This window comes from Rutidosis leptorrhynchoides, chromosome 3, assembly GCF_046630445.1.
Source record: "Rutidosis leptorrhynchoides isolate AG116_Rl617_1_P2 chromosome 3, CSIRO_AGI_Rlap_v1, whole genome shotgun sequence".
NCBI lineage: Eukaryota > Viridiplantae > Streptophyta > Magnoliopsida > Asterales > Asteraceae > Rutidosis > Rutidosis leptorrhynchoides.
In genome coordinates, this window is record NC_092335.1 from 102,918,842 (window position 1) to 102,990,930 (window position 72,089).

The 72,089-nt window shown below is 34.1% G+C and overlaps 4 protein-coding genes across 4 annotated transcripts; 1 reads left to right on the forward strand and 3 right to left on the reverse strand.

Annotated features, from left to right (window-relative positions):
- The first annotated feature begins 8,320 nt into the window (after positions 1-8,320).
- On the forward strand, positions 8,321-13,552 carry LOC139896596 (ubiquitin domain-containing protein DSK2b-like). Its single transcript, XM_071879237.1, has 8 exons — positions 8,321-8,760; positions 11,160-11,930; positions 12,053-12,267; positions 12,347-12,460; positions 12,661-12,719; positions 12,918-12,946; positions 13,079-13,171; positions 13,272-13,552. The coding sequence occupies exons 1-8, from the start codon at positions 8,520-8,522 to the stop codon at positions 13,418-13,420; spliced, it is 1,671 nt and encodes a 556-aa protein (XP_071735338.1). The 5' UTR covers positions 8,321-8,519; the 3' UTR covers positions 13,421-13,552.
- Positions 13,553-14,004: 452 nt separating this feature from the next.
- LOC139900261 (secreted RxLR effector protein 161-like) lies at positions 14,005-14,691 on the reverse strand. The gene has a single exon (XM_071883050.1). The coding sequence runs from the start codon at positions 14,689-14,691 to the stop codon at positions 14,005-14,007; it is 687 nt and encodes a 228-aa protein (XP_071739151.1).
- Positions 14,692-21,113: 6,422 nt separating this feature from the next.
- LOC139900262 (uncharacterized) lies at positions 21,114-22,412 on the reverse strand. The gene has a single exon (XM_071883051.1). The coding sequence runs from the start codon at positions 22,410-22,412 to the stop codon at positions 21,114-21,116; it is 1,299 nt and encodes a 432-aa protein (XP_071739152.1).
- Positions 22,413-23,549: 1,137 nt separating this feature from the next.
- LOC139900263 (protein RKD5-like) lies at positions 23,550-26,186 on the reverse strand. The gene is made up of 5 exons (XM_071883052.1): positions 26,123-26,186; positions 25,605-25,881; positions 24,471-24,700; positions 23,904-24,121; positions 23,550-23,762 (listed from the first exon to the last, which is right to left on the reverse strand). Exons 1-5 carry the CDS (start codon positions 26,184-26,186, stop codon positions 23,550-23,552), a joined length of 1,002 nt encoding a protein of 333 aa, XP_071739153.1.
- Between the last annotated feature and the right edge of the window lie 45,903 nt (positions 26,187-72,089).

Genomic DNA, 72,089 nt, shown 5'->3' on the forward strand with positions numbered 1-72,089 from the left:
GAAAATCCCTTAGCTTTGGTAATAGTAACTGCGGGTTATAAGAACTGGTGGGCATGAATAGTTGTATATGGATCCATAGGACTTGACATCCCCGTATGTTCCAGGTATAGAAACCCTAGCCTGAACTATAAAACAGACGTATGCTATTTGAGTTTAGTACACGTTGGTTTGCGTGTATTGTACATGTTGGTTGCATGTATGTTAAAATAGGGGTACTTATTATAACGTTAAAGCTTAGTTACCACGTGCTCAATTTCGTAGAATCTTTTAATAAACGTTTCGGATGAAACAACTGAAATCTTGTGATCCACCTTTATATACAGATTATACGATACATTAAAACTATGAACTCACCAACCTTTGTGTTGACACTTGTTAGCATGTTTATTCTCAGGTTCCCTAGAAGTCTTCCGCTGTTTGCTTATATGTTAGACTAGCTTTATGTATGGAGTCATACATACTTTATTCAAGAAAACGTTGCATTCACAAAACCATCATCATGTATCTATTTTGACTGCATTGTCAACAGAAGTATTATTGTAAACTATTATTTACGGTGATTGTCTATATGTAGAAATCATCAGATGTCAAAAACTTTGGATTTAAATATTCATCATGGTATACCTTTTCCAAAGAATGCAATGTTTATAAAACATATCATATAGAGGTCAAATACCTCGCAATGAAATCGATGAATGGCGTATTCGTCCATATGGATTTGGAGCGATCTTCACATTCGGACATGATAAATTCGCCATCATTTCGGGAAAACTTCGGACATGATAAAAAGGGCACATTCGATTTCGATAATTCAATCATAGAATGTAGTTTCGATTACTTGTGTCTATTTTGTAAAACAGCTATAAAAGTATTTCATGTATTCGCAGTTCAAAATATATTTCAAAAGCATTTAACAAAACAGTTATAAAAACAGCGCATGTATTCTCAGTCCCAAAAATGTAAAGAGTAAAAGGGAATCAAATGAACTCACCGTACTGTATTTTGTAGTAAAAATAGATATGACGACAATGAACAAGTGTAGGGTTGGCCTCGGATTCACGAACCTATATCATTTGGATATTTATTAATACACATAATCGTAACCGAATAATTTATTTATTAATTGTTATTTTAGTAAATTATATGTTTCATTAATAACTTAATTATCTATATTTATTTTATATACTTTAGATAAATAATTAATATTTATTACAAACATATCACTATAGTTATGTTATATGTAATAAATATATTTTTCTTATATATATAATATTTATTTAGTAAATTAATAATAATAATCTTAATAGTGATAATGAAAATAATAATTTTGATAATAATATGATAATGTAAATAAAATTATATAAAAATCATGTTAATGAAAATAATAATAATGATAGTAATAATGATAATAATAATGGTAGTCTTAATAATAATGATAATGATAATACATAATAATTTTAATACTGATAATAATTATAATAATAAGTAACAGGTTAATACTTATAATAATATTAATATTGATATTGATAAAAATAATAACAATTCCAATGGTAGTAATAATTTTAATTATAATGTTAATTTTTAATATTAATGATAATAATAATAATAATAATAATAATAATAATAATAATAATAATAATAATAATAATAATAATAATAATAATAATAATAATAGAAAACTACCTCACAAATAAGTCTCAAAAATAAGTGCCCTTGCACGGGCTTGAACCCGCGACCTCTCGCTCACTCGTAACACTACTTAACCATTCAACATTCCTTATTTTTCTATTGCAATCTGCATCCTATATTTAGTTAACCCTTTTCAATAGCAACCACAACTGGGTCTCGGCCCAATCGAAATTAATTAGAAACCCACTAGAATAATAATTTGTTGAGCTTTAGGAGTCTAATAAAATCACCTGCCTTTTATATCATCCGGTGTAGTGACCCGAACTTTTCCATGTTTATATATATTAAATGAAATTGTTATTTACATGGTTAAGTGTTTCCAACATGTTAAGCAATCAAACTTGTTAAGACTTGATTAATTTAAATAGGTTTCATATAGACAATTGACCACCCAAGTTGACCGGTGATTCACGAACGTTAAAACTTGTAAAAACTATATGATGACATATATATGATTATATATATAGTTAACATGATATTATGATAAGTAAGTATCTCATTAGGTATTTCAACAATGAGTTATATACATAAAATTGAGTTTATTGAATTAAGAAACTCGAAACGATATATATAACGATTATCGTTATAACAACGTCTTACTAAATACATATAAATCATATTTAGATATTGATACACTATGTTTAATCATGATAAATGATAAGTAAACATGTCATTAAGTGTATTAACAATGAACTACATATGTAAAAACAAGACTACTAATTTAATGATTTCGAAACGCGACATATATGTAACGATTATCGTTGTAACAACATTTAACTGTATATATATCATACTAATATATATTAATATATCATAATATCATGATAATGTAATAATTTAACTTCTCTTTAGATATAATAAACAATGGGTTAACAACATTTAACAAGATCGTTAACCTAAAGGTTTCAAAACAACATTTACATGTAACGACTAACGATGACTTAACGACTCAGTTAAAATGTATATACATGTAGTATTTTAATATGTATTCATACACTTTTGAAAGACTTCAAGACACTTATCAAAATACTTCTACTTAACAAAAATGCTTACAATTACATCCTCGTTCAGTTTCATCAACAATTCTACTCGTATGCACCCGTATTCGTACTCGTACAATACACAACTTTTAGATGTATGTACTATTGGTATATACACTCCAATGATCAGCTCTTAGCAGCCCATGTGAGTCACCTAACATGTGTGGGAACCATCATTTGACAATTAGCATGAAATATCTCATAAAATTATAAAAATATTAGTAATCATTCATGACTTATTTACATGTAAACAAAATTACACATCCTTTATATCTAATCCATATACCAATGACCAAAAACACCTACAAACACTTTCATTCTTCAATTTTCTTCATCAAATTGATCTCTCTTAAGTTCTATCTTCAAGTTCTAAGTGTTCTTCATAAATTCTATAAGTTCTAGTTTCATAAAATCAAGAATACTTCCAAGTTTGCTAGCTTACTTCTAATCTTGTAAAGTGATCATCCAACCTCAAGAAATCTTTCTTATTTAAAGTAAGATATCTTTCTAATACAAGGTAGTACTCATATTCAAACTTTGATTCAATTTCTATAACTATAACAATCTTATTTCGAGTGGAAATCTTACTTGAACTTGTTTTCGTGTCATGATTCTGCTTCAAGAACTTTCAAGCCATCCAAGAATTCTTTGAAGCTAGATCTATTTTTCTCATTTCCAGTAGGTTTATCCATAAAACCTAAGGTATTAATGATGTTCATAACATCATTCGATTCATATATATAAAACTACCTTATTCGAAGGTTTAAACTTGAAATCACTAGAACATAGTTTAGTTAATTCTAAACTTGTTCGCAAACAAAAGTTAATCCTTCTAACTTGACTTTTAAAATCAACTAGACACATGTTATATATCTATATGATATGCTAACTTAATGATTTAAAACCTGAAAACACGAAAAACACCTTAAAACTGGATATACGTCGTCGTAGTAACACCACGGGTTGTTTTTGGTTAGTTAATTAAAAGCTATGATAAACTTTGATTTAAAAGTTGTTCTTATGGGAAAATGATTTTTCTTATGAACATGAAACTATATCCAAAAATCATGATTAAACTCAAAGTGGAAGTATGATTTCCAAAATGGTCATCTAGACGTCGTTCTTTCGACTGAAATGACTACCTTTACAAAAACGACTTGTAACCTGTATTTCTGACTATAAAATTATACATTTTCTGTATAGATTCATAAACTTAAGTTCAATATGAAACCATAGCAATTGGATTCACTCAAAACGGATTTAAAACGAAGAAGTTATGGGTAAAACAAAATTGGATATTTTTACTTGTTGTAGCTACGTGAAAATTGGTAACAAATCTATATTAATCATATCCTAGCTAACTTATATTGTATAATACATATATTTTAATATATTATGTAATCTTGGGATACCATAGACACGTATGCAAATGTTTTGACATATCATATCGACCCATCTATATATATTATTTGGAACAACCATAGACACTCTATATGCAGTAATGTTAGAGTTAGCTATACAGGGTTGAGGTTGATTCCAAAAATATATATACTTTGAGTTGTGATCTAGCCTGAGATGTGTATACACTGGGTCGTGGATTGGGTCAAGATAATATATCAATTTATTTCTGTACATCTAACTATGGACAACTAGTTGTAGGTTACTAACGAGGACAGCTGACTTAATAAACTTAAAACATTAAAACGTATTAGAAATGTTGTAAATATATTTTGAACATACTTTGATATATATGTACATATTTGTTATAGGTTCGTGAATCGACCAGTGACCAAGTCTTACTTCCCGCAGAAGTAAAAATCTGTGAAAGTGAGTTATAGTCCCACTTTTAAAATCTAATATTTTTGGGATGAGAATACATGCAGCTTTATAAATGTTTTACAAAATAGACACAAGTACATGAAACTACTTTCTATGGTTGAACGATCGAAGCCAAATATGCCCCTTTTACTTGGTAACCTAAGAATTAGTAAACCAGTCTACTAATTGACGTGAATCCTAAAGATAGATCTATTGGGCCCAACAAACCTTATCCGTTGTAGCGGATGCTTTAGTACTTCGAGTTTTTATATCATGTCTGATGGATGTCCCGGAATGATGGGGATATTCTTATATGCATCTTGTTAATGTCGGTTACCAGGTGTTCACCGTATGAATGATTTTTATCTCTATGTATGGGATGTATTGAAATATGAAATCTTGTGGTCTATTATTATGATTTGATAATATATAGGTTAAACCTATAACTCACCAACATTTTTATTGACGTTTTAAGCATGTTTATTCTCAGGTGATTATTAAGAGCTTCCGCTGTTGCATACTAAAATAAGGACAAGATTTGGAGTCCATGCTTGTATGATATTATGTAAAACTGCATTCAAGAAACTTATTTTTGATGTAATATAATCATATTGTAAATCATTATGTAATGGTCGTGTGTAAATGGTATATTTTAGATTATCATTATTTGATAATCTACTTAATGCTTTTTAAACCTTTATCGATAAAATAAAGGTTATGGTTGTTTTAAAAATGAATGCAGTCTTTGAAAAACGTCTCATATAGAGGTCAAAACCTCGCGACGAAATCAATTAATATGGAACGTTTATAATCAATATGAACGGGACATTTCATCCGGTTCCTTTAATCTGTCGGTTCATTCCCAATCATACGAACACCCAAATCTTCTTCTAGGTTAACATTTATAAAAATCAAGTCACAAAATCGAACTATCTTGCTTCCTAGATCCACACTTTAGAAGTTCTGTGAAGGGAATCAAGGCTAAGAATAGGATCAAGTTCCAATTTTGTGAAGAACAGTGGCGATGGTGGTGATGAACATAGAAATCAGAAACTGAAATTTAAAGTGTATCAGGTATCGGTTTCTTCGTGTAAAGTGTTTAGAATCTCCCATAGAACACTTGAATTACTCAATTGTTCCAGAAACAGTTTATTTTTTTATGAATTGAAAGATTGACCTAACGTTTTATTTGTTGACTTTGAATCTGAAATTTAGGAGTGTAAATTAACTAAGGTTAATACCTTACAAGACACAAATAAGCATCCAGAAATCGAAATAAATCTTTAATTTTATTTGTTTTTAAAACGCTGAATTAATTACAGCACAAATCGGTTATAGCTTTATAGTTTAGAAGAAGCTGAATGATGAAACTGACTTGTGATTTTTATTATGATGTCATCCGATCATTGTTGTAGTTTGATCTGAAGTTTGTATGATATGAATAAATTGAAATCTTCAATAATAAAAATGATATTGAATTTTAAAGTTGAAGATGTATTATGGAATTTGCGAATAGTAGTAAAGATGTGAATTCCATAATGATATTGTGAACTTTTGTTGTTGTTATGATGATATGAGATCAGATTAAATTGATGATACGAAATTTGTAATATATGAATGTGTTTCGTGTGTGAAACAGAAAAGATAAATGATGATGGTTGTAGGGTTGTGGAAAAATTGGAGTGGTGTTCAAACAGGTAATAGCAGTAGCACAGCAAAGTTGTAAGTAGTAGTTTAATGGGACTTGTTTCACAGCTCATTTGAAGCAAGGTGAGTGTGATGTAGCCTGAGTGGCGGTTCACGTTTGTTGAAACTTAAACAGATCAAAAGCACCTGCAGCTACAAGATGTGATGATATGGGTTTTTTGATTTGTTGGACATCGAAAAGAAACAGAAAGAGGTACACCAGAAGCTGCAGTTGATGGTGGCTGTGGTGTGGTTCTAAACAGAAAAAAAATGGGTGTGTGTGGGTTTGATTTGGGTTCGAGGGTTTGAAGAAAACAGAAAAGGTAACATAATTGCAGTGGCTCTAGTTCGAACAATGAAGGAAAACATAAATGGGAGATTTAGAGAGAGTGATGACAAGTGGTGGTGACCAAAAGATGGTGAATGATTTCTTTGATCAACTTGAGTTGTTAGATTGTTTTATATTAAGCCATTTTCGATTGAAAGATTCTAGCAAACAAAAAAATAAAGTTAGAAAATGACTTGTAACAAATTTTGTATACTGTCTGTTTTATTTTATCGAATTGTATTAGGGTGATTGGAATAAAGGTTGACAGTGATTGGTAACAAAATTAGACAAAATTTTCAATCAATGGAAATAAAAGCAGGTAGGAAAAAAAAATATATCTACATTCGACCTAGTACACAATTTGGAATCAACTGGTTATTTAAATTCTGTATTATTGCTAATAATATAAGTGTCTTAAAATAAATACTGTTAATAAAAATAATAATAATGCTAATAATATTAATAATACTTAATATTCATCTAGATAATAAAAGTAGTAATAATAATACTAATTATGATAATATTAATATTGATAATAATAATATTAGTAACAATAGTAATATAACAATTTATATATATCAACTTTCCTATCTTTAAGTTATCTATCTAAAATAATATTAATAATATTAAAAATACTAATATTGATTTTAAATATTGAAAGTAACATTAATATTACAATAGCAACTGTATTTTATCTTGTAATCTGAATTTAATATTTTAATATTACATATTATTAATTAAGTAATTAAATAATATATATTTAATAATAATATATACTGAATATTTTATATGTATACATCTTGATATAAGTATGTATATAATATATGCTTGTATATTAATTATATTATAATTATATATGAAAATATAAATGTTTTATATACATATATATAAGTATTATATTTATTTAAAATATTATCTTATTTCATCATGGAAGTAAATAATATAAATTCCATCATATAATATTTATATCTTTTTATATATGTTTCAATATACATACAATATTAATTATGTATAGAATTTATATATATATATATATATATATATATATATATATATATATATATATATATATATATATATATATATATATAATTACATATTTATTTACAAACAAATTGTTTGTGAATCGTCGGGATTAGTCAAAGGTTGAATGTATCCATGTAAACAGTTCAAAAATTTTGAGACTTAACATTACAGACTTTGCTTGTTATGTCGAAATCATTTAAAAATTAAGTTTAAATTTGGTCGGAAATTTCCGGGTCGTCACACATTTATTTTGTATTTATATATTATTTGTTACCGCTTTCACAAGAATTATTTTTAATCTATTAATCAAATTCACTTTTTTGTTTCTCGCTTATAATTCACCTTTTTGAAAGTATTTCATTGGGCATCTCATTTTGAGAACAAGTTTTGTATATTTTTTTTTAGTGAAGCATAATAAGAATCTGATAATAAAAATAATACTTTTTTTCATGCTTACGGAAATTCGTCTGCAATGATCTCGGGTTGTTTGTAAAGTCGGTAGTCGCCCTGGTATTAGTTAGTTAAAAAACAAATTGGATATATAGGTTCGCTTTTCAAAAAAGAAAGATATATAGGTTCATAAAATAATAAAAAAAATAGTAATTTATTAATTAAGTAATTAAAGATAAATATAAATATAATTATATTTTATTAAGTAATTAATAATTTAATAACTAGAAATAACAAAGGGGTCCAGGGTCCATTCGGAGGAGGTATTCTTTTCGGAAAATACTGAACACAACAAATATACTTGCTCCTTCCCCAAGTTATCATCAAACCCTTACTTCCTTCCCATTTATTTATATATATCCTTCTATAATTCAATCCACTTCATCAATCGATCACTTCAATTCAATTCAATTCAATTCAATTCGATTCGATTCTCAAACATCAATCAATCAGTTCTCTTTATTAACTGCTATATAAATCTAATGGGCGGTGATAGTGCTGTTAACGACGGTGTCGATACCACCAACTCTGTAAGCGGTGGTGCAGTTACCGTTAACGTACGGTGCTCAAATGGCACCAAGTTCACCGTTCAGGCTAGCCTCGATGCCTCTGTGGAGTCTTTTAAGTCTGTTCTCGAACAGAACTGTGATATTCCGGCAGCACAACAGCGACTGATTTATAAAGGGCGTATTTTGAAAGATGATCAGACCCTTAAGAGCTACGGTATTTTGTTTATTTTACTCCAATTGATTGATAGGACCTCGTATATGTTTACTTATTTTTGATTGAAGTGTTAGGTTTTATAATCGTGTATCAAATATTTGATTGTATAGTGATACTGTTATACAACTCAACTTATTATACGGGTGGCAATTCGGGTTGGGTCGAGTTGACCCGCTAGTGTTATCGGGTTGAACTAGTAGGACCTGATTTTCTAATAGGGTTGAGTATTTAAACCCGACCTTAAGTTGATCTGACAAAGAAAACCCTGAAAAAATCACATGTTCATCCAGATTCAATACTAAAACATCATTAAACAATTTGGTTGATTAAATTAAAATAAAACGTTTTCAATTTAGTTACTTTTGAAATTTATATGGTTTGTCGGCGAAACCGAAAACTCATTAAGTGACCAAAACCCGACCCAAAAGATAGCAGGTTGGTGGGTTCCGGCTGACTGGTTTGCCCTGTCAAAAAGCCCGACCCAAACCTGTTTTTTTTTTTTTTTTTTTTTCAAGTCGGTTTTGTGTCGTGTTGGAAATTACCAGCCCTAATGTATTTAGTTATTTACTATACATAAGGTTATAGCTGCATTAATGTGATTAAATTAGTATAAGTAGATGCTGTTAATATCATGAGGATGTAAGACATGCTGATCATGCTTAAAAGTATTGTAAATAAAGACAAAATGTTAGCTTTTGTAGTTATTAGAAAACAAAACAAAACTAAAGTAAACTAATGTGAGAAATCAAGAGCATATGGGTAGCCATTATCAGATTGTGAATTTCATGATGCCCTTTATTTTGAAAATCGATATATACACATACATACGTATGGTACACACTCCATGTATGTATCGATTTCGTTCTTAAACTGATAACTATGCTCTTTCTCTACATCTTACCTTGTGGGATTGGGTATAAAAGTTGTTGTATACGTATGATACGCACACATGGCTGTAAAAGTTTCCTATCTAGGCCAAGTAGTTGGGTACTTTGAAGTATTCCGACTACCCCTGACTAGCCTCGGACTTGGTCGATTCATTCGGTCAAGTTGTCAAAAGTCCAATTTAGTCGATTCATGCTACTAACATCATGAGGATGCAAGACATGTTGATCATGCTTAAAAGTTTTGTAAATATAGACAAAATGTTAGCTTTTGTAGGTATATGAAAAAACAAAACAAAACAAAAGTAAACTAATGTGAGAAATCAAGAGCATATGGGTAGCCATTATCAGATTGTATATTTCATGATGTTCTATATTTTACGTCCCGAGTTCTTTTAGTACCTTTTTGTATTTAGTAAATGTTTCAAAGCATTTAATATATCACACATTGAAAAACGGTATATACACATACATATGTATGTTACACAGTCCATGTATGTATCGATTTCTTTTCTTAAACTGATAACTATGCTCTTTTCTTTTTATGTCATATTGGCCGGTGGTCCTTCCAGAAGCGGTTTCTCTGCACTAGAGTAGAGGGAGGAGTGACCTTTTTTTCTCGTCGGTAGAGAAGCTTTTTCTTTACTCCGGGGTGGAAATACGACTTACCCTTTTATTCTAGGGCAAAGGAAGGACTGTCTACATCTTACCTCCTGGGATTGCGTATTTACGTTGTTGTATACGTATGATACACACACATGGCTGTAAAAGTTTCCTATCTAGGTCGAGTAGTTGAGATTTTGAAGTAGGCCGACTACCCCCGACTAGTCTCCGACTTGGTCGAGTCAATTCGTTCTGTCAGAGTTGTCAAAAGTCCAATTTAGTCGGTCAAAGTCATATTTATTAGTTCAAATTTGTATTTATTCAGTCAAAATCGGTCATAGTATGTCAAATACAGTAAAAGTTGGTCAACATCCGACTAGTCTCTGAGTTGGCCCATAAGTTCTTACAAGTGACTTTTACAATGTGTTGCCCATTTACATGTTTAGAGGACATCAGTTTTAGACTTGTAGTAACTTGAGTTAACATCATGAATGTGAAGATACATCCCTTAAACAAACATGTTCTTCACTACTTGACATATTAGTTTATTCCCTCGCCTGGGGAACACTAAGAAAACTCTAACAATTAATTGTGCACGAGAGACTAAATGATTCACTGATCCAATGACCAAAGTTTATAATTGTTTTTATGCTAACTTAGGTGATACTTTTATTGCTTGATGTGTCTGTTTAATCTGTTTGGTAGGATTTTCTTTTAACTATGTCCAAATGTATAGTTTTTAATTTCTTATATACTCTAGAATGATGTAACATCATATCTTACATTAATGTATTACTAAATTTGAAAGATTTATTCCCTTACCACAATGATAATTAACACCATATGTATCATATAGTAGTTATAACCTTGATATTATAATTGCTCAAATGTCTTTTTATTTGGTTATTACAGGTTTAGAGGCTGAGCACACGGTTCACCTGGTTCGTGGTTTTGTGCCTGCTACATCTACACCAGCAGGTGGTGCACCTACCAGACCAGTTACTACCCCACCGGTTGCAGGCCAAGTTGGCTCGGTTGTAGGTGGGCCCGTAGGTGGACCCGGCCTTGGTGCTTCACCATTTTCTGGACTTGGTTTAAGCGGTTTAGGAGGCAATGGTGGCATGTTTGGAGCCGGACTTCCAGATTTTGAACAAATGCAGCAACAGTTGACTCAGAATCCTAACATGATGCGAGAAATCATGGATTTACCTCTTTTCCAAAATCTATTAAACAATCCTGATGTTATGCGCGACATGATGATGAATAACCCTCAAATGCGTGACATCATCGATCGTAATCCAGAGCTTGGTCATATGCTCAATGATCCTGCAATCTTGCGTCAGACAATAGAGGCTGCACGAAACCCTGAACTCATGCGTGAAATGATGCGTAACACAGACAGAGCAATGAGTAATATCGAATCTTCTCCTGAAGGTTTTAACATGCTTAGGCGAATGTATGAAAACGTCCAGGAACCGTTACTGAATGCGACTACAATGGGCGGTAACGAGTCAGGGAACAATTCAAATTCAAATCCATTCGCAGCTCTTTTGGGTGGTGCTCTGGGCGGGTCAGCCCAAAATCAGGCGACCAACCCTACAACCACCGGTGCCGCCGACACAACCACCGGTTCTCCTGCTCCAAATACCAACCCACTTCCCAATCCTTGGGCTGCTGGTGGTGGTAAGCATCGAATTTTTTATTTTTTAATTTTTTTTTTTCACTTTCATTAACATTGTTGACTCCTATATATTCTGAAATATGCCCCATTTATATTAATAAACTTAATTAATCTGAGTTTGTAGGTGCTGCTAATGCAACAAATGCGGCTGCAACAAATTCGACCGGGATCGGTAGGCCCCCGGCTGTTGGTGGTCTAGGTGGACTTGGTGTTCCAGGTCTCGAGGGATTATTTGGTGGCACTCCGCCTGATCCCAATTCAATGAGCCAGCTGATGCAAAATCCAGCCATTTCACAAATGATGCAAAGTCTCCTTTCAAACCCACAACATTTAAATCAGGTATACATCTTACTTACTCTTGTTCAAATTTTTCTTGTTCATTATGATGCGTCTTACTAGCATTTTTTGCGTTGTTTAGATACTTGGTCTCAATCCACAGATGCAAAGGATGCTTGAATCAAATCCACAATTGAGAGAGATGATGCAAAATCCTGACTTCATTCGTCAATTAACTTCACCAGAGACCATGCAGGTACATCCATTATCCATTATTATATTATATATTAAAACAATTATAAATCAATTATAAAACAATTATGAAAGGGTAGTTTTTATGTTTAATGGTAAGGAAATGTCAAAAAGGAAAATTCATGTAGTGAAGTTTTACTTTGTTACATCATGATATATAATATAATGTTGTCATTGCTAAGTGTTACATGTTTATTATTTTAGCAAATGATGACACTACAACAATCTCTTTTCTCTGGACTCGGCCAGCAACAAACCACAAGGTAAATCATCATATTCATCGTTCTTTTTTGGTTGATACGTAATACTTGATTGGGCTTGAATTAGGAACAAAATGCAAAAGCTCGTTGATATAAAGGAATTTCATTTGTGTAAAAACAGATCAAAAAATGAAATTATGTATGTTTAAAATTACATTGGATTTTACATATGCTGATATAGATTACTGTTTTTGTACGCAGGGATTTGGGTCAAACTGGTGGAGCAACAGGTAACTTTATGCCCATAACTTTGCGTTAGGCGTATTTTCTAAATTTGGAAATATCGTTGCACGTATTTCTGACGCTTAAACCTACTATTGATGGTCTTAACTCTTATTGTTTTGTGTGTGTGGCAATCGCAGCAGGGGGACCTGGTAACATGAATTTGGATATGCTTATGAACATGTTTGGTGCCCTAGGAACAGGCGGCTTTACGGCACCAAACAATTCAAACGGTAACATAACAACCATATCGACCTATCATGTTCATTTTTTTAGTAATTATTATTGGAGTATATTTTTTTAATTGATAGTTGTGTTTTAAATAAATAACAGTGCCTCCAGAGGAACGTTATGCTACCCAACTTTCACAACTTCAAGAGATGGGTTTTTTTGATACCCGAGAGAATCTTCAAGCACTGACAGCCGCCGCAGGTAACGTTCATGCTGCGGTTGAGTGGTTATTGCGAAATCTTGGTCAGTGAAAGCTAGTGTAATATTTGACGGTGTCACACCAACTTTTTAAGTTCATAAACTTATTGTATTTATAATTATGCATTTGTTACATGTTAATTGTCACATGGTCTTTGTTCATAAGTAAACAAAGTATTTGATCATATACTTTGTCACATATTAAGAACAAGGTATGTTAATGAAAAGAATGGTGTTACCGATCAACACGTATATAATAAAATGATTTAAACTTAAATTTAAAGAAGTGCAAGACTGCAAGTATAAAGTATCACAATCGTAAAACAACTCGTTCGGTTGAGCAACATCAAGTCTTTATCTGTATGTTGCAGCAAGAACATTTGATAATAACTGTAATTTAACATTTACAAACATCTAAACTCTGTAATCTCATCTCTCTTAATAGATACTTATTTACAACATACAACGAGGATATATATATAGACCCGAGATACAAGACCTGAATGCTCAATAAATGCACCAATCCAACTAACTACAATTATTAATTGCATCGAATCAACTAACTACATTAATTGCACTGACTACCTACTAACATTAAATGTGTATACGTATGTCTTATGTATTGTAACACTCCCCCTCAAGCTGGAGCATAGATATTGATCATGCCCAGCTTGTCACAAAACTGACGGATGCAATTTCTAGGTAATGCTTTGGTGAATAAGTCAGCCAAGTGTTCATTACTTTTGATATGAGGTGTTTGAATAATTCCTTCTTCTAACTTTTCTCGAGTAAAATGACAGTCAACTTCAATATGTTTGGTCCTCTCATGGAAGACGGGGTTGCTTGCAATATGAATGGCTGCTTTGTTATCACACCACAAATTCATTGGTTCGGACTGAGCAAAACCAATCTCGCTAAGAAGGTTACGAACCCAAATAAGTTCACAAGTTGTCTGGGCCATGGCTCGATACTCAGATTCTGCACTTGAACGAGATACCACATTTTGTTTCTTACTTTCCCAAGATACAAGATTTCCTTCAACGAAGACACAATAACTAGTTGTAGACCGTTTAGTTGCAGGATCACCATTATAATCAGCATCAGAAAATCCCTCGATAGTGTGATGACCATGATTCTGGTATAAAAGACCACGACCAGGTGTACCTTTTAAGTACTTTAAGATATGAGTGACAGCATCCCAATGTGAGGTTCTCGGAGATGACAAGAACTGACTAACAACACTCACCGGGAAAGCAATATCAGGACGGGTGAGTGTAAGATAATTTAGCTTGCCGACAATCCTTCTATATTTTTCTGGGTTCATAAGAAGTTCTCATTCGTCAGTTTTTAACTTTATACTCGGTATCATTGGTGCTTCACAAGTTTTTGCGTTAATCATCCCAGAATCACTGAGCACATCAAGACAATACTTTCTCTGAGATAAGAAAATACCTCTTTTATTTAGAGAGACTTCAATACCGAGAAAATATTTCAAAGGACCAAGGTCCTTCGTTTGAAATTGAGTACTTAAGAATGTTTTTAACTCGTGAATTCCTTTTTTATCACTCCCAGTAATTACAATGTCATCTACATAAACAACAAGCAAGATGCACCCAGAGTTTGATGAAGCGAAGAATACGGAGTGATCATATGCACTTCTTCTTCACTCCCAGTAATTACAATGTCATCTACATAAACAACAAGCAAGATGCACCCAGAGTTTGATGAAGCGAAGAATACGGAGTGATCATATGCACTTTTTCTTAGGCCAAAGTTTCTAACTACCGCATTGAATTTTCCGAACCAGGCACGAGGAGATTGCTTCAAACCTTAAATTGCTTTTTGTAATTTGCATACTTTACCAGACTCCCCCTGAGCAACAAACCCATGTGGTTGCTCCATATAGACTTCTTCCTGCAAATCTCCATGTAAAAATGCATTTTTCACGTCAAGTTGGTGAAGTGTCCATTGATATGTAGCAGCTAAAGAAATGAATAATCTGATAGATGTGAGTTTAGCAACAGGAGAAAAGGTCTCAGAATAATCCACCCCATATGTTTGAGCATATCCCTTAGCAACTAATCGAGCTTTCGACCGTGCCAAAGAACCATCAGGATTAACCTTTACCGTGAAGACCCACTTACAACCAATTGCCTTTTTAGAAACAGGTAAGTTAACTAATGCCCAAGTGCCATTATGATCGAGTGCATTCATTTCCTCAATCATAGCAGCACGCCATCCAGAATGAGCCAAAGCTTCACCAACAGTTTTCGGAATGGAGATAGAGTCTAAAGTGGCAACAAAAGCACGAGAAGAGACGGACAATTTATCATAAGAGACAAAGGAAGCAATAGGATAAGTACACTTACGTTTACCATTTCGAAGAGCAATCGGTATATCAGAATCAGAATCGGAAGATTGAGTATGATGAATATCACTAGAAACATTACTCGGTGACTCATCGGGAGGATCTACCGACGATGACTGTGGCTCAGGAGTGGGCACTGATGTAGGACGGGAGCGTCGACTGTATATATATTGAAAATGGTTAGTTTGTTCTGATGGTGTGGGCTCTGGTGTGGGATCTGGTGTGGGATCTGGTGTGGGATCTGGTATGAGATCTGGTGTGGGATCTTTCATGTTATATCTCAATAAGTCATCACTCTCCTCATGATTGCGAGAAATGGTTGTGGGAAAGAACGGTAATTCTTCTTGAAATGTGACGTCTCTGGAAACAACATAGCGTTGGAGAGTTGGTGAAAAGCATCAATACCCTTTCTGAAGACGAGAGTATCCTAGAAAGACACACTTAATAGATTTAGGATCTAATTTGGTTAGGTGAGGTTGGGTGTCTCGAACAAAACAAGTGCTACCAAATATCTTAGGCTCGATTGGAAACGAGGATTTTGTAGGAAATAAGATACTATATGGAATTTCACCATTAAGAACTTCAGACGGCATGCGTGAAAGGACCCGTCCTAATCCATCCGGACAAAGTCCATATCGATTATAAACGATTCACAACAGTTGATTACATCGCGAGGTACTTGACCTCTATATGATACATTTTACAAACATTGCATTCGTTTTTGAAAAGAAAATCTTTCATTACATCGAAAGTTGACGGCATGCATACCATTTCACAATATATCTAACTATAATTGACTTAATAATAATCTTGATGAACTCAACGACTCAAATGCAACATCTTTTGAAATATGTCATGAATGACTCCAAGTAATATCTTTAAAATGAGCAAATGCACAGCGGAAGATTTCTTTCGTACCTGAGAATAAACATGCTTTCAAGTGTCAACCAAAAGGTTGGTGAGTTCATTAGTTTAACATAAATAATCATTCCATAATTTTAATAGACCACAAGATTTCATATTTCCATTTCTCATAAACATACGCCCCATGCATAGAGACAAAAATATCATTCATATGGATTGAACACCTGGTAATCGACATTCACAATATGCATATAAGAATATCCCCATCATTCCGGGATCCTCCTTCGGACATGATATTAATTTCAAAGTACTAAAGCATCCGGTACTTTGGATGGGGCTTGTTGGGCCCGATAGATCTATCTTTAGGATTCGCGTCAATTAGGGTGTCTGTTCCCTAATTCTTAGATTACCAGACTAAAAAGGGTGATATTCGATTCGATAATCCAACCCTAGAATGTAGTTTCGATTATTTGTGTCTATTTCGTAAAACATTTATAAAAGCAGCGCATGTATTCTCAGTCCCAAAAATATATATTGCAAAAGCATTTAAAAAGGGAGCAAATGAAACTCACCTAATGTATTTTGTAGTAAAAATACATATGACTATATTGAACAACTGAACAATGCAGTGTTGGCCTCGGATTCACGAACCTATATCATTTATATATATATATTAACACATGTGATTGTAATCGAACGAATTTATATTATTAGTGATATACTTGTTATTTTAATATGTTATATGTTTTAAATATAGTGTTATGTACTAATTGTTATTTGGTAAAATAATACTAATACTAATAATTAAAAAGTTGTAATCTCTTTATAATGATAATAATAATGATATGAATATTGTCAATTCAAATAATAATAAGAATGATAATTTTATTAAAAATGTTGGTTTTTAATATAGTTTTAGTAAAAATGATAATTTTAACAATAATGATAATAAAATAAAAAGTTGTATTATTTTTACCATAAAAATTATGATTTTGATAATAACTCTAAAATGATATTACTACTAATAATATACTTATGTTAATCATAAGAATTCTAATACTTATAAAATGATATTAATAGTAATCATAATCATAATGATGATAATAGTACTTAAAATGATAAATTTAATAATAATAATAGTATTAGTAATATTTATAATATGCTACCTAATATTAATACTATTAATGATAATGATAATATTATTAGTAATAATAACAATTATATTATTAATATTGGTATATGTATTTATAATCAATTTTAATTACTACTAATAGCAATAACAATTATAAGAATAATAATGATAATAATAATAACTTTAATAATAATAATAATAATAATAGTTTTAGACTTGAGAACTACCTCAATTAAGCTTTTAAAAAAAAACTGCCACATGCCGGGATCGAGACCTCTTGCTTAGAGATCAAACGCCTAAACCATTGAGCTGATACATGATTTTCTGAAATAATTCGTATCTTATTTCTATTTAACCTCATTTCGGCTTTCATCTTCATCATCTAATATCGATATCATCATCATGATTATAACGTCAATTATTCATTATGATCAATCTATCATCATCTTATGATTATCGTCATCCATTATACCCATCGTGTAACCATCATCATAACCATATATCATCTCGTCATTCATACCGATTATCATAATATACTCACTATCATAGCTATGTCATTATCATTATTTAACCCGTATCATCTTATCATCATCATTAACACATACCATCATCTAAACTAGTCATTTTCTAAAACTAAAAAAAAACGTAGCAGCAATAGTATATCGACAAGCATCCTTAGTTAGCTAGGGTGGATCTTGGGCTAATTTGTAATTGATTTCAATTAACTGGCCCAACAACAGGATGAGGTGTTCGGCCCAAAAGTAACATTACAAACCTAGTATACACCGGCCCACATAAAACGTTTATGGCATTTTTCTTCCTTGATCGGTTCATACGATGGCAGAACATACTTAAATAAATAAAAAAAGGCAGCCCCCTCTTTATCTGGTAATCGATTTCTTTTTCTTCCATCAAGTGGGTATCTTCTTTTCTTTTATTTGTCGGCCAACAAAGATATAGGATGTCCAACATATCTTCTTTATCCTCCACTACTAAAAAGGATTTTGGTTTCCCCCTATATTAATCTTGATAGAAAAAAAAAATATACCTATACAGTAATACTACTGTAATATATATTTGGGGTTTGGTTCGAATATACAGAAAACAGAAGGTATGCGAGTGACAGAAAATAACAACGAAAGAAAGAAGAAAGGAAGGAAAGAAAAAAAAATAACGATACTGTTGGTGATAGTTGTGATGGTGGGGTGGCGGTTTTTGATTAGAAACAGGAAACGGATTCGTAGTAGCAGCTTAGCAGCGAAGAGTTGCAGTAAACAGAAAAGAATTTATATCAGCTTGTTTTTCTTTTGAGTGTCGATAGAATAACACAAAGCATAAATCATGGTGGTGTGTTTGGTTGAAGGCCGAAGCATACCAGAAATAGTTGTAGTTCAATGATGATGGTGATAGATTATGAAGTGATGGGGGTGATGATTCACGATGGTAGTGGAAGATGGTAGGGTTTCCATGGTTCTCGAGTTAGAATTGTAGAGAGATTGAAGTGGTGGATGATGGTGGTCGATCGTAGTATCATAGAAGAGGCGAGGAGTGAGACAAGGTGGTGTTAAACGGTTTGTTCGATGGTGGGTCTTGATAAAGAAAAACAATCGAAGACATGAAACAGTAAAGTAATCGAATTACTTCCAAAAAGTTTAGTGATGGTGATCAACGAGGAAGATGGTGATTAATGGTATTTCTTGTGTTCGCAAAGGGAAGAAACAGAAAAATAGATTTGTGATTTGTGGTTCTTTTGAATGCAAGAAGGTCACGAATTTCAGCTTCTGCTAAATTGTGTTTTATTTTTCTAGTAGCAACAGAGATAATATATTATGTATTGAAATCGATTGAGGCTGTACATGAATTGTTCACCATTGTTTTGTAGTGAATGATTTGTCGACAAGAATCAATTAGGAATAGATGAAAAAGAAAAATAATACAGAATCAGATTGATAATTGGATTCGTACAAGTTAATTGACAATGAGAGCTAACAAACTCAGATAATAACAACATTAATAACAGTGTGATGTTACATAAAACAGATTCTGTGACTGAATCCACAAATACAATTTTTATAATAATAATATTAATAATTCATAATTATAATTATATTAATAATAATATTAATAAATAACAATAATGAATCTATTTTTTATAAAAATGATAATGATAACAAATAATAATTTATATTATTTAGTAATAATAATATAACAATATAAATGTATCAGATTCAATATCTATATATAGTAAATCAGTAATATTAATAATACTGATATTAATATTAATCATAAATAATAACATTTATCTTTTAATTTGTAATTAAACATATTGATATTATAATTATGTATTTAATATTTAATATTTATACGTTTTGATATTTTACAATATATAATCATCAACTTTTATAGAATTCAAATTCATATATACATATATATATATATATATATATATATATATATATATATATATATATATATATATATATATATATATATATATATATATATATATATATATATATACATGTATTTATATTTACAAATAATGGCTCGTGAATCGTCGAGAATGGTCGAACTTAATTGAATGAAATAAAACAGTTCAAAAATTTTGAGACACAACATTATAGACTTTGCTTATCGTATCGAAATCAAATAAAGTTTAAGTTTAAATTTGGTCGGAAATTCCCGGGTCATCACAATGCGATTTATAAGAAAGAACGCAGTTGATACGGCTTCAGCCCAAAAAGGTTTTGGAACATTCATTTGAAATAATAGTGCACGAGCCACCTCAAGAAGGTGTCTATTTTTTCGTTCCGCAACCCCATTTTGTGTTGGTGTATCAACACATGATGACTCATGCAGGATGCCTTCTTGAAGCATATATGATTTAAATGACTCTGAGAGAAATTCTTTTGCGTTATCACTTCTCAGAGTTAGAACAGAAGTATGAAATTGTGTTTTTACTTCGGCAACAAAGGAACAAAAATGAGTAAACACTTCAGAGCGACTTTTCATTAAATAAAGCCATGTAACACGAGAGTAGTTATCAAAAAGTAACAAAATATTTAAAACCAGATTTTGATGTCACAGAACACGGACCCCAAACATCAGAATGTACTAATTCAAATGGAGACGCAGCCCGCTTATTGACTCTAGGACTTAAGTGGACTCGCTGATGCTTAGCGAACTGACAAAACTCACAATATAAGGAGGATAAACCGGAAAACTCGGAACATAGTTTCTTCAAATTCTGTAAAGAAGGATGACCTAACCGACAATGCATCATAAGAGGAGAGGATGACTTTGAGCATACTAATGACCGGGGAATTTTTGTTGTAGTTTCAAGTATGTAAAGTCCATCAGATACCCGTCATTTACCAATAATCTATTTTGTCGAGAGATCCTGAAAGATACAAGAGTCAGGAAACAGTAAGGCTACACAATTTAAGTCACGAGTAAGTTTGCTGACGGATAGCAGGTTAAATGAGAAATTAGGTAGACATAAAACGGATGATAAAGATATAGATGGAGTGAGGTTGATAGTGCCAGAACCAAGAACCAGGGAGGTGGTACCATTTGCAATTGTGACATAAGATGAGTGCGTATTGAAGTCAGAGTAAAGATGGTTATTACCTGTCATATGATCTGAGGCACCAGAATCAATGACCCATTTGGAGGTTGATGATAAGAGACACGTGTCATTACATGTTTCGGCAAAAGCAACAGTTGAAGTAGTAGGTTTCACAGATTCTTTCAATCGTGTATATTCAGCATGCTCGTTGGCAGAGATAGTGACTGTGGAGGAAGATGCAGCATGTGCTGAGAGATTATTCCTCATATATAGAGTTTGCAATTTCTTGCAATATCGTTTAGTATGTCCAAGTTCATGACAATAAAAACACTCCACACCAGAATTAGTGGGTTCTTCCGTTATTCTATCAGTATGGCCTCCTCTTGAACTTCCTCGATAACTTCCTCGATAGCCTCCACGAGACCTTCCTCCTCCTCTAAATCCTCCACGACTGATAAGAGCAGTGTTGTGCTCAGAAACTTGAGGTGTTTTAACATCCTCATGACGGAGGACACGAGCAAATGTTTCTTGAAGAGAGGGAATTGTAGACTCGTTTAAAAACTGGGACTTAATAGCATCATGTTCTGGTCGTAAACCAGTTAGAAAGCTCATGACCGCTATTTGCTCACGTTGTGTCTGCATAGTCTTAATATCAGCACTCAAAGGCATCACAGAATTAAACTCCTCATATATTTTTTTAAATTCCATAACATAGGCCATTAGAGATCGATCGTGTTGTTCACCGCGATGAAAGAATTTGCACACATTAAATACTCTAGAGATATTGCTCTTTCCGGAATATAGAAAATCGAGATACTCCATAAGCTCTTTTACATACTCACAATGATTTACCAAAGAAGTAACCGAAGATTCAATGGAATTCATAATTTGAAGAAAGAGTCTGGCATCATTTTGTAGCCACAGATCTCGTGTATCATCTTTAGGAGGTTCGGAAGTAAGATGAGAATCTTTTCCCATGCTCCTAAGATATACACGGATTGTCTTACTCCATTCAAAGAAGTTAGACCCATTAAGTTTATTGTCGGTCAAACGGGCTGCAATAGGAATAGCCTCGCTTAAAGTACCATCTATTTTTTTCTTTTCATCGCTCATATTTTTTTTTCTCGTCTACTACAAGAAACTCTAGGTGGGTCCGCCTCTTTTAAGTTGAATACGGAGAAATAACAAGGCCTAATGTTAATAATAAGAAATTATCTCATATAATGAAGGAAAGATGAATTAAATTAGTGGGAGACCCCACTTTTAGAATTGGTGGCGTGAAATATGGAGCAAGAAAAAGGTGAATTTGTGCTATAAAAGTCTATCAAGCAAATAAAGAGGAAATATGAGGCAAATAAAGGCTGTATTCTATTTATTAGAGAGTAAAACAAAACAGAAAGCTGAACAGTGATCAGATCCGATTAAAAATTTCGACGATCAATCGGAACGATACTCCTATAGGTTGGACGGAATCAGTAAACAGACAAATTGAAAAAGAAAACGACGGTGAACAGTATACCACACGCTCTCAGGCGCCTGTGGTGGTTGGCAGACAACGGGGATAGGCGGCTCGTGGGATGACTTGCGGTAGTCGAAATTTTTTCGTATTGTTCAGGTATGTAATTCGGGACCTTCTGAAATGTTTGGCGGGTGTGGTGAGATCAAACAATGACTTTGAAGTGGCTAATTTCAAGTGACTGACAAGCGGTGGTGGTGGTGGTAGTGACTGTTGCGACTTTTAGACGAAAACCATTAACAGGTACGCTCTGATACCATGTAATTTAACATTTACAAACATCTAAACTCTGTAATCCCATCTCTCTTAATAGATACTTATTTACAACATACAACGAGGATATATATATAAACCCGAGATACAAGACCTGACTGCTCAATAAATGCACCAACCCAACTAACTACATTAATTACACCGACTCAACTAACTACATTAATTGCACCGACTACCCACTAACATTAAATGTGTATACGTATGTCTTATGTATTGTAACAATAACCTTATCTATTTTTTATAAAAAAAGAAAATTAGGATGGTAGTGAATCATATCAAATTTATAAAAATGTTCAGAAAAGAATCGCAAAAAACACTTAGACAACTTCAAATCCTTAAACTTGTATTTGCATGATAACCGAATTTAGAATCCCAGACTAAGGAAAATTTGGATTCTGACTAGTCAAGATTACATGCATGATGACGATAAATATGACTACAACTAGTTAATTATGCCCGTCTTAAAACAATGAAAGGGTTCGGCATTGGGTTTCAAGAACTCTAGCTCTATGCCTTTTCTTAAATATATCCTGCCTGAATTTCTTAGTCTCTCTTTGGATATCCATGAACGGCTTCTTCTCTATTCTTTTCTTTTCGATTTCTATCATTTTTTGCTTTTTTGCGACAGCCATAGCCGCTACCTCATCCTCCTCTTGCTGCCGCTTTACCTCTTCCTGCACGTCACACACATTTTAATATTTTTACCATGCAAACCAAGCGTCGATATCATTTATGCACCACCACGTTAAGCTAGCATGGATATAGTATATGATTGCAAAGCACTAAATCTAAAAGAATAACTTTTTTTTACCAACCTGAAGATCAGAAATGAGACCGTCTAGTGACTTGATCTTTCTATGCGGCCAGCGGGGAATACCAAACTCTCGGCACTTTTTCTTGAGAACCGTAAGTCCAACCTTTAAGTTTTTTGAGGCTTCAATGATAGGAACATCAAAGTACTTGGCTAGATCCTCTAAGCCCAGACTAGCTATGTCTTTAGCTGCAGCCCTTCGTTTTTTCTTCCTTGAAACATCTGCAGTAATGCACTATGTTAGATTAGAGACAAAGTTAACCATCGTTTTTAATATCCCCTAAAATACACATCTTTAGGTCACAATATTTGTCTCACATAAGCCGGTACGTGTAAGTGTCTAAGATATAAAGTATCACTTGAGCAATCTCTATTATTGTTCACTCTACAACTCTTCTGCCATATTTAAAAAATCCGGTTTGATGAATAATCTTTAGCTCATGATATAAAATAAGATTACCATAAACAAATATGGAGAAGAACTGAAGAGTAACGGACAACATTTATCTTGAAGTACATGCATAAGATAAGTTGGTCAGTCACAAGGCAAAATTATTTTGTGAAATCAAACCTGTTAAACTTTGCTCGCTTTCTTCATTTTCTGAATATTCAAAAGGAAGAGAATTAAGATCCACGTCACACATGTGATGATTCTTACACCGTTTGTCGTTGTTTTCTTTCCCTTTACTTGCTTCCTCGGATTCACTACTACACGGTTCGGACTTTACAATTTGACAACTTAACTTAGCAATTGTTTGTAGATCCTTAGCCAACGTTGGGATAGTCTCCAACTTGTGATTCCTAACAATCACAAATAAAGATAAAATGCCAATCAAGTAAACATGACAAACATATATGCAAGTTGCTAATGTGAGCTAAACTTGATATCAATTTAACTACGAATATATAGAATAAAAATGAAGAAGAGAGTAACCCTCAAAGGCATTACAAAGCATAAATTAACTAGAAAGCTAATATTTTACTTCTATCATCACTTCTTTCTAGCAACTTCTATCATCACAAGATAGCCCGGTTGGGCCTTGAGTTCCTTGCAAGAGGTCTCAGGTTTGAATCATGTCTAGGACGAATATTTTGTGGTGGGCGTGGAAGGGTTGGAAACAACTCCGTGTTGGGCTGCGTACACTATTTTAAAACTGTTTAAAATAGTGTTGTTACATGCTTAAAGTCACAAAAAATATGGTGACTCCCACCATTTACAACATTACTGCTATCTGTTACTAAACTGAATAACATCATAGATTACTAAATCTTCAAATCAAAAATTTAACATATATTTTTCTCCATTAACACAAAAACCATTTTAAAATCGCAAATGTAAATGAAAAACACATGTTGCCCAACATAGTTTTGAAAATTTTTCTTCTGAAATGGTGAAAAATATTCTCAAGTAGAAAAAGGACAAGAACCAAACAGAATAAACCAGAACAAAATCTCAGCATCCTGATTAAATCCACTAAATATTAACTGTAATTCAGTAATAAATAATTCTTCCCTGGTAATCACCATAAACAAATTTACCATTCTTGATGTGAAAAGTTAACACTTTAACTCTTCTGGCAAAATATAATACACATATTCCTACTGTATAAATTGTGCTTCAAGTCTTACCTTTTAAAGTACTCAACTTCCAAAACTTACCACTTTGAGGTATTATACATTATACAGTATACATATAAATAGATACCTAGAAATAGTAAGAAGAGTAGGAAGTCTATTGATATGAGCAGGAGACCAAGAAGCAGCATGAAATACAAAAATGCAAAGCCATTCACCATCAACAACCAGCCCTTCAAACTGAGAATTAACTTGAAATTTGTTCAATGTAAACACTTTATTACAAACACTAATTTCCTCATAATCAGCTTCCTTATCCTTATGAAACACATATGCTCTTTCCACCGCCTCTTGCTCCGATTCTGATTCCGATTCCCTTCCGTACACACAAACCGTCCTAATTAACTCTGCAATCAACCAGAAATAACACAAATTACACAACAAATAAGCTGATTTAAACCTAAATTGAAAAATTGAAACTGCAGTTTGCATCGGTTGACGAGACTCGTTGAATAATTAATGTAATTACAAAAAATTATAGAAAAAAATGTGAAAGGAAATGCACAAAAAGTAATGATGAATTTATTGAAATTGATTAAAAAATTGAAGGGCGGGATGTGATTGAAGAGCGGGAATGTGGTTGATTACCTGGAGATGTGAGATTGCGGAAGGCAACGAGAGCTTTGAGTGAGTTATGTGAGGTGGACGCCATTGAAGAGAAGGCATAATAAAGGGGAAATGGTGGGGGTTTAGATATGAGGGTTTTATGAATAGAAATTGGGGTTTTGGTTTTGCATGAGGTCCGTTTGGTGTCACTTCCAAGACAAAAAATGCAGAAGAAAAGGAGAAACTTGAAAGCTTTTTCACACTGGTTTTTCCTGTATCTATTTAACAAAAATGTGTGATTTTATTATTATTATTATTATTATTATTATTATTATTATTATTATTATTATTATTATTATTATAAACTTAAAAGTTTTAAAACTTACAAAAAATTAGTGGGAAGCCTAGAGACAATCTGGGCCCCCCACCTCTAGCAATAGCAAAACCTATCCTAGTAAAAATATGAGCAGCAGCACCGGCACCAATATCTTGCACCATCGAACTCTTCTGAACCCGCTTTAGCAAAGAAACAGCCTCCTTCTCTAATTCCCCAAGGGAAGAAAATGAGAAAGGAATGAAACCATAACCAATCGCCAGACAACTAGATTCGTACTTGACCCGCTTCCGACGAGCCGCATTAATCACAGCACGTCCAGGGACAAAGTCAGAAAGCCCAGACTGTGTCAAAGGAGAAGACCCTGTCAAGTCAACACAAACATCGCGACCACAATCCCAGGAATAAAGTAACACATCTGCAGGTCTGAGGGCCCTGTCGTTCCCTCCAGACAACCCAATGTCAACCTCCTTTCTCGCTGAAATCCCAGATCGATAACAAACATCAACAAGGGAATCCCGGACAATATTATGTCGATGCTTAATACCCACCATACCAGCACAAGACACCGCGTGATCCCCGAAAATATCCCCAGTAAAAACCCTTGAACAGGCAGAACATGCCGTCGAGATAGAGAACAATGGAACACCTAACCGGTAGCACAACACACATCGGTAAGTCTTTGCGTTCATCGTCTGACCCAACCCCAAAATAGGGACTGCCCTTAGCCAAGCAGAGGTGTGATCACTCTGCTGTGATTTCCATAAGGCTGATTGTCGAGGAGATAACGAAAAAGTGGATTCTGCAGAAGCGGTAACGTTTGTGAAATAAACATCTGCCAATTTCTTCATGAGTATTGGGGCAGCGACCTCACTCGGATTACCTAAAATATCAAACCCAACCGTTTTATTAAACATACCCAATGCATCTTCAAAAGCACGACCAAGACCAACTATACCCGCATGACGTAGGAGCTTGGTCTGCAATCCAGCAGACTGTAATCGAGAAGCCAGAAAAGCATAATGACGAACATCTCCCGCAGAATAAACACCAAGCCCTCCAAATGCAAATGGCAAGGTGGCAAGCCGCCACTGCCAATCACCAATCCCAGGCCCTGAAGCAGTAACAATACGCTCCAAGGAAGATCGAAGGGCTCCATCGAAAGCGCGTTGAGCCGCCTCAAATATACTAGGAGGACAAGTACGCAAGGAAAAGTAGAGTTTAGAAACTCCCGTACATGCCCTAAGCAACAACAACTCACACTGAGGATCATCAAGCTTAGCAACCTTATCCATAAGCGCAATGGACTTGGTCACCCTTTGCATCACCAGTTCACTACTAAAACCAGGATCGGAACTTGCGGGGGCCCCAAGCAACTTAACACCATTTAAAGGCCGAGCAATATTAGGAGGAAAGACACCTACTTGCCTGCTGCGAGGGTCCTCCGTAGGCCAGAAAATTTCTGTTTTTTCAACGTTGAGATGCAGCCCAAAACGAGGCCCATCCTCCATAATCAAATGCAAAACCTTCCCCACCACCAAAGTGTCCCCAATAATAGTACCATCATCCAAATACCACGCCTGAAGACAAACCTCAAAATAGTCCCCAATTATTATTATTATTATTATTATTATTATTATTATTATTATTATTATTATTATTATTATTATTATTATTATTATTATTATTATTATTATAATATTATTATTATTATTATTATTATTATTATTATTATTATTATTATTATTATTATTATTATTATTTTTTGCAAAAATAACGAAACATTATAAAAATAGAAAATGTTTTCAAAAACAAATACAAAGATTACTACGAAAGATGAAACCGATATAAAAGAACTCAAATGTCCTTAATTAACACGCCGAACTTTGTCATTCTTGTACCTTGAACCACTTTTTTACTTTCGCTTTTGCTGATTGTTATTCATAACCGACGCATGCGGGATTTCACTAGAATTATTAAGATTTACCGTAACTGGTTCGCTCTCGGTCATACAAGTCATCGTATTATCAAAATCCGCGAAAGCGTCGGTCAACCTAAGAACCGCCATTGCTCGAATTCGTAAAATCACTCTTCTTATCTACCTTACACGCCATAAACAAGTTTGAATAGCTTCTCCGTAGTCCAAATCTTTGTCATGATCAACGAGCTTCAAAACATCCCGAGGTAGAAGCAGCATTCCTTCTTGACCGCAAGTTCACATCTTCGAATTAATCTCATCCGTAGGAACTTTAACCGCAAGTTCACAAATGTGTGATTTAATTGTTGGATATAATTTAGTATAGTTGTTGCAAGTATTGTACTGTATTTGATTTCAACATAATTATTAACTAAAATAAAATGAAATATAAAATACTACTAACTGATTAATATATTATTACTCCGTATTTTACTAAATGACGACTTTTTTCAAAATGTGTTATCATAAATTAAAAAAGAACAAAAAAAGCACACAAGTCATAAGAGCTAGCTTGCGACTTGTGAATGACTTTTGCGATTGCCCGATACGCAAACTTCAACTCGCTAATCACTAATCGCAAGTCGTATCTTGCTATTTGCGACTATTAAATCCGGAAAAAAAATTAGATAACATTTTGAGATTTTAAAATTTTTATCGGATAACGTTTCAATCAAGTATCAAGTATACAAATAAAATGTCCGACATATTTATTTTCATCATTTTAAACTATAATTCTTTGGGTAAATGAAACCAAATGTCTTCGGGTCATTTTATTTATATGGTCGAGAGTTATTAAAACAAAATATAAAATATTTTTGATATCTTATTCGAAATTCTTATACATGATCTGGTTGCAAATAGCAAAAATCGACTTGTGCATACCGAGTTGAAGTTTGCTTGTCCGACAATCGCAAGTCGCAAGGTAACTGTTGTGAATTGTGTGAGTCTTTTTTTTTTTTTTTTTGAATTATTATTAGACGTGTGAAATAATGACGATTTTGTTAATTTCTTTTATATTAATAGTATAATTAATGATTTAATGATAATGATAATGATCTATATTATTACGGAGTATTATTTACTTGGTGTCGTTTCTTTTTAAGTCTGCAGACCTTATTATGTCTTATGTCTGCGCGCTCGCATACGTTTTTACTGCAGACTGTTTGTTTTTCTGAAGACATAAGATAAAATAATATCTTATTCTGTCTGCAATCTCGCATACTTATAAATGTGCTTCTAAGTGCTGCAGATATGATTAAATTATTTTGTAGACATAAAAACAAACAGTCTTCAGTATTCAGCATACAGACATTCAGACCACATCTTATTTACATACATGGTCCGCAGATCTTCAGGCAAAAACATCTTAAAAAACAAACAGCATCGTTATCATTTATTTATAATAATAATAATAATAATAATAATAATAATAATAATAATAATAATAATAATAATAATAATAATAATAATTTTAATTAATAATAATAATAATAATAATAATAATAATAATAATAATAATTATTATTATTATTATTATTATTATTATTATTATTATTAGCGGCGGCGGCGCGCCAGCAGCCGCAGCAGTAGCAGTAGTAGTAGTATCATTTGATTTAATGTATTGAAATGTGGGTGGTAATTACTTAAAAAAAAAATTATTTCTATGTTGTGTTGAATTTCTTTCTTTCTTTTAACTATTTGTTAGAGCTCTAATTGTATGTTAAACTATGAATAAAGGTCTAATAATCAATACCATACAATCTAAAAAATAAATTAAAGTCATTAAATGTTTTTTTTTTTTTTTGAAGAAACGAAAACTTTATAACAAAATTTTTCTCGAAAAGAGAAACAAGATACAAGAAACAAACGCAGATAGGGTTCGAAAGCAGGAAACTAAACCTAATGACATAGCCCGAACTACAGCTAACTAAACTAGAGACCCGGCGAGAAAAGACGAATTTAGTAAACAATCTAACAACGAAGACAAGTAGTAGCTAACAAAACAAATCCAAACCCACTACTCGACAACCTCGTTGCCGATGACGTCGGTGTCAACACCATTTCCCGCACTAGCCTTGAACGAAAAGGTCGCGCTGTTTCCGGTCCTGTCACCGATGTTAGTACCCGACGAAGGAGCCGACGAAGGAGGACTAAAATCGCGCTTTTTAAACTTCTCGATAAAAACCCCTTTTACCTAACGAACGTCGTGATCCCGAGCTCGCGTAAGACCATTTGCAAGACCCGTCCACTTGAGCATCTTTAAACGAATTTTGAATCGCACCCCCTCTTCATCATCATCACTACTATCCCGTAAACTAAACGAATTATTCGATGCAATTTTCTTCTTTAGCTTATTAAACCGTATTTCTTCACCCTTCCACTTGAGCATCATTAAATGTTTATTAAATGTAAATCTAAGTTTCACATTAATGTTTTAACTTTTTAAGTATGTACACTTAAGTGTTACTCCTTACTTTATTATTATCAATTGATTAATTTTTATAGTACCAGTCCGTTTAACTTATTTGTAAGGCTACTCAGGCCCGGCCTGTAGGAGTGCAAAGTGTACACTTGCTCAGGGTCCATCAATATTGGGGGTCCAACATTTTAATTATAATAAGTACACAAACTACTAAACCCACATCAAATATCAGGCTCAAGAAAATGAAACCCAATTTTATTGTTTTATATTAAAGCCCAAAGCTTTTGGTTTTATAGGGTATTTTGTGAATATCACCCAACGATGTGGGGTGAAGTTAGCTTAGACCATTTGTATCGGGGGTTAAACAACCCCGTTGAATCCGACTTGTCACCCCCAAAACGCCGGACCCTCGCCGTATCGCGGCGTTGCCGGCCAAAAAATTCGAGGCGTTTTCGGTGATGCAACGTGAGGTCCAACGGCCGTTTAGGCCACGTGGCGGTTTGCTGTTGGGGGATAAAATTTAGCCGTTGGGGTGATTGAGCAGTTTGTAAAAAAAAAAAATTAAATTATTTTTATATTTATCTATATATATACATACTCTACTAAATCATTTTACACACACAAAAAAATCTTTCTTTCTATATTTCTTTTATCATTTAAAAAATAACAAACATTGGAAAATGCATGCAAAATGTTCGATTTTATCATTGATGATTCCGATGATGAAAAGGTGGTTAATTTTGTTAAAAGTTTAACGGAAGAAGAGGTGGAGGGAGAAGCGAGTAGTTCACGAGTCCCTCGAACACGGGTTTATATAGCAAGGGATCGGGAAGATGCTGCTGTGAGGTTATCCCAGCTCCTCCATCTTCCTCAGCTTAAAATTTCGGGACGAAATTTTCTTTAACAGGTGGGTAATGTAACGACCCTGGATTTTCCAACATATAATTATTAATATTTATTATTAATGCTTGCGTTTTAACAAATGTGTTTGTATACATTTACTTGTTACCGTAATTGACTTTACATGTCCCGACTAGTCTTTGTGACACACGTGCTTTTCACGAATAATATTTCAGATATTATTCACGTTCATGATTAATTATTATTAATCATTTTTAATTAACTAATGTTACTAGTTAATTACTTGGGCTTTATTTTTTTAATTGTTACATACTTACATGGACTCATGTTAGTGAACTTGGAAGCCCACCCTACTTTTCTTAATGGACTACTAGTTAGCCCAACATTAAGCTAGTGAATTATTAAGACTTAAACTTAGATTAATTAAGTTAATGAGGAGACAAAGTTGTCACAAGCATGCTAGTAACTCTTTCCCATACATTTAACTTTAATCCATTCTAAGCATTCACCATCACCCATGCATGAAAGAAGCAAGTTGACCTTCCCCTTTGGGAGCCTTGGCCGTCGATTTTGGAATGGGTGTGAGGGAGTTCCATTTCAAACTTTTTGTTACTTATTTACTAGCTTCTAACTTCATTTCACACATTACACTTACACCACTTCTTTCTCTCATCTTTTTTTTCTCTCTCTAAATTGTAAGTATTACATCTTTTTCTTTCTTCTCTTTTTCCTTTGAAAAACCGCCACTAGCATCATCATTTTTACTAGTTTGTAGTTTGTTGTTGTTTGTTGTTAAAGATCAAGTTTTCTAACTTGTATCTTCATGTAATCTTGGTTACTTCCATCTTTTGTTTGATGAAGAACCAAGAACAAGAATCTAAACTTGTTAGTTTATGGTTCTACACCTAAAATGTTCTAAAGATCTAAAGTTCATAAACTTTAAAGATCCTACTTGTGTTCATGTTTTGTTGACTTAAAGTTTACTTTCCTAAGATCCAAACTTTGATTTGAATCTTCTTAAGTATGAAACAAACATGAACATAATACTTGTAACTTTAGTTTATTTTCTTTCTTTTGTAAGTACTTTAAAGTTGTGATATTGTTAATTTGGTCAAGTATTACTAGTTAAACTTGATCTCATATTTCTTGAAACTAAAGTTAAACTTTGTAAGTTCAAGAACATGGAAGTATAACTTTCTAGTTATAACTTCATACACTTGTGTTGGATCTAAGTTTCTATAACTTATGGTCTTCTAATTTGTTGTAAACAAGAGCTTATAAGCTTATATACATTTTACAAGATGAAAATCTAAGTTTCATAACTTATGGTTTCATTAAAGTGAAGATCCAAGTTCTATAACTTAGGATCTAACTTAAGAACACTAGATCTAGACTTTCTAATCTAGGATCTTTAAGATCTAGCTAAGATCTAAGTTCTACAACTTAAGATCTTGTTTATTTAGTTTACTTTCAAGTTTGTAGCTTTATATTACCATTAGAACTCATGTATGTGTCGGATCTAAGATCTTGATGTAACTTTGGTTCATCAAACTACTTACAACCCTTAATTCAGTTATGCTACATATCTTAGACTTACACTAGTGTTATGATGGTCAAAACTTGGTTAAGATGATGCAAACACATCAACGAGTTGTACACTTGAAGCTATAAGCATCAAGGATGAGAACCGTGATGAGCATCAAGAACCAAGAACCCACTGGAGCACCTTACCTACTGTTCTACGGGTCTGATCAGTAACCTGGGCAACGGGAAAAGTTAATTTCCAGCTAGTTCGGTTCTAGTAGATGATTTTCCGTTTAGGTCTCGTCTTAATCCGAGTTACGGTTTAGGATTTATGGCCTTCCGAAAGTCACTACACCCTTTTAACGTTGTGCTGAAATTTCTGACCTACTCGCACTTAAACCGTTGCCACGGTCAAACGAAGACGAGTTTGGTTCTGGAAATTGGTCAGCCTCTAAGGGAATCATGTACGGAGCCATGGCCACTAGTCTCACCTCATTTCAGTTTGTATAGAGGTCGTGACGACTGAATGAAATCAGAATTGATTTCAAACTCTATTCTTGATTGAAACTTACTTTACACTTTTTGATTAATGGTGAATGATGATGATACTTAAGACCTAATTTACATACTTTTAAACCTTTGGGAACGATTTACTAGCTTAGTAACTTTTGACTTAGGTTGAGGACCTTTTGGACAAACCACTTGCTTACTATTCTCGCGTATCGACTTTTATTACTTTTCACTGTGAGTTATAGCATCCCTTTTTACTTTAACTATTTTGGGAACTGAGAATACATGTGCATTTTACATTTTACATACTAGGAACAAGTACTTAAACTTTATATATGTGTGGGTTATACAACGGCATAAACTTTCCCCTTAGCTCGGTAACGTTTAGTCATTGGTCTTTGAACCGGTGAACGCGAATCTTAGATATGGATCCATAGGGTTTGACATCCCCACTCGGGCTAGTCGCGCTAGCATTTAACGGGTGTTTAATACTTCGTAAACTTACGCACTCGCCAAGTGTACTTTTAGGGGGTGTTATTTACGTTAAGTTAGTTACCAAGTGCCCACGGTTATACATATACTTTTCATACTGTTTTGAAATACAAAATCTCATGGCCTACCTTACAATACTGTTACGTTAAACTATAGCTCACCAACCTTTGTGTTGATGTTTTTAAGCATGTTTTTCTCAGGTGCTTAAGGTTTGATTGCTTCCGCTGTAGTTGCCATGCTTTGTAGACTCCCGCTGCACTTATTAGAGATGTCTTAGCATGAAACGTTTATTTTGCATTCAAACTTTATTACTTTTGAACAATGAATTTGTAACAACCTATGGGTCACGTACTATTATTATTTCTTTCTATTCGTAGAAGCACACTATCGGTTGTAAAACTTTTAATGTTGGTTAAGACGTCACTCCGTTTTATGAATGCAAACTTATTTTAAAACAGCATATAGTGTTTGACCTTGTAATGATCCTGTTGTTGATGATCCGTACACGTTAATTTTGTACGGGCATCACATTTGGTATCAGAGCATTGGTTGTAGGGAATTAGGTTGCATTAGTGAGTCTAGACCGGACCGAGTAGGATTCACTAATAGGACTAATCTACAACTTGCTAGTTTACTTGTTTCTGCGGAACTTGCTGCATATTGCTGCTTACTTTTACTATTATATGCCGTATACTGCTACTTGCTTTCACCACTGCATGATATTATCTGCTTTCGATTGCATGATACTTGTCATTATTGCCATGCTACTTACTGCTATAGATGATCTAGACTGTCGTTGTTACTTTGCCTAATACGTGCTTGCTATATGACTTACTGACATGAAAAAAGTTATTTTTCCTTGTTCATATGTCGGATATCCCGCCCGTTATCATTTTGGAGAGCGACTCAGACTCATCTGCCACATCGCCTACCATTGTTGCCGATTCACGGATCCTGTCCTCTTTACCCTCCTGAAACTCTGGCGCTTCGTCATCTGGAGCCAGTAGCCACACACCCGACCCAGTGATCATCTCAGACGGACATGAGGATCCACCGGAGATTCCAGCTCCACTTATCCCAGGACCTTCGGAGCCACAACACCATTCCGGTGGTGCTGTGATTCCTGGGGAACATGGGGTAGGTCCTTTCCGTAATGAGCGTAACCATTGGGTCAGATGCCTTCCTGATGGACGTGTTGCACCGATTCCACCCGGCAGATACCGACTGATGACTACCGGCCGAGCACATCCACCTTCCGATGATTCCGACGACTCATCATCTGACGACTCATCATCCGAAGATTCCAGCGACGAGGATTTTGATGAGGATTCCGACGAGGACCCTGAGGAGACGCCTGTGCAGTCACCCTCTACCTCGCCGAAGAAGCGGTATCGTTTTGATGGTACTGTTATTCCAGGGGTTAACGGAGGTAGATCGTTCGTTAACGCACATGGACTGAAGATTAGAGTTACCACCCGTAAGCGTCTTGTGCCGTATCCTGCTGATCCATTCATACGTAAGGCTCCCCGTTTTCAGCATCTACTTCTAGTGCTGGACCGTCTGCACCACCAGCTCCACCAGCATCATCTGCACCACCGATACCACCTGCACCATCAGCACCGCCTGCTCCACCAGCCTCTCCCTCTGTCGAGGAACTGACGAGGGAGGTGGATACCCTCCGTGCTCGGGTAACTGAGCTCGAGGACCAGATGTCTCACATAATGGACATCCTTTACCCACCGTCACCATAGGGCTTTTGTATTAGGTTTCTTTATGTAATCTTGTTTGTAGTTTCATGTTTCACTCATGTATTGTACGAATCTTATGCGAATGTATGCAACTTTTTATTAATGAATGGAACTTAGCGTTGTTTAATCTTTGTACGGTGTTCTATTTACGTTACTGTATGATGATTTTGTGGTATGTGTATCTAGTTGCATTACTTAATTAACATGTGTTGTGTTGATTCCATGTTGGTTACCGTATACTGTATTATTATTATTTGAATGCTGGATTTTGACTTAAGTCAAAAATTTTATTTAGAAGATCAATGGCCAATGGAAGATCAACGCCCACAGCAGCACAGATTGAAGAAATGATATCCGAACGGGTGGCCGTAGCTATAGCGGAAATGAACCCCCAAGCTCCACCGGTTATCCAGCACAATCATAACGGGTGCACATACATGGAATTCCAAAGCTGTAAGCCCCACAATTTTAGTGGTACTGAGGGGCCAGTTTGACTGACTAGGTGGTTTGAGAAATTAGAAGCTGTGTTCCGTGTAAGCAACTGTTCAGAAATGAACAAAACTAAGTATGCCTCCTGTACACTGTCGGACGGCGCCTTAACCTGGTGGAACACACTTGCTCAAGCTAAGGGTATTGATGAGGCGTATGCTATCCCGTGGGAGGAATTTAAGGGGGCCATGATTGAAGAGTATTGCCCCAGGACAGAGATACAGAAAATGGAGGCTGAGTTATGGGATTTGAAGGTTGTGGGAACCGATCTCGATGGTTATAACCGTAGGTACCTAGAATTAGCTCTGATGTGTCCCACGATGGTTACCCCGGAATTTAAGCGAATGGATCGATATTTGTGGGGACTTCCCAAGTCCATCCAAGGAAATGTCACCTCTTTAAAACCAGCTGACGTCCCGGAAGCTATGCGCATGGCGCATACCCTGATGAACCAAATTACCAGCAAGGAACCGGAAAAGGGGAAATCCGAATTAGGAGCCAGCAGTGAAAAGCGTAAGTGGGACAACAACAAAGGGAGAGTCTTTGATCAAAACATAGCTAAGCGACATGAAGGTTTCAAGGGAAACAACCCTAATCCGAACACTAGCTCGAACTCTAACTATAAGGGTAGTCTGGCGCAGTGCAAGAGATGCTACAAGCATCACACCGAGTACTGCAACGTGGTCTGTGAAAAATGTAAAAGGACTGGGCATATTGGCAAAGACTGCAAGATCACCACCCTGAATGTGAAGACAAACCCTACTGGACCGAGGAAGTGCTATGAATGCGGACAGACGGGCCACTTCAGAAATGAATGTCCCAACAAGAGAAAGGACGGCGGGCCACCGCGTGGAAGAGCTTTCAACGTAAACGCAAGGGATGCCCGTGAGAACCCCGACTTGGTCACAGGTATATTCACTATCAACAATCTATTAGCTTCTGTCCTATTTGATACTGGTGATAGGAGTTATGTATGTAGACACTTTTGCTCTAAGATAAATTGGTCGTTAGTTCCTTTAAAGGAGAGTATGCTTTAAAGGTAGCCAATGGAAAACTTGAGAAAGTTGACCAAATTAGCCGAGGAGCTATTATCAACATAGCTGGTGTGGATTTCGAGATTGACTTGATACCCATTAAATTGGAAAGCTTTGATGTTATTGTCGGTATGGACTGGTTAACCAAGATAAGGGCTGACATTATCTGTGGAGATAAAGCTCTTCGTATACCACACGGAGATGGTGAGCCACTGATTATTTACGGAGAGAGATGTAGCTCGAAACTGAATCTCATTAGTTGCATGAAAGCGCAAAAGATCATGAAGAAAGGACGTCTTGCTGTTTTAGCACATGTGAAAACATTAGAAACCGAGGTAAAGAGCGTAGATGATGTACGAATTGTGAACGAATTTTCCGATGTCTTTCTGGAAGAATTGCCTGGATTACCGCCACCAAGAGCAGTAGAGTTTCAGATCGATTTAGTGCCAGGAGCTGCGCCTGTAGCTCGCACACCTTATCGACTCGCACCTTCCGAAATACAAGAGTTGCAGAGTCAATTACAAGAACTGCTAGACCGTGGATTTATCCAACCAAGTTTTTCACCTTGGGGCGCACCTGTTTTGTTTGTGAAAAAAAAGGACGGATCCTTCCGCATGTGTATCGACTACCGTGAACTCAACAAATTGACGATCAAGAATCGGTATCCTCTTTCCCGAATTGACGATCTTTTTGATCAACCACAAGGATTGAGCGTTTACTCTAAGATCGATTTGCGATCTGATTATCACCAGTTGAGGGTGAAAGAGAGCGACGTGATGAAGACTGCATTCAGAACTCGTTATGGCCATTATGAGTTTCTCGTGATGCCATTCGGTTTAACCAACGCACCTGCTGTATTTATGGGTCTCATGAATCGTGTATGCAAGCCATACCTGGATAAGTTCGTTATAGTCTTCATAGATGATATCCTCATCTACTCCAAAAGCGAAGAAGAACATGAGCAACATCTTCGTCTAGTGTTGGAACTCTTGAGACAAGAGCAACTTTATGCAAAATTCTCCAAGTGTGAGTTTTGGTTGAAGGAAGTCCAATTTCTGGGTCATATTGTGAGCGATCAAGGTATCAAAGTTGATCCCGCAAAGATCGAAGCTATCAGCAAGTGGGAAACCCCCACTACTCCGACTCACATTCGCCAATTTTTAGGCCTCGTCGGTTACTACCGAAGATTTATTTAAGGTTTCTCTCTGATTTCGCGTCCTTTGATCGCGCTGACTTACAAAGGGAAGAAGTTCATTTGGGAACCCGAACAGGAATCAGCATTTCAAACCTTGAAAAAGAAGTTAACCACCGCACCTATCTTATCACTTCCTGAAGGCAGTGACGATTTCGTCGTTTATTACGATGCTTGGAAAAGTGGTTTTGGTTGTGTACTGATGCAACGCACAAAGGTTATCACTTACTGTAACGACCCGTCAAAATCGCTATTGGCGCGGCACGTTAATCATTGATTCCACAGTGAGGATTTGACCTCTATATAATACGTTTTGATAAAATATTGCATTCATTAAAATACGTGACTTTCTAAACATAAAAAGTCATAATCATGTGGGCGAGTGCTTAGGTATAAGCAAAACCCCAAAATACATAAGTCTTTAATTTACATGTTGACATCACAGTCCAATTATTTATTACACAACGCAGTTTTATTTAGAATGCAATAAACTTTATACAAAGCATGAGAGACTCCATGCAGGCAACAAGCATATCACAGCGGAAGTAGTCTAAGGACCTGAGAATAAAACACGATAAAAAGGTCAACACGAATGTTGGTGAGTTATAGGTTTAATTGCTCGAGTCATAAATATATATAAAGATAGATCACAAGATTTCATCAAAAGTTTATCAATAGATTCTACGTAACAGAGCACCCTGGTAACTAAACTTTAACGTTATAATGATAATTACCCCATTCGTTTTAATACACGCAAACCAACGTGTCATAAACTCAAATAACATACGTCCGTTAAAAGGCTAGCGCTCTAGCTCGGACGGGGATGTCAAGCCCTATGGATCCATATACAATTATTCGCGCCCACCAGTCCTTATCCTATGTACTGTCAGCTACTAGTTACCAAAGCTAAGGGATTTTCGGTTTAACTCAGTGTAGAATTTAGTATGTACTTGTGTCTTATTGCTTTTAAAATAAATTGCATGTATTCTCAGCCCAAAAATATTTAAAGTATTTAAAAAGGGAGACTATAAACTCACAGTTCAATATTGAGACTCAATATTGTAGGCAAATTGCGTAGACGTAATGATGGTAGACGACTGTATGGTTGGCCTTGGATTCAAGAACAATACCCCGAACAATACCCAATATTTCCTTAGCTTAAAGCGGTTTGAAACCCGAATTAAAAATACCCTCGTATATACTTTATTATTATTAAACTTAAATTATAATTAAAATTATAATTATAAATATAAATATTTATTATAGAGATGATATTGGTGTATTCGTCGAGCAACTGGCGTATTTATAGTACTTTTCCATTTACTGTAGCTCATGCGATCGCATGAGTTTTCAGTGTTTTTGCCATGCGATCGCATGGCCGCCTTATTCGTTTTTGTTTGCTAGTTTGTTGACATCAAATAGTGTTTACTGTAGCAAATAGTGTTACTGTAGCAAAATACGGTTTCACAGTAACAAATAGTGTTTTACTGTAGCAAATAGTGTTTTACTGTAGCAAAGTCGTTTTCACTGTAGCAAATAGTGTTTTACTGTAGGAAAGTCGTTTTTACTTGTACATATATATATATATATATATATATATATATATATATATATACACGTGAAAGGACCCGTTCATATACATTATAAACGATTCACAATAGTTGATTACATTGCGAGGTATTTGACCTCTATATGATACATTTTACAAACATTGCATTCGTTTTTAAAAGACAAACTTTCTTTACATCGAAAATTGACAGGCATGCATACCATTTCATAATATCCACTATCCAACTATAAATTGATTTAATAACAATCTTTGATGAACTCAATGACTCGAATGCAACGTTCTTCAAAATATGCTATGAAAGACTCCAAGTAATATCTTTAAAATGAGCAAATGCACAGCGGAAGATTTCTTTAACACCTGAGAATAAACATGCTTTAAAGTGTCAACCAAAAGGTTGGTGAGTTCATTAGTTTATCACAATCATTTATTTCCATCATTTTAATAGACCACAAGAATTTTATTTCCAGTTCTCATAAATATACGTCCCATGAATAGAGACAAAAATAATCATTCATATGGTGAACACCTGGTAACCGACATTAACTAGATACATATAAGAATATCCCCTATCATTCCGGGATCCTCCTTCGGACATGATATAAATTTCGAAGTACTAAAGCATCCGGTACTTTGGATAGGGTTTGTTAGGCCCAATAGATCTATCTTTAGGATTCGCGTCAATTAGGGTGTGTGTTCCCTAATTCTTAGATTACCAGACTTTAATAAAAAGGGGCATATTCGATTTCGATAATTCAACCATAGAATGTAGTTTCAATTACTTGTGTCTATTTCGTCAAACATTTATAAAAGCGCATGTATTCTCAGTCCCAAAAATATAAAGGGTAAAAAGGCAAATGAAACTCACCATACTGTATTTCGTAGTAAAAATACGTATAACGTCATTGAACAAGTGCAAGGTTGGCCTCGGATTCACGAACCTAAATTAATTATATATATTTATGTGTTGGTCAATATTTGTCTAACAAATTAGGTCAAGTCATAGTGTACCACAATCCTAATGCTCGAGACTAATATGCAAAAGTCAACAAAAGTAAATTTGACTCAAAATAATTTCCAAAAATCTATACATGATTAATATATAGTTTAAATATCGTCGTTTTATATTTTTAAATATTTTTAAAAGATTTATTAGAGTAAATAATATAATTTATTTATTAATAAATAAAATTTTATATTAAATTTATATAATAAAATATACTTTTATATATATTAAGTAATAAAATTTATAGGGTTCATTTAATATCATAAAGATAATATGATAGGTATTATTAAAGTAAGTTATTAGATGTAGTAAAATATGTTTGTATCACATATTTATTTGATAAAATAATATCTATAATGATAGTAAGTAAAAGTTGTATTATTTTGTAATAATAATAATTATTATTATTATAAAAATATCAATATTTATAATTACAAGGATGACAGTATGATAAAACGATAATTCTAATTATGATAACTTTAATATTTAGGATAATTTTTAATATTATCTTTAAAATAATAATTCTATTTAAAATAATAATAATAATAATGATATTTTATAGTAACAATGACATTTCTATTAAAATAATAATTTTGTTAAAATGATAGTTTTAATACTAACGATACTTTTAATAATAATAGTAATGATAAAAAATAATAAGAACGATAATTTTATCTAAATCAATATCTTATAATATTTTAATTTTATCATGATACTCTTACTCATTATTTCCTAATCGTTTCGTTTAATAGCTTTTAATTGTCTTTTATATCGTGTTCATAATAATGATAATAATAGTAATCAAAATAATTAGGTGTTACAAATATTTGTTTTAATTACACTAATATTAATAATGATAGTTACTATAACATTATTAACGATAATACTAATAATCATCTTAATGATAATATAGTAATAATAATAATAACAATAATAATAACCATTTTTAAATAATGATATATATATATTAATAATGATAATAATAATAATAATAATAATAATACTAATAATACTAATAATAATAATAATAATAATAATAATAATAATAATAATAATTGGATAATAATAATAATAATACTAATTATAACTTTAACGATAATAACGATAAAAAAAAAATAATTTTTAATGATAAATCCCTTTTATTGATATAGATAATAATAATGATAATAATAAGATAAAACTAGAACGATGATAAAAACGACAATAATAATAATAATCATTTTTAATAAAAATATCGAAAATTCAATTGATTATAACTTCTAATCCGTTCATCGAAACCATTCGATATCTAAAGGAAAAGTTCTTAATTTTTCGCTAGCTTTCCAAGGACATGCATATCTTATACCTTATCTCAACCGCAAGTGTAACTAATTCAAGATTCAACCTAACCTGTCTAAGGGCAATATCAAAAGTACAAGCATGCATAATCCTAAATACTCGAGCACTAGTCAGGGATACACTATTAGTATGTAAAAGTTAAATTATGAGTACTCACGTATCAATATTGAGATTCAATATTGTAGGAAAGGTACGTAGACGCAACGGAAATGATAAACACTATATTGACCTCACGAGCATACCCATGAACCATACTCAATCACCTCCATAGCTATAACCCATAATTTCCTTAATCCTATCCTACTCGAAAAGCAATTTCGAAATCACTTGGACAGCACTCCGTCGTAATATTTTATGTATACTAATAATATCTTGAAATAATACTGAGTAAATATATATATGTAAATCGATTGAGAGTTTAGAGAAAAATATTTTCAAGTTTCTATGAAATAATGAAACCTATTGAATTCTATTTATAATAGATTTTTGAATTATTAAAGTGAATTATTAAAGTATGAATTATTAAAGTGAATTATTAAAGTATGAATTATTAAAGTAAATTATTAAAGTATGAATTATTAAAGTAAATTATTAAAGTATGAATTATTAAAGTGAATTATTAAAGTATGAATTATTAAAGTAAATTATTAAAGTTAAAGTAAAGTAAAAATAAAGTAAAGGTAAAGTTTAAGTATAGTAAAAGTATAAAACTATGTACGTATAATACGCGTATAAATATATATAATATTAATTTAAATCGTTATATATATTTAATAAAATAAAATATAAATATCGTTATCTTTATCATACAAGTTAAGTAATGAGTTGTCAAAAGTGGTTCTAGATATTTATAAAAGTTATATACGTTTTAATAATAAAGTTCTTTTTAAACTGAAAACGTTTTTGTACGTTTGAAACTAAATAGATCAATCGAGTCTTTATGAGATTCAATCTTCCACTATCCATTGTCTAGTTCTCAATGATTAACAATTTGTTCTTATTTATAAATCACTTTACCATTTTCTGAATATTATTAAAATGGAAAGATTTCTCAAATCAACGTGGGCCTTTCAACAGATACTTGTAATCATAATTCAATATATCTGATAATTCAATCATTTGATCTTATCTTCTAATTCCATTGATAAACATTTTGAAATAGATATAATCATATAAAGTATTTAATCTAATATTTTGTTTACGTTTCAAGTTATAATATATATACACATATACATATATAATCATATTCGTTTAATAGTTCATGAATCGTTGGAACTTGGTCGAGTTTGAATGAATGTATGAACATAGTTTAAAATTCTTGAAATTTAACTTAACAAATATTGCTTATCGTGTCAGAAACATATAAAGATTAAAGTTTAAATTTGGTTGGAAATTTCCGGGTTGTCACAATACATACATATAATTGTTCATGAATCGTCGAGAGTAGTCAAAGGTAATTGTATATATGAAACAGTTCTAAAATTTTGAGACTCAATCTAACAGACTTTGTTTAACGTGTCAAAATAAAAAAATAGTATAGAGAATTGGTTTAAATAAGTCGAAATTTTTCGGGTCATCACACTTACTCCTCTCGTCAACTGAAGATTCACGAGCGAAATTACACAACGCACGATCTCGAGCTTGGAGCCGTTGTCTTTGCATTAAAGTTATGGAGACACTACCTTTTTGGAACAAAGAGTACTATTTTCACCGATCATAAAAGCCTCCAACACATCTTTGATCAGAAACAACTGAACATGAGACAGCGTCGATGGATCGAGACGCTGAATGACTATGATTGTGAACTTCGTTACTAACCTGGCAAGGCCAATGTTGTAGCTGACGCTTTGAGCCGAAAGGAGAGGATGGCACCTCTTCATGTTCGGGCACTGAACATCACCATTCATTCGAACCTCAATAGCCAGATCCGAGCAGCCCAAGATGAGGCTCTCAAGGAGAAGAATATATCTTATGAATACTTGAACATTCTCGTTTCTCGATTCGAGGTTAAGGAAACTGGACTCCGATGCTATGCCGAAAGAATTTGGGTACCTCGTTATGGAGACCTACGGAGCCTTATATTAGATGAAGCCCACAAGTCGAGATATTCGATTCATCCAGGAGCCGGTAAAATGTACCACGATCTTAAGGAACAGTATTGGTGGCCTAATCTTAAGAAGGACGTTGCAACGTATGTTGGTAAGTGTTTGACTTGCTCGAAGGTTAAGGCAGAACATTAGAGGCCTTCTGGGTTACTTCAATAACCGAAAATCCCGCAATGTAAGTGGGAAAAAATAACAATGGATTTCATTACAAAGTACGTTTTCACTGTAGCACTGTAGCAAAGTACGATTTCACTGTAGCAAATAGTGTTTTGCTGTAGCAAATTCATTTTTACTGTAGCAAATAGTGTTTTACTGTAGCAAAGTCATTTTTACTTGTACATATATATATATATATATATACATACATATAATTGTTCATGAATCGTCGAGAGTAGTCAAAGGTAATTGTATATATGAAACAGTTCTAAAATTTTGAGACTCAATCTAACAGACTTTGTTTAACGTGTCAAAATAAAAAATCGTATAGAGAATTGGTTTAAATAAGTCGAAATTTTTCGAGTCATCACAGTACCTCCCCGTTAAAGAAAATTTCGTCCCGAAATTTTGAGTAGTACCTGTTTCATGAGCGATATCAGTGAACAAATGTGGATACTTTTGCTTCATTTGATCTTCACGTTCCCAAGTAAACTCGGGTCCTCGTCTTGCGTTCCAACGAACTCTAACTATCGGTATTTTGCTTTGTTTTAATTTTTTGACCTCACGGTCCATGATTTCAACAGGTTCTTCGACAAAATGGAGTTTATCATTGATTCGTATTTCGTCAAGAGGAATTATGACATCCTCTTCAGCTAAACATTTCTTCAAATATGACACATGAAATGTGTCGTGAATACTACTAAGTTCTTGCAGTAGCTTTAATCGATAAGCAACTGCTCCAATTCTTTCGGTGATTTCAAAGGGTCCTACGTACCTAGGACTTAGCTTTCCTCGTTTACCGAATCGTACAACGCCTTTCCAGGGTGACACTTTCAACATGACTTTGTCGCCCACTTGAAATTCTAGCGGTTTTCTTCTTACATCAGCATAACTCTTTTGGCGACTCATGGCCGTTTTCAATTGCTGTTCTATTTGAATGATCTTGTCGGTGGTTTCATGAATAATTTCTGGTCCAGTAAGTTGTCTTTCTCCTACTTTACTCCAACAGATAGGAGATCTGCACTTTCTACCGTAAAGTGCTTCAAATGGCGCTGCGTTGATGCTCGTATGATAGCTGTTATTGTATGAAAATTCTGCCAACGGTAAGTGTCGATCCCAACTGGTTCCAAAGTCAATCACACATGCCCGTAACATGTCTTCCAATGTTTGTATAGTTCTTTCACTTTGACCATCTGTCTGTGGGTGATAAGCAGTGCTCATATCTAATCGAGTTCCCAATGCTTTTTGTAATGACTGCCAGAAACGTGATGTGAATCGGGTGTCGCGATCAGATATGATGGAGATAGGTACACCATGCCTGGAAACTACTTCCTTTAAATATAGGCGTGCTAATCTTTCCATACTGTCTGTCTCCTTTATTGGTAGGAATTGAGCTGATTTAGTTAGACGATCAACTATCACCCAAATAGTATCATGACTATTTGCAGTCCTTGGCAATTTTGTAATGAAATCCATGGTTATTCTTTCCCATTTCCACTGCGGAATTTCCGGTTGTTGCAGTAATCCTGACGGCTTTTGGTGCTCAGCTTTGACCTTTGCACACGTCAAACATTTGCTTACATAAGTAGCAATTTCTGTCTTCATATTAGGCCACCAATAGAACTTCTTGAGATCGTGGTACATTTTCCCGTTTCCTGGATGAATTAAGTACCTTGTTTTGTGTGCTTCATCCAGTACTAGTTGCCTTAGGTTACCATGTTTTGGTACCCATATCCTACCAGCAAAATACAGGGTTCCATCAACTTTTACTTCAAGTTATTTTTCTAATCCTTTGCTCATTTCACCTTTTTCGTTTTCTTCTTTTAAAGCTTCTAACTGTGTTGCTTGAATTTGCTTTATGAGATCGGTACGAATTGTAATGTTCAAAGCTCGGACCCTAAGAGGTTTTACTCTTTCTTTCTGACTTAGGGCATCAGCTACAACATTAGCCTTTCCGGGGTGGAAACGGATTTCACAATCGTAATCGTTTAACAACTCTACCCAGCGACGTTGTCTCATATTGAGTTGTTTTTGATGAAGACTCTTATGGTCGGTGTACACTGTACACTTGGTTCCATATAGATAGTGTCTCCATATTTTGAGTGCAAAAACTACTGCTCCAAGTTCCAAATCGTGCGTCGTATAGTTCTTTTCATGAATTTTTAGTTGCCTCACGTGAGGCATATGCGATAACTTTTGTCCGTTGCATTAATACACATCTTAAACCTTAGCGCGAAGCATCACAATAGATCACGAAATCATCATTTCTTTCCGGTAATGAAAAAATGGGTGCAGACGTTAACTTCTTCTTTAATAACTGGAATGAGGATTCTCGTTCCTTGGACAAATCATACTTCTTTCCCTTTTGAGTCAATGCAGTTAAGGGTTTGGCGATTCTAGAGAAATCTTGAATGAATCTTCGGTAGTAACCAGCAAGACCTAAGAATTGGCGGATTTGTGTTGGAGTCTTCGGTGTTTTCCATTTACTAATGACTTCGATCTTGGCAGGGTCAATCCAACATTCACATATAGAGTGTCTATGGTTGTTCCGAAATATATATAGATGTGTCGACATGATAGGTCGAAACATTGTATACGTGTCTATGGTATCTCAAGATTACATAATATACAATACAAGTTGATTAAGTTATGGTTGGAATAGATTTGTTACCAATTTTCACGTAGCTAAAATGAGAAAAATTATCCAATCTTGTTTTACCCATAACTTCTTCATTTTAAATCCGTTTTGAGTGAATCAAATTGCTATGGTTTCATATTGAACTCTATTTTATGAATATAAACAGAAAAAGTATAGGTTTATAGTCAGAAAAATAAGTTACAAGTCGTTTTTGTAAAGGTAGTCATTTCAGTCGAAAGAACGACGTCTAGATGACCATTTTAGAAAACATACTTCCACTTTGAGTTTAACCATAATTTTTGGATATAGTTTCATGTTCATAATAAAAATCATTTTCTCATAATAACAACTTTTAAATCAAAGTTTATCATAGTTTTTAATTAACTAACCCAAAACAGCCCGCGGTGTTACTACGACGGCGTAAATCCGGTTTTACGGTGTTTTTCGTGTCTCCAGGTTTTAAATCATTAAGTTAGCATATCATATAGATATAGAACATGTGTTTAGTTGATTTTAAAAGTCAAGTTAGAAGGATTAACTTTTGTTTGCGAACAAGTTTAGAATTAACTAAACTATGTTCTAGTGATTACAAGTTTAAACCTTCGAATAAGATAGCTTTATATGTATGAATCGAATGATGTTATGAACATCATTACTACCTTAAGTTCCTTGGATAAACCTACTGGAAAAGAGAAAAATGGATCTAGCTTCAACGGATCCTTGGATGGCTCGAAGTTCTTGAAGCAGAATCATGACACGAAAACAAGTTCAAGTAAGATCATCACTTGAAATAAGATTGTTATAGTTATAGAAATTGAACCAAAGTTTGAATATGATTATTACCTTGTATTAGAATGATAAACTACTGTAAGAAATAAATATTTCTTGAGGTTGGATGATCACCTTACAAGATTGGAAGTGAGCTAGCAAACTTGAAAGTATTCTTGATTTTATGTAACTAGAAGTTGTAGAATATATGAAGAACACTTAGAACTTGAAGATAGAACTTGAGAGAGATCAATTATATGAAGAAAATTGAAGAATGAAAGTGTTTGTAGGTGTTTTTGGTCGTTGGTGTATGGATTAGATATAAAGGATATGTAATTTTATTTTCATGTAAATAAGTCATGAATGATTACTCATATTTTTGTAATTTTATGAGATATTTCATGCTAGTTGCCAAATGATGGTTCCCACATGTGTTAGGTGACTCACATGGGCTACTAAGAGCTGATCATTGGAGTGTATATACCAATAGTACATACATCTAAAAGCTGTGTATTGTACGAGTACGAATACGGGTGCATACGAGTAGAATTATTGATGAAACTGAACGAGGATGTAATTGTAAGCATTTTTGTTAAGTAGAAGTATTTTGATAAGTGTATTGAAGTCTTTCAAAAGTGTATAAATACATATTAAAACACTACATGTATATACATTTTAACTGAGTCGTTAAGTCATCGTTAGTCGTTACATGTAAGTGTTATTTTGAAACCTTTAGGTTAACGATCTTGTTAAATGTTGTTAACCCAATGTTTATAATATCAAATGAGATTTTAAATTATTATATTATCATGATATTATCATGTATGAATATCTCTTAATATGATATATATACATTAAATGTCTTTACAACGATAATCGTTACATATATGTCTCGTTTAAAAATCATTAAGTTAGTAGTCTTGTTTTTACATATGTAGTTCATTGTTAATATACTTAATGATATGTTTATTTATCATATTATCATGTTAACTATATATATATCCATATATATGTCATCATATAGTTTTTACAAGTTTTAACGTTCGTGAATCACCGGTCAACTTGGGTGGTCAATTGTCTATATGAAACATATTTCAATTAATCAAGTCTTAACAAGTTTGATTGCTTAACATGTTGGAAACATTTAATCATGTAAATATCAATCTCAATTAATATATATAAACATGGAAAAGTTCGGGTCACTACAGTACCTACCCGTTAAATAAATTTCGTCCCGAAATTTTAAGCTGTTGAAGGTGTTGACGAATCTTCTGGAAATAGATGCGGGTATTTCTTCTTCATCTGATCCTCACGCTCCCAGGTGAACTCGAGTCATTTACGAGCATTCCATCGAACCTTAACAATTGGTATCTTGTTTTGCTTAAGTCTTTTAACGTCACGATCCATTATTTCGACGGGTTCTTCGATGAATTGAAGTTTTTTGTTGATTTGGATTTCATCTAACGGAATAGTGAGATCTTCTTTAGCAAAACATTTCTTCAAATTCGAGACGTAGAAAGTGTTATGTACAGCCGCGAGTTATTGAGGTAACTCAAGTCGGTAAGCTACTAGTCCGACACGATCAATAATCTTGAATGGTCCAATATACCTTGGATTTAATTTCCCTCGTTTACCAAATCGAACAACGCCTTTCCAAGGTGCAACTTTAAGCATGATCATCTCTCTAATTTCAAATTATATATCTTTTCTTTTAATGTCAGCGTAGCTCTTTTGTCGACTTTGGGCAGTTTTCAACCGTTGTTGAATTTGGATGATCTTCTCGGTAGTTTCTTGTATAATCTCCGAACCCGTAATCTGTCTATCCCCCACTTCACTCCAACAAATCGGAGACCTGCACTTTCTACCATAAAGTGCTTCAAACGGCGCCATCTCAATGCTTGAATGGTAGCTGTTGTTGTAGGAAAATTCTGCTAACGGTAGATGTCGATCCCAACTGTTTCCGAAATCAATAACACATGCTCGTAGCATGTCTTCAAGCGTTTGTATCGTCCTTTCGCTCTGCCCATCAGTTTGTGGATGATAGGCAGTACTCATGTCTAGACGAGTTCCTAATACTTGCTGTAATGTCTGCCAGAATCTTGAAATAAATCTACCATCCCTATCAGAGATAATAGAGATTGGTATTCCATGACTGGAGACGACTTCCTTCAAATACAGTCGTGCAAACTTCTCCATCTTGTCATCTTCTCTTATTGGCAGGAAGTGTGCTGATTTGGTGAGATGATCAACTATTACCCAAATAGTATCAAAACCACTTGCAGTCCTTGGAATTTTAGTGATGAAATCCATGGTAATGTTTTCCCATTTCCATTCCGGGATTTCAGGTTGTTGTAGTAGACCTGATGGTTTCTGATGTTCAGCTTTGACTTTAGAACACGTCAAACATTTTCCTACATATTTAGCAATATCGGCTTTCATACCTGGCCACCAAAAATGTTTCTTAAGATCCTTGTACATCTTCCCCGTTCCAGGATGTATTGAGTATCTGGTTTTATGAGCTTCTCTAAGTACCATTTCTCTCATATCTCCAAATTTTGGTACCCAAATCCTTTCAGCCCTATACCGGGTTTCGTCTTCCCGAATATTAAGATGCTTCTCCGATCCTTTGGGTATTTCATCCTTTAAATTTCCCTCTTTTAAAACTCCTTGTTGCGCCTCCTTTATTTGAGTAGTAAGGTTATTATGAATCATTATATTCATAGATTTTACTCGAATGGGTTCTCTGTCCTTTCTGCTCAAGGCGTCGGCTACCACATTTGCCTTCCCCGGGTGGTAACGAATCTCAAAGTCGTAATCATTCAACAATTCAATCCACCTACGCTGCCTCATATTCAGTTGTTTCTGATTAAATATGTGTTGAAGACTTTTGTGGTCGTTATATATAATACTTTTGACCCCATATAAGTAGTGCCTCCAAGTCTTTAATGCAAAAACAACCGTGCCTAATTCCAAATCATGCGTCGTATAATTTTGTTCGCGAATCTTCAATTGTCTAGATGCATAAGCAATCACCTTCGTTCGTTGCATTAATACACAACCGAGACCTTGCTTTGATGCGTCACAATAAATCACAAAATCATCATTCCCTTCAGGCAATGACAATATAGGTGCCGTAGTTAGCTTTTTCTTCAATAACTAAAACGCTTTCTCTTGTTCATCATTCCATTCAAATTTCTTCCCTTTATGCGTTAATGCAGTCAAGGGCTTTGCTATTCTGGAAAAGTCTTGGATGAACCTTCTGTAGTAACCAGCTAGTCCTAAAAACTGGCGTATGTGTTTCGGAGTTTTTGGGGTTTCCCACTTTTCAACAGTTTCTATCTTTGCCGGATCCACCTTAATACCTTCTTTGTTCACTATGTGACCGAGGAATTGAACTTCTTCCAACCAAAATGCCCACTTTGAAAACTTAGCGTACAATTCTTCCTTCCTCAATACTTCTAACACCTTTCTCAAATGTTCACCGTGTTCTTGGTCATTCTTTGAGTAAATAAGTATGTCATCAATGAAAACAATGATAAACTTGTCAAGGTATGGTCCACACACTCGGTTCATAAGGTCCATGAACATAGCTGGTGCATTAGTTAAACCAAACGGCATGACCATAAACTCGTAATGACCGTAACGTGTTCTGAAAGCAGTCTTTGGAATATCATCTTCTTTCACCCGCATTTGATGATACCCGGAACGTAAGTCAATCTTTGAATAAACAGACGAGCCTTGTAGTTGATCAAATAAGTCGTCGATTCTCGGTAGTGGGTAGCGGTTCTTGATGGTAAGTTTGTTCAACTCTCGGTAGTCGATACACAACCTGAATGTACCATCTTTCTTCTTGACAAACAAAACAGGAGCTCCCCACGGTGATGTGCTTGGTCGAATGAAACCACGCTCTAAAATTTCTTGTAATTGGCTTTGCAGTTCTTTCATCTCGCTAGGTGCGAGTCTGTAAGGAGCACGAGCTATTGGTGCAGCTCCTGGTACAAGATCTATTTGAAATTCAACGGATCGATGTGGGGGTAATCTCGGTAATTCTTTCGGAAATACATCGGGAAATTCTTTTGCGACGGGAACATCATTGATGCTCTTTTCTTCAGCTTGTACTTTCTCGACGTGTGCTAGAACAGCATAGCAACCTTTTCTTATTAGTTTTTGTGCCTTCAAATTACTAATAAGATGTAGCTTCGTGTTGCCCTTTTCTCCGTACACCATTAAGGGTTTTCCTTTTTCTCGTATAATGCGAATTGCATTTTTGTAACAAACGATCTCTGCTTTCACTTCTTTCAACCAGTCCATACCGATTATCACATCAAAACTCCCTAACTCTACTGGTATCAAGTCAATCTTAAATGTTTCGCTAACCAGTTTAATTTCTCGATTCCGGCATATATTATCTGCTGAAATTAATTTACCGTTTGCTAATTCGAGTAAAAATTTACTATCCAAAGGCGTCAATGGACAACTTAATTTAGCACAAAAATCTCTACTCATATAGCTTCTATCCGCACCCGAATCAAATAAAACGTAAGCAGATTTATTGTCAATAAGAAACGTACCCGTAACAAGCTCCGGGTCTTCCTGTGCCTCTGCCGCATTAATATTGAAAACTCTTCCGCGGCCTTGTCCATTCGTGTTCTCCTGGTTCGGGCAATTTCTAATAATGTGGCCCGGTTTTCCACATTTATAACAAACTACATTGGCATAACTTGATCCGACACTACTTGCTCCACCATTACTCGTTCCGACACTATTTGTTCCTTTCGTTCTATTAACCCCTGGTCCGTAGACCTCACACTTCGCCGCGCTATGACCATTTCTTTTACACTTGTTGCAAAATTTGGTGCAGAACCCCGAGTGATACTTTTCACACCTTTGGCATAGCTGCTTCTGATTGTTGTTGTTGTTGTTGTTGCGGTTATTATTGTTGTTGGGATGATTGTTGTAGTTGCTGTTGTTGTTGTTGTTGTTGTTGTTGGGCCGTTTGTTGTAGTTGCGATTGATGTTGCGATTGTTGGGATAATTGTTGCGATTATTGTTGTAATTGCTGTTGTTGTTGTATTGGTGATTCTTATTACCGTTTTCCTCCCACTTTCTTTTGACTTGCTTCACATTGGCCTCTTCAGCAGTCTGTTCTTTAATTCTTTCTTCAATCTGGTTCACTAGTTTGTGAGCCATTCTACATGCCTGTTGTATGGAGGCGGGCTCGTGTGAACTTATATCTTCTTGGATTCTTTCCGGTAATCCTTTCACAAACGCGTCGATCTTCTCTTCCTCATCTTCGAACGCTCCCGGACACAATAGGCACAATTCTGTGAATCGTCTTTCATACATGGTAATATCAAATCCTTGGGTTCGTAACCCTCTAAGTTCTGTCTTGAGCTTATTGACCTCGGTTCTGGGACGGTACTTCTCGTTCATCAAGTGCTTGAATGCTGACCACGGTAGTGCGTACGCATAATCTTGTCCCACTTGCTCTAGATAGGTATTCCACCATGTTAACGCAGAACCTGTGAAGGTATGCGTAGCGTACTTCACTTTGTCCTCTTCAGTACACTTACTTATGGCAAACACCGATTCGACCTTCTCGGTCCACCATTTCAATCCGATCGGTCCTTCGGTTCCATCAAATTCCAAAGGTTTGCAGGCAGTGAATTCTTTGTAGGTGCATCCTACACGATTTCCTGTACTGCTAGATCCAAGGTTATTGTTGGTATGTAGCGCAGCCTGTACTGCGGCTATGTTTGAAGCTAGAAAAGTACGGAATTCCTCTTCATTCATATTCACGGTGTGTCGAGTAGTCGGTGCCATTTCCTTCAAAATAGTCAAATGGAACAAGTTAATCATACAGAATATTAAGAGTAGTTAATAGTATTTCGTAGCATAATATGAACTCATTTATAAAAGCTTTTTCTTCATATTAGTGTTTTATAAGTTTAAATTCGGGTAGTACCTACCCGTTAAGTTCATACTTAGTAGCTAATATACAATTCAACTACTACAATTCTATATGAAAAACTGATTATAATAATATTTCGCGTTCAAACTTTTATACAATATTTTACAAACTTACAATACCGCTTATTTTACATAAATCATGAAATATAGCACACAATAACTTTGATACAATATAGTTGTGAAGATAATTCTAGCTAGTACACAAGTCGTTCAGCAAAGGTAATAAAGACATGTAATTCATACTTCCAAAAACAAGTCATGCATTCTGGTTTTACTAGGACTACTTCCCATCCTTGGTCTTGTGGAACATAACCGTTATGGCGGTTGATAAGACATCGTGTTGTAACGTCGTCAAAGGGACGAGGGTTACGTAATGTCCAACAGTCCCGTAACAATCTAAAAACCTCATTTCTTACCCCAATTACCGACTCCGTCACTTGTGGGAACGTTTTGTTTAATAGTTGTAGCCCGATGTTCTTGTTCTCACTTTGGTGAGAAGCGAACATTACTAATCCGTAAGCATAACATGCTTCTTTATGTTGCATGTTAGCCGCTTTTTCTAAATCACGAAGTCCAATATTCGGATATATTGAGTCAAAATAATTTCTTAACCCATTGCGTAAAATAGCATTTGGGTTCCCCGCAATATATGCGTCAAAGTAAACACATCGTAACTTATGGATTTCCCAATGTGATATCCCCCATCTTTCGAACGAAAGCCTTTTATAAACCAAGGCATTCTTGGAACGTTCTTCGAATGTCTTACAAACTGATCTCGCCTTAAATAGTTGTGCCGAAGAATTCTGACCGACTCTAGACAAGATTTCATCAATCATGTCTCCGGGTAGGTCTCTTAAAATATTGGGTTGTCTATCCATTTTGTGTTTTTATACTGTAAAATAGACAAGAGTTAGATTCATAAAAAAAAATACTTATTAATACAAGCAATTTTTACATATATCATAAAGCATAAGCACACTATATTACATATATTACACCACACGAATACAACTATCTTATTCCGACTCGCTTGTTTCTTCTTCTTCGGTTTTGGTTCGTTTTGCCAAGTTTCTAGGGATATATGATGTTCCCCTAACACGAGCCGTCGTTTTCCACATTGGTTTAGAAAAACCTGGTGGTTTAGAGGTTCCCGGGTCATTGTTACAACTTAAGGACTTCGGGGGTTGACGATACATATAAAGTTCATCGGGGTTGGAATTAGATTTCTATATTTTTATGCCCTTTCCTTTATTATTTTCTTTTGCCTTTTTAAATTCAGTTGGGGTAATTTCTATAACATCATCGGAATTCTCGTCGGAATCCGATTCATCGGAGAATTGGTAATCCTCCCAATATTTTGCTTCCTTGGCGGAAACACCATTGACCATAATTAACCTTGGTCGGTTGGTTGAGGATTTTCTTTTACTTAACCGTTTTATTATATCCCCCACCGGTTCTATTTCTTCATCTGGTTCCGATTCTTCTTCCGGTTCCGATTCTTCTTCCGGTTCCGACTCTTCTTCCGGTTCCTCTTCGGGAACTTGTGAATCAGTCCACGAATCATTCCAATTTACATTTGACTCTTCATTATTATTAGGTGAGTCAATGGGACTTGTTCTAGAGGTAGACAACTATCACATAATATCAAACGCGTTAAGAGATTAATATATCACATAATATTCACATGTTAAAAATATATAGTTTCCAACAAAATTTGTTAAGCAATCATTTTTCAAGTAAACACGGTCGAAGTCCAGACTCACTAATGCATCCTAACAAACTCGATGAGACACACTAATGCAAAATTCTGGTTCTCTAAGACCAACGCTCGGATACCAACTGAAATGTCTCGTTCTTATTGATTAAAAACGTTCCATATTAATTGATTTCATTGCGAGGTTTTGACCTCTATATAAGACGTTTTTCAAAGACTGCATTCATTTTAAAACAAACCATAACCTTTATTTCATCAATAAAGGTTTAAAAAGCTTTACGTAGATTATCAAATAATGATAATCTAAAATATCCTGTTTACACACGACCATTACATAATGGTTTACAATACAAATATGTTACAACAAAATAAGTTTCTTGAATGCAGTTTTTACACAATATCATACAAGCATGGACTCCAAATCTCGTCCTTATTTAAGTATGCGACAGCGGAAGCTCTTAATAATCACCTGAGAATAAACATGCTTAAAACGTCAACAAAAATGTTGGTGAGTTATAGGTTTAACCTATATATATATATCAAATCATAATAATAGACCACAAGATTTCATATTTCAATACACATCCCATACATAGAGATAAAAATCATTCATATGGTGAACACCTGGTAACCGACATTAACAAGATGCATATATAAGAATATCCCCATCATTCCGGGACACCCTTCGGATATGATATAAATTTCGAAGTACTAAAGTATCCGGTACTTTGGATGGGGTTTGTAAGGCCCAATAGATCTATCTTTAGGATTCGCGTCAATTAGGGTGTCTGTTCCCTAATTCTTAGATTACCAGACTTAATAAAAAGGGGCATATTCGATTTCGATAATTCAACCATAGAATGTAGTTTCACGTACTTGTGTCTATTTTGTAAATCATTTATAAAACCTGCATGTATTCTCATCCCAAAAATATTAAATTTTAAAAGTGGGACTATAACTCACTTTCACAGATTTTTACTTCGTCGGGAAGTAAGACTTGGCCACTGGTTGATTCACGAACCTATAACAATATATACATATATATCAAAGTATGTTCAAAATATATTTACATCACTTTTAATATATTTTGATGTTTTAAGTTTATTAAGTCAGCTGTCCTCGTTAGTAACGTACAACTAGTTGTCCACAGTTAGATGTACAGAAATAAATCGATAAATATTATCTTGAATCAATCCATGACCCAGTGTATACGTATCTCAGTATTGATCACAACTCAAACTATATATATTTTGGAATCAACCTCAACCCTGTATAGCTAACTCCAACATTCACATATAGAGTGTCTATGGTTGTTCCGAAATATATATAGATGTGTCGACATGATAGGTCGAAACATTGTATACGTGTCTATGGTATCTCAAGATTACATAATATACAATACAAGTTGATTAAGTTATGGTTGGAATAGATTTGTTACCAATTTTCACGTAGCTAAAATGAGAAAAATTATCCAATCTTGTTTTACCCATAACTTCTTCATTTTAAATCCGTTTTGAGTGAATCAAATTGCTATGGTTTCATATTGAACTCTATTTTATGAATCTAAACAGAAAAAGTATAGGTTTATAGTCAGAAAAATAAGTTACAAGTCATTTTTGTAAAGGTAGTCATTTCAGTCGAAAGAACGACGTCTAGATGACCATTTTAGAAAACATACTTCCACTTTGAGTTTAACCATAATTTTTGGATATAGTTTCATGTTCATAATAAAAATCATTTTCTCATAATAACAACTTTTAAATCAAAGTTTATCATAGTTTTTAATTAACTAACCCAAAACAGCCCGCGGTGTTACTACGACGGCGTAAATCCGGTTTTACGGTGTTTTTCGTGTCTCCAGGTTTTAAATCATTAAGTTAGCATATCATATAGATATAGAACATGTGTTTAGTTGATTTTAAAAGTCAAGTTAGAAGGAATAACTTTTGTTTGCGAACAAGTTTAGAATTAACTAAACTATGTTCTAGTGATTACAAGTTTAAACCTTCGAATAAGATAGCTTTATATGTATGAATCGAATGATGTTATGAACATCATTACTACCTTAAGTTCCTTGGATAAACCTACTGGAAAATAGAAAAATGGATCTAGCTTCAACGGATCCTTGGATGGCTCGAAGTTCTTGAAGCAGAATCTTGACACGAAAACAAGTTCAAGTAAGATCATCACTTGAAATAAGATTGTTATAGTTATAGAAATTGAACTAAAGTTTGAATATAATTATTACCTTGTATTAGAATGATAACCTACTGTAAGAAATAAAGATTTCTTGAGGTTGGATGATCACCTTACAAGATTGGAAGTGAGCTAGCAAACTTGAAAGTATTCTTGATTTTATGTAACTAGAACTTGTAGAATATATGAAGAACACTTAGAACTTGAAGATAGAACTTGAGAGAGATCAATTAGATGAAGAAAATTGAAGAATGAAAGTGTTTGTAGGTGTTTTTAGTCGTTGGTGTATGGATTAGATATAAAGGATATGTAATTTAGTTTTCATGTAAATAAGTCATGAATGATTACTCATATTTTTGTAATTTTATGAGATATTTCATGCTAGTTGCCAAATGATGGTTCCCACATGTGTTAGGTGACTCACATGGGCTGCTAAGAGCTGATCATTGGAGTGTATATACCAATATTACATACATCTAAAAGCTGTGTATTGTACGAGTACGAATACGGGTGCATACGAGTAGAATTATTGATGAAACTGAACGAGGATGTAATTGTAAGCATTTTTGTTAAGTAGAAGTATTTTGATAAGTGTATTGAAGTCTTTCAAAAGTGTATAAATACATATTAAAACACTACATGTATATACATTTTAACTGAGTCGTTAAGTCATCGTTAGTCGTTACATGTAAGTGTTGTTTTGAAACCTTTAGGTTAACGATCTTGTTAAATGTTGTTAACCCAATGTTTATAATATCAAATGAGATTTTAAATTATTATATTATCATAATATTATCATGTATGAATATCTCTTAATATGATATATATACATTAAATGTCTTTACAACGATAATCGTTACATATATGTCTCGTTTAAAAATCATTAAGTTAGTAGTCTTGTTTTTACATATGTAGTTCATTGTTAATATACTTAATGATATGTTTACTTATCATAGTATCATGTTAACTATATATATATATATATATATATCCATATATATGTCATCATATAGTTTTTACAAGTTTTAACGTTCGTGAATCACCGGTCAACTTGGGTGGTCAATTGTCTATATGAAACATATTTCAATTAATCAAGTCTTAACAAGTTTGATTGCTTAACATGTTGGAAACATTTAATCATGTAAATATCAATCTCAATTAATATATATAAACATGGAAAAGTTCGGGTCACTACAATCCAGTCCATGCCAACGATTACGTCAAAACTTCCTAATTCTACGGGTATCAAATCGATTTTGAAGGTTTCACCAGCGAGATTTATTTCACAACCATGACAAATTTTATCGGCTTTTATCTGTTTACCATTAGTAATTCAATAGTATATTTATCGTCTAGTGGCAATGATGCACATTTTAGTTTAGAACTAAAGTCTTTACACATATAACTTCTATCAGCACCCGTATCAAACATAATAGAAGCTAGTTGATCATTAACGGTAAACGTACCCGTGACAAAATTAGGATCCTCACGTGCTTCACCGGTACTAACATTAAATGCCCTCCCAAGTGCGGGTTCTTTGTTCTTCTCCTTATCATGACATTGATTTATAAAGTGACCAGGCTTCCCGCATCGAAAACATTTCTTGACATCGGTCGGTTTTGTCTTTACTTCAGAAATGGTGGCATAACAATCTTTCGCCACATGTCCTTTCTTGTTGCACTTATCACAGACCACTTGGCAATAACCTGCATGATGTGTGTAACATCTTTTGCAAAACGGATGGGGTCCCTTATAGTTTGGACTAGCAGTTGCCCCATCTTGTTTACCTTTAAAGTTTCTTGTTTCTTCAGTTGAGTACTTTTGCCCTTATAGTCTTCCCATTTCCTCTTTCCTTCAGTTATCTTGACTTCGGTAATTGGTGCCTTAATCGAACTCTCTGTGATCTGGTCCATGAGTTGGTGTGCCATTGTCATGGCTTCCTGCATCGTATTCGGTTTGGACGATGTAACATTTCCTTTGATATTGATCGATAAACCGTCAATATACATTTCTATCTTTCGTTTCTCATTTGGCACCAATTCGGGACACAACAAGGCTAGTTCCATGAAACGCTTTTCATAGTTATTGAGATTCGCACCGAAAACCTTCAGATTACGTAACTCGGATTCCATTTTTCTGATCTCGTTTCGAGGACAGTACTCCTCGATTAGCATCTTTTTCAGTTCTTCCCAAGAGATATCATATGCCGTATCTACTCCTTCTGCCTTAGTATAATTGTTCCACCAAGTAAGTGCACCGTATTGCAAAGTGCACGAAGCATACTTTGACTTGTCTCCGTCCGCACAATTACTGATTTTGAAAATGGACTCCATTTTTTCAAACCATCGGGTTAGACCGACTGGTCTCTCGATCCCACTAAACGTCTGTGGTTTGCATCCTTGAAAAGTTTTGTATGAGCATCCGTTTCGTGAATTTGTGTTTACGGCTGCTACTTTGGCTGCTGCTTTTGCTGCCTCGGCTGCAGCAATTCTTTCATTCACACGTTTCTCGACTAGTTCCTCAAACTCAGCATCCGACATTTGAGACATGTTTCTTCAATAAACACAACAGAGATAATTTAATCATATAGAATATTATAGGTAAAATGAGTTGTCAATAGTTAATCGTAGCATATTAATAATATGAACCAATTATTATAAAAGCCTTTTCTTCTTATTAGCATTTTATAATTATTTCTAGGGTATTAACTACCCGTTAAAGTCCATACTTAATAGCTTAGTACAACAATTAAATACTACAATTCAGATAATATTCTATTATGAAAAATTATAGCGAGTTACTACATTATTATTTAGTAACAATAATAATAAGTATATATTAATACAAATAATCATTCCATGCTTCTATTATTAATAAACCAAAATAATACAATACCATACAATACTGATATTTTACATATTCTTATTTTACATAACAAGATAGAGTAGCACACATAAGCAATAGAATATCGCATGGAAGATTTATGGTTGCGAGGTCGTTTATTCAGAACTATCAGAAACTTCTTCCCATTTGGTTCTCTCTGCCAATTGTTTGTGTGTGCATGGTCCGACAGACATTCTGGCAGTGTATTTAATTTTTGGTTGGGTTTTGAGGTACCCGTTATCTCAGTGGGTTTAATACAATAAGGGTGGTTACGAATCGAATGGTCCTGTTCCTTTTTAATAATTAAGGTCTTTTTATTACTGTGGTTGTTTTTATTATCTATAGCAAGTTGGAATTTCTCCTTAGTGACTTCTTTTATTTCATTAGCGAAATCCTCTTCTTCACTGATCTCGTCTGATGACGAACTGTCTGAGTCATGTATAGGAGAATATGATGACGAACTATCTGAATCATGTGTACGAGAATATGTACCGGTGGTCATGAACCGAAATCTGCCAGGCGTAATCGGCACTACCCGCCCGTCGGCGGTGTATCTGGCCCAATGTCCATGTTCATTTAGAAATGGATGATCCTCGTTTACTCCAGGGATCATGGGTCCATGCCAACAATACTGTGGCTCCGGAAAACTAGAGCTGGGTGGAGCTGGGACCTCCTATGGGTTAACCTGAAGTTGAGATTCCCCAGCTAACACAATTTCTTCTTTAATAGGTATTGGAACGCCCTTTTCAGTTGTGGATAGAATAGATTCAGTGTCCGATTCCTAGTCGTACAAAATGATAGGATTAGAAGAAGTCATCTATCACATAATTGAAACAACAATTACGTTAGTATATAAATATATCACATATAATGTTTTTGACAAGATGATAAGCAAAAATCGGTAAAAACAGATATGATCATAGTCCAGACTCACTAATGTATCCTAACAATTACCAGTTAAACACATTAATGCAAATTCTGGTTCCCTATAACCTCAAGCTCGGATACCAACTGTAACGACCAGTCAAAATCGCTATTGACGCGGCACGTTAATCATTGATTCCACAGTGAGGTTTTGACCTCTATATGATACGTTTTGATAAAATATTGCATTCATTAAAATACGTGACTTTCTAAACATAAAAAGTCATAATCATGTGGGTGAGTGCTTAGGTATAAGCAAAACCCCAAAATACATAAGTCTTTAATTTACAGGTTGACATCACAGTCCAATTATTTATTACACAACGCAGTTTTATTTAGAATGCAATAAACTTTATACAAAGCATGAGAGACTCCATGCAGGCAACAAGCATATCATAGCGGAAGCAGTCTAAGGACCTGAGAATAAAACATGATAAAAAGTTCAACACGAATGTTAGTGAGTTATAGGTTTAATTGCTCGAGTCATAAATATATATAAAGATAGATCACAAGATTTCATCAAAAGTTTATCAATAGATTCTACGTAACAGAGCACCCTGGTAACTAAACTTTAACGTTATAATGATAATTACCCCATTCGTTTTAATATACGCAAACTAACGTGTCATAAACTTAAATAACATACGTCCATTAAAAGGCTAGCGCTCTAGCTCGGACGGGGATGTCAAGCCCTATGGATCCATATACAATTATTTGTGCCCACCAGTCCATATCCTATGTACTGGCAGCTACTAGTTACCAAAGCTAAGGGATTTTCGGTTTAACTCAGTGTAGAATTTAGTATGTACTTGTGTCTTATTGCGTTTAAAATAAATTGCATGTATTCTCAGCCCAAAAATATTTAAAGTATTTAAAAAGGGAGACTATAAACTCACAGTTCAATATTGAGACTCAATATTGTAGGCAAATTGCGTAGACGTAATGATGGTAGATGACTGTATGGTTGGCCTTGGATTCAAGAACAATACCCCGAACAATACCCAATATTTCCTTAACTTAAAGCGATTTGAAACCCGAATTAAAAAAACCCTCGTATATACTTTATTATTATTAAACTTAAATTAAAATTATAATTATAAATATAAATATTTATTATAGAGATAATATTGGTGTAAACTTCGTCGAGCAACTGGCGTATTTATAGTACTTTTCCATTTACTGTAGCTCATGCGATCGCATGAGTTTTCAGTGTTTTTGCCATGCGATCGCATGGCCGCCTTATCCGTTTTTGTTTGCTAGTTTGTCGACATCAAATAGTGTTACTGTAGCAAAGTACGGTTTCACTGTAGCAAATAGTGTTTTACTGTACCAAATAGTGTTTTACTGTAGCAAAGTCATTTTCACTGTAGCAAATAGTGTTTTACTGTAGGAAAGTCGTTTTTACTTGTACATATATATATATATATATACATACATATAATTGTTCATGAATCGTCGAGAGTAGTCAAAGGTAATTGTATATATGAAACAGTTCTAAAATTTTGAGACTCAATCTAACAGACTTTGTTTAACGTGTCAAAATAAAAAAATCGTATAGAGAATTGGTTTAAATAAGTCGAAATTTTTCGAGTCATCACACTTACTCCTCTCGTCAACTGAAGATTCACGAGCGAAATTACACAACGTACGATCTCGAGCTTGGAGCCATTGTCTTTGCATTAAAGTTGTGGAGACACTACCTTTATGGAACAAAGAGTACTATTTTCACCGATCATAAAAGCCTCCAACACATCTTTGATCAGAAACAACTGAACATGAGACAGCGTCGATGGATCGAGACGCTGAACGACTATGATTGTGAACTTCGTTACCATCCTGGCAAGGCCAATGTTGTAGCTGACGCTTTGAGCCGAAAGGAGAGGATGACACCTCTTCATGTTCGGGCACTGAACATCACCATTCATTCGAACCTCAATAGCCAGATTCGAGCAGCCCAAGATGAGGCTCTCAAGGAGAAGAATATATCTTATGAATACTTGATCATTCTCATTTCTCGATTCGAGGTTAAGGAAACTGGACTCCGATGCTATGCCGAAAGAATTTGGGTACCTCGTTATGGAGACCTACGGAGCCTTATATTAGATGAAGCCCACAAGTCGAGATATTCGATTCACCCAGGAGCCTGTAAAATGTACCACGATCTTAAGGAACAGTATTGGTGGCCTAATCTTAAGAAGGACGTTGCAACGTATGTTGGTAAGTGTTTGACTTGCTCGAAGGTTAAGGCCGAACATCAGAGGCCTTCTAGGTTACTTCAACAATCGAAAATCCCGCAATGGAAGTGGGAAAGGATAACAATGGATTTCATTACAAAGTTACCAAAGACGGTGGGCGGATACGATACCATATGGGTTATCGTTGACCGTCTTACCAAATCTGCACACTTTTTAGCCATGAAGGAAACAGATATGATGGAGAGACTCGCTCAACTATACATAAAAGAGGTTATATCTCATCATGGTGTGCCCTTATCGATCATCTCAGATCGCGATCCCCGTTTTGCTTCCAGATTTTGGCGTTCTTTGCAAGAAGCCTTGGGGACTCGTCTCAACATGAGTACTGCGTATCACCCGCAGACCGACGGACAAAGCGAACACACGATGCAGACTCTAGAAGACATGTTGCGTGATTGTGTTATTGATTTCGGAAAGGCTTGGGAAAGGCATTTGCCGCTAGCTGAATTCTCTTACAACAACAGTTATCATTCGAGTATTAATGCCGCACATTTCGAAGCGTTGTATGGCCGTAAGTGCCGTTCTCCTATTTGTTGGGCCGAATTAGGAGAAAAGCAAATCACCGGACCCGAGATAGTCCATGAAACAATTGAGAAGATTGTCCAAATTCAAGCGAGACTCAAGACGGCCCGTGATCGCCAAAAGAGTTATGCAGACCTTAAACGTAAAGACTTCGAATTCAACGTGGGTGACCGTGTAATGTTGAAAGTCGCACCTTGGAAAGGTGTAATTCGTTTCGGAAAACGTGGGAAGCTCAACCCACGATACATTGGTCCTTTTGAAATCTTGGAGTGTGTTGGACCCGTTGCTTACCGTTTGGATCTTCCAACTCAATTTAGCTCAGTTCATCCTACCTTTCATGTATCGAATTTGAAGAAGTGTCTTGCTGAACCGGAACATGTCATACCATTGGAGGAACTTACAATTGATGACAAACTCCACTTCGTGGAAGAGCCTGTCAAAATTATGGACCGTGAGGTCAAAACTTTGAAACACAACAGGATTCTGATCGTCCGAGTCCGATGGAATGCCAAACGAGGACCTGAGTTTACCTGGGAACGAGAGGATCAAATGATGCAGAAGTATCCTCACCTTTTCCCAGCTCCTCCATCTTCCTCAACTTAAAATTTTGGGACGAAATTTTCTTTAACAGGTAGGTAATGTAATGACCCTGGATTTTCCAACATATAATTATTAATATTTATTATTAATGCTTGCGTTTTAACAAATGTGTTTTTATACATTTACTTGTTACCGTAATTGAATTTACATGTCCCGACTCGTCTTTGTGACACACGTGCTTTTCACGAATAATATTTCGGATATTATTCACGTTCATGATTAATTATTATTAATCATTTTTAATTAACTAATGTTACTAGTTAATTACTTGGGCTTTATTTATTTAATTGTTGCATACTTACATGGACTCATGTTAGTGGACTTGAAAGCCCACCCTACTTTTCTTAATGGACTACTAGTTAGCCCAACATTAAGCTAGTGAATTATTAAGGCTTAAACTTAGATTAAATAAGTTAATGAGGAGACAAAGTTGTCACAAGCATGCTAGTAACTCTTTCCCATACATTTAACTTTAATCCATTCTAAGCATTCACCATCACCCATGCATGAAAGAAGCAAGTTGACCTTCCCCTTTGGGAGCCTTGGCCGTCGGTTTTGGAATGGGTGTGAGGGAGTTCCATTTCAAACTTTTTGTTACTTATTTACTAGCTTCTAACTTCATTTCACACATTACACTTACACCACTTCTTTCTCTCATCTTTTTTTTCTCTCAAATTGTAAGTATTACATCTTTTTCTTTCTTCTCTTTTTCCTTTGAAAAACCGCCACTAGCATCATCATTTTTACTAGTTTGTAGTTTGTTGTTGTTTGTTGTTAAAGATCAAGTTTTCTAACTTGTATCTTCATGTAATCTTGGTTACTTTCATCTTTTGTTTGATGAAGAACCAAGAACGAGAATCTAAACTTGTTAGTTTATGGTTCTACACCTAAAATGTTCTAAAGATCTAAAGTTCATAAACTTTAAAGATCCTACTTGTGTTCATGTTTTGTAGACTTAAAGTTTACTTTCCTAAGATCCAAACTTTGATTTGAATCTTCTTAAGTATGAAACAAATATGAACATAATACTTGTAAGTTTAGTTTATTTTCTTTCTTTTGTAAGTACTTTAAAGTTGTGATATTGTTAATTTGGTCAAGTATTACTAGTTAAACTTGATCTCATATTTCTTGAAACTAAAGTTAAACTTTGTAAGTTCAATGTAACGACCCGTCAAAATCGCTATTGACGCGGCACGTTAATCATTGATTCCACAGTGAGGTTTTGACCTCTATATGATACGTTTTGATAAAATATTGCATTCATTAAAATAAGTGACTTTTTAAACATAGAAAGTTATAAACATGTGGGTGAGTGCTTAGGTATAAGCAAATCCCCAAAATACATAAGTTTTTATCATACAGTTTGACATCACAGTCAAATTATTTATTACACAACGCAGTTTTATTTCGAATGCAATAAACTTTATACAAAGCATGAGAAACTCCATGCAAGCAACAAGCATATCACAGCGGAAGTAGTCTAAGGACCTGAGAATAAAACATGCTAAAAAGTCAACACGAATGTTGGTGAGTTATAGGTTTAATTGCTCGAGTCATAAATATATATAAAGATAGACCACAAGATTTCATCCAAAGTTTATCAATAGATTCTACGTAATAGAGCACCCTGGTGTAACGACCCGGAAATTTCCGATCAAATTTAAACTTTAATCTTTATATGTTTCCGACACGATAAGCAAAATCTGTAATTCTTGAGTCTAGAAAGTTTGAAATCTATATTCGGGTAATCAATTAACCTTGGACCGAGCTCGACGATTCACGAACATTTATGAATATATGAATGTTACTAGTAAATATATTATAATAATAACTTTATTGGTTTAATAAAAATATAATTAATATTTAATATATATATATATATATATATATAAAGTATAAATTATTGAATGTATGTATAATTGGTTTCGAAACCATTTAGTAAACGATTGCAATACTCGATGGTTAAGTAAATAAATCAAAATATAGTTATTATACTAATATTACTCTGGTATAATTAAGTACTAATCTTAAAATCAATATTATTAGTATAATCATATATAATGTATATAGATATGGAAGGTTATACAGTTAAATTGTTACTAAAAATTATGGTTACCATCATTAATATCATTATTATTAATTATTATTATCAATAATATTATTACTTATTTTATTATTAATGTTATTAGTAATATCATTATTACTAAGTTTAATATTAGAATTTCTATAAAAATTGTTATTACTATTACAATACAACTAATTATAATTATTCCTAATAAAATGATTACTACTTAATCTTATTATTAATATATCAGTATTTTATTATAATTAATAGTATTATTGTTACTAAGATGTGTATTCTTTTATATAATTAAAATTAAATATAAATATTATAAAAGAAAAATCTATGGCCGATTATCCTAAACCCTATCTGATATCTACTTGAGTAATATTTTTTTTATCTGATATTTTTTTTATTTGTCTGGTATCTATTTGTTTGGATTAAAATCTGATTCCTTTTTTTTAACTTTTTCTTTTCTGGCTATTCACCCGTGATTTTATTGTCGATCGAATTCCACAAAACAACAATCGAATTCACTGCTTCAACATTTGATATTCGGTTATAAATTACAAATTGTATACAGCAAATCAAAATCAGAAACAAAGGAACTCAGCAAAACCCATCGGTCTCTGTTTTGAACTCCTTTTGCTCAAACCACAATTTTTAATGAAATTGCAAAAAGTAACAATGCAAACATGTTAGGATTAAGTCGTTTAAACTATCTGCAAGGTATGAAAATCCAGATTTCCATATTGAATTCGAATTTTGAAGTTAAAACTTTTATTTCAAAAAGACAAACGGTTTAAAATCCTTCAAATTCGTGAATTATATTTTGATTCAGATTTTAAAAATGATTGCCGAGTGTTTCCACGATGTTAAGAAAGATATTTCATGTGGGAGTTGTGGCCTAAAACAGTCTAATTTTTAAAATCAATGTTGGAGTATTTAGGGTTCATCGTGAGTTACAGTAGATGAATTACTCTTATTTTTTTTGTGTTTTCGTTTACCCATTTTCAACATTATCCATTACAAACCGTTTCTATATATATTTAAAACTTAAAAATAATAAGGACTCGTTATATTTTGTCCTTGGTCTTTTACTGTCGAGCAGAAGAAGATGAAGGGATTAAAAGCTTTGATGATACGGTTTAATTATAAATGAAATTGAATATTAACAGAATAGTGAGCTAGCTCAGTTGGTTAGTGGGAGTGTCGAGTTATCAAGGGGTCTTGGGTTCGAGTCTTCTCCGGGACAAATCTTTTTAGAAAAGGTTCCAAATAGGTATATACTTTTAATTTAATTTCTATTATTATTATTATCATTATTATAAATTTTTGTTATTATTAATTGTTATTAATACTAGCAATATAGTTATTAAAATAATTAGGGTAATATTAATATGGTTATTACTAAAGATAACGGTTATTATTATTAACATAATTTGGAACGTTATTATTATTATTATCGGTAGTAAAAAAAAAAAAGAATTATTATTGTTTTCCTTAAATATTAGTATTAGTATTTCACATAACTATATATAACAAATCTATTAATATTTTATATATATATACATATATATAATTACATATAACAAACTATTAATTTATAAATACAACACTAAACAATTATGTATATATAGATTTTAACTATTTTAAATATATACAAAATAAGTAAATATAACATATACTTTAAGATATAATATATGTATATAACTTAAATCGAATTTAAAATGAGTTATATAAACTACAAACACATAAATAATATATATTTAATAAAAGAAAATTTTGTGATTTCCTGTATATGTATTAATATATATACGAATAATATAGGTTCGTGAATCGAAGGCCAACCTTATACGTGTTCAATGGTGTTATATGTATTTTTACTACAAAATACAGTATGGTGAGTATATAGTCCCTTTTAAACTCTAAATATTTTTGGGCTGAGAATACATGCGCTGTTTTTATATATGATTTACATTATGGACACAAGTGATCAAAAATAAATTCTACGTTGAGTTGTACCATGGCATATTTCTTTATACTTGGTAACTGCTAATTACGTGAGGAGCGTAAACGCGAATCCTGTTGATAGATCTATCGGGCTGACATCCCCAACCGGGCTGGACGACCAGCATTTAACGGTTGCACAGTACTTCGTTCTCGTTACTACACTTTGGTACGGTGTAGGGTTTATTTAAGAGTATGCTGCTGTGACTTTTAGTTAAGTATGGTTACCAAGTGCTCAACGTCTTTTCTATACACGAGGAGTGTATTATGTATAAACTTTAAATCTTGTGGTCCATTGTTATAACGCTGCTAGCATCAAACCTATATATCTCACCAACTTTATGTTGACGTTTTAAAGCATGTTATTCTCAGGTACGAATTAAGTCTTCCGCTGTGCATTTGCTCATGTTAAGCACAATACTTGGAGTCGATCATCGCAAAGGAACCAAATGTTGATGACTTCGTCCGGATGGATTAGGACGGGTCCTTTCAGTTGGTATCAGAGCGGTGGTCTTAGTGAACCAGGTCTTGCATTAGTGTGTCTAACTAGTAGCTGTTAGGATACATTAATGAGTCTGAACTTCGACCGTGCCTGCATGTCAAAAGTTTTGCTTATCATTTCTAGTCGTAAATTATTTGCTTATCATCCTTAGGGAATTGTCTGCTTATCATTCATAAGTCTAGACACGTCTTACTGCATTTAGTGCATCGATAGTGTATAGACAAAATTCATATCTTAGCATATCTGTTACTTTGGACTTTAGTTGACATCTTTTCAAAGATTCTCCGTAATTTACGGGATTTTGGTATTATATATACATATGTAAAATATGTATTGAAGAGTACCAAATCTAACTTCTATAATCTATTTCATACCAAAAATTCATTTTTCCGATTATACAAGATGGATTCCGCATCTAGTTCGAATTCCTCAGATTATGAAAGCTATGCCGATATGGATTTTCATTCAAGCTCCGAAGGCAGCGTCACCGTAATGGATCAACCAATCTCCCATCATCTATTCTGGATGAATTGGGGGTGGGTTCGTAATATACTAAGTCACTGGAGACATGAAGAGGGTGATCCCTTCCATCCACCAAATTGCCCTCTTGGCGATGAACCTGAAGCACTTACCGGCGAACCTGTTCGAGAAACCATTTTCTCTCTCATTTCTAGAGTATCTCGTCACGATTATATACTATCCCATATTTCAGATCTTGTTCATTCGCTCACTCCAACCACCAATCATCCCGGTGTACTAGCAGAAGTTAACGAACTTCGCGCTCGCGTGACGGCTTTGGAGAATATGGTGCGAAGGTTACAAACACCAGCAGCAGCACCAGCAGCATAATCCGTACCACCATCATCAACACCGACAGTACCCATATCACCCTCAACCACAACCGCGTCGTAAACCTCAACATCACAATTTGTACCTCGGATATCAACATCACACACCTCAATATCACTATCTGAACTTCGAGTATGATCTTCGTTTTACATATCATTCTATATCAATTATCTTCGCTTTACTTATCATTCTATCTCATTTATCTTCGTTCGACATGGTAATTATGTAATCTTTAATGTTTTAGAGATCATGTAATCAAGTATTAACGATAAAAAAAAAAAAAAATTTTAATATCTTATTGACTCATTAGATCCATGATTACATCTGAAGAAAATATATATACAAGTATATTTTCACAAAGATTGTAATTAAAAAAAAAATTCTTTCGTACAAACTGTTAATGATGAAAATATTTTAACGGGTAGGTAGTACCCGAGGAATATTTAGATCTCACATTAATAAATTACAGTGTATATTCTTCAAATATGATTCAACGGTCATTTGCTATTCTACTTACAACCACCGATATTCGTATCTGTTCACCACCGAATAACCATTTTTATTCAAATTTCATATTTGGATTTTTATCTATCAGAATCCAACAAGTGGCATAATGAAGAAAACATTGGACAAAATAAAAAGTGTTAGAAACAAACAAATTAATTATGAGAAATTCTGTTAGGAATCCACGCTAACTGTTCCTAGTTAACTGTTCCCAGCTAACTGTTAATTCCGTATTACATTTTTATCGCAATTTAATTTATTGTCATTTAAGTTCTGTTATTTATTTTACGCACTTTAAATAACGGGACACGTATACAAGGTTTCGACCTATCATATCGACCCATCTATATATATATATTTCGGAACAACCATAGACACTCTATATGTGAATGTTGGAGTTGGCTATATAGGGTTGAGGTTGATTTCAAAATATATATATGGTTTGAGTTGTGATCAATACTGAGACCGGTACACGGGTCACGATACGTATTAATTAATTCGAATATTATATATTAAATTATATATGAATATATTGGACTAGTGGACAACTGGACTATTGGACTGCTAACTTTGGACAATTAAAATGAATTAAAATATTGATTATAACATATGAAACTAAACAATTCTTCAAGTTTGCCACTTGATTTCATCCTAAACCTCATTTGTATCTCGACGTTTACAATCCGCGTACAAACCTATTAGGATTCTTGAAAATACCTCAATCGAGAAGTTGAACCGACCGCACTTCATCTACAGAAGAAAAGATCTATACACATGAAAAACTCTTGAACCCAAAGTCATAGTTTAACACGTACTGTGACGAATTCTTTAGCATTTATTAGCAAAAACAACCTTA

What these genes read in the sequence shown, in the direction of transcription:
- LOC139900263 (XM_071883052.1), bottom strand. Translation starts at nt 26,186, where the DNA reads ATGGCGTCCACCTCACATAACTCACTCAAAGCTCTCGTTGCCTTCCGC. An exon ending in ACTCTTCTTACTATTTCTAG is followed by an intron (nt 24,701 to 25,604) that starts GTATCTATTTAT and finishes TGTGATTGTTAG; the next exon opens with GAATCACAAGTTGGAGACTA. An exon ending in GTCTCATTTCTGATCTTCAG is followed by an intron (nt 23,763 to 23,903) that starts GTTGGTAAAAAA and finishes TGTGACGTGCAG; the next exon opens with GAAGAGGTAAAGCGGCAGCA.
- LOC139900262 (XM_071883051.1), bottom strand. Translation starts at nt 22,412, where the DNA reads ATGAGCGATGAAAAGAAAAAAATAGATGGTACTTTAAGCGAGGCTATT.
- LOC139900261 (XM_071883050.1), bottom strand. Translation starts at nt 14,691, where the DNA reads ATGAACCCAGAAAAATATAGAAGGATTGTCGGCAAGCTAAATTATCTT.
- LOC139896596 (XM_071879237.1), top strand. Translation starts at nt 8,520, where the DNA reads ATGGGCGGTGATAGTGCTGTTAACGACGGTGTCGATACCACCAACTCT. An exon ending in TCAGACCCTTAAGAGCTACG is followed by an intron (nt 8,761 to 11,159) that starts GTATTTTGTTTA and finishes TGGTTATTACAG; the next exon opens with GTTTAGAGGCTGAGCACACG. An exon ending in GGCCAGCAACAAACCACAAG is followed by an intron (nt 12,720 to 12,917) that starts GTAAATCATCAT and finishes TTTTGTACGCAG; the next exon opens with GGATTTGGGTCAAACTGGTG.